This window comes from Babylonia areolata, chromosome 2 (genome assembly GCF_041734735.1).
Source record: "Babylonia areolata isolate BAREFJ2019XMU chromosome 2, ASM4173473v1, whole genome shotgun sequence".
Classification (NCBI taxonomy): domain Eukaryota; kingdom Metazoa; phylum Mollusca; class Gastropoda; order Neogastropoda; family Buccinidae; genus Babylonia; species Babylonia areolata.
This window is the reverse complement of record NC_134877.1, coordinates 14,456,671-14,526,968: the sequence shown is the minus strand read 5'-3', so window position 1 is coordinate 14,526,968 and position 70,298 is coordinate 14,456,671. Positions and strand designations below refer to the sequence as shown.

Here is a 70,298-nt window from a genome sequence, read left to right as displayed (position 1 = left end):
TTAAGCAGACATACAAGTGCGACAGAGATCGATCACCGATTTGATCCCTGGTGCAAATTTATGCTCTGTGTGTGTGTGTGTGTGTGTGTGTGTGTGTGTGTGTGTGTGTGTGTGTGTGTGTGTGTGTGTGTGTGTGTGTGTGTGTGTGTGTATGTGTGTGTGTGAGTGTGTGTGTGTGTGTGTGTGTGTGTGTGTGTGTGTGTCTATCTTATATGAAAAGACATGATTCAGAAAGCATGATTGTGAATTATGAAAAATTTAATAGATTTCAAAGTTTTTCGCTGATGCATCTATCCTTAGAAAGAAGAAACTATTTACTCATGTGAAGGAACTCTTAACTGTTGATTAATGATACTAAACGACAGGCAATATCATATCAATAAATAAATAAATAAATAAATAAAACACCTGCAGCCGTGTAAAATGAGAAGAAATAAGAGACAGAGAGAGGGTGAAAAAAGAATGGAAAGAAACAAAAGATTCACTTTTAATAATTGAAAAAAAAAAAAATATAAAAAAAAAAAAAATATATATATATATATAAGAAAAAGGAAAGAACACAGGAAGACGTGTGATATATACCATTATCAACCATTCAGTAAAAAAAACAAAAACAACTAAACTAAACTAATCCTAACAACAAAACTACACCTAAAGCAACAATTAAGCGCTCCCGATACAGGGATCTAGATAGTAGTGGATAGCGGTATCACCAACCAGATTTGGCCATTAATCAGTCGGAATAGGGATTAGGCAGGGTTCGCGCGCTTCTGACGCTACGTGTCAGCGTCTCTCTGAGTCCTTGTTATCACACACACTTTTGTTGGTCGATTGGTGAAAACAGTGACGGGCGCAATAGCCGAGTGGTTAAAGCGTTGGACTGTCAATCTGAGGGTCCTGGGTACGAATCACGGTGATGGCGCCTGGTGGGTAAAGGGTGGAGATTTTTCCGATCTCCCAGGTCAACATATGTGCAGACCTGCTAGTGCCTGAACCCCCTTCGTGTGTATATGCAAGCAGAAGATCAAATACGCACGTTAAAGATCCTGTAGTCCATGTCAGCGTTCGGTGGGTTATGGAAACAAGAACATACCCAGCATGCACACCCCCGAAAACGGAGTATGGCTGCCTACATGGCGGGGTAAAAACGGTCATACACGTAAAAGCCCACTCGTGTGCATACGAGTGAACGTGGGAGTTGCAGCCCACGAACACAGAAGAAGAAGAAGAAGAAGAAGAAGAAGAAAACAGTGCGGCACAGGTGGTACCCCTTGAAGTATGTGTGTGTGTGTGTGTGTGTGTGTGTGTGTGTGTGTGTGTGTGCTGTGTGTGTGTGTGTGTGTGTATGTGTGTGTGTGTGCTGTGTGTGTGCGAGGGCAAACGAATTCATATTTACCGTGCCATGAACTACTTGACCTTAAGGGCGTTAGCCAGTAGGTTGTCAAACTCGATTCCAACGATTATATATGTACACATATCTATGTAGAGTGATGGCCTAGAGGTAACGCGTCCGCCTAGGAAACGAGAGAATCTGAGCACACTGGTACGAATCACGGTACAGTCGCCAGTATTTTCTCCCCATCCACTAGACCTTGAGTGGTGGTCTGGACGCTAGTCATTCGGATGAGACGATAAACCGAGGTCTCGTGTGCAACATGCATTTAGCGCACGTAAAAGAACCCACGGCAGCAAAAGGGTTGTCCCTGGCACATTTCTGTAGAAAAACCCACTTCGATAGGAAAAAAACAAATAAAAAGAAACTGCATGCAGGAAAAAAAAAAAAGGGGGGGGGGGGGTGGCGCTCTCAGTGTAGCGAAGTGCTCTCCCCTGGGGAGAGCAGCCCGAATTCAACACAGAGAAATATTTTGTGACAAAAATGAGTAATTATATCTATCTATCTATCTATCTATATATATATATATATATATATCTTTCTCTGTGTGTGTGTGTGTGTGTGTGTGTGTGTGTGTGTGTGTGTGTGTGTGATGTGTTTCAGGCATGGCATAAGAATCAGGGATTCAATCCTCTCAGTCCTTCCGCCGCTTTTAACCCCACCCCCTTCCCTCAACTTCCGACTGCATGGTGGACCGCTGACTGGATCAGAATGAACCAGCCGTCTCAAAACCGACTGATTCTCACACGGCACGGGTTCCAGGTCTCGTTACTATTGTGTCTTCCTTTGGAGAGCCACCACTTTACTCCGATTTTTCTCAGGATCAGGATCAGGATTTGGGGCGTTGTTATATATAACTTAGCCATTTTTGGCTTTTTAATGCCTCTTCAGATTTATTCCTTTTTATTGTTGGTCAGGTCGTTGACTAGCTCAGTCATTTTATCGAACAAAATCGTATTTCGTTTTTGTCAATAACTCATGTTTATCTATGAGGTTCTTAAAAGTATTGATATTTTGTGTTAATTAGTTCCAATAATTTGTTACTCTGTTACTAAATGTAAACTTTCTGAGATTTGTTTTGGAATACTGTTTAATTTTTTAATAGATTGTCTGTACTGTTTCTTGTAGTGTCTACCTTTGGAGTACAAAAAACATGCTTTATTTACATCGTCAAACCCATTAAATATTTTGTACGTCTGTATCAAGTCCCCTCTTACTCTTCTTGCTTTAAGTGATGGTAGTTGTAAGTACTTTAATCTTTCTTGATATGAATAATCTTTTATGCTATAGACCAGCTTTGTTGCTCTTCTTTGAGCCCTTTCTATGGCTTGTGACTGCTTTATTTGCGTTGGGTACCATACAGTGTTTCCATATTCTAGGATAGGTCTAACTAATGTTTTATACAACCGTAAGAAAGTAACCTTATCTGATATAAAGATATATATATATATATATTATATATATATATATATATATCTTCTCACTCCACCCAGATGCTGAATGGGTGGTTTCCTGACTTCTGTTGGGGAAGGTTACAACGGCTGGAGAGGATTGGTAGTGTGCCTAGCTCTTCACACAGTGGATTATGAATTCACTGCCCCCGGTGACAGTTAAAGGTTGTGAGACCTTACATCTTTAACTTAATTACGTCATGTACCCTATCACACCTCGGTGGGGAAAGGGAAAGACGGAGAAAATGGCCTTTTTCAAGGACACACCAGTGCCTCAAACTCTAGTCATTCGGATGAGACGATAAACCGACGTCCGGTGTGCAGCATGCACTTAGCGCACGTAAAAGAACCCACGGCAACAAAAGGTTGCTCCTGGCAAAATTCTGAAGAAAAATCCACTTCGATAGGAAAAACAAATAAAACTGCACGCAGGAAAAAAACAAAAAACAACAACAACAAATAAATGGGTGGTGTTGTAGGTTAGCGACGCGCTCTCCCTGGGGAGAGCAGCCCACCCAGGTGTTGAATGGGTGGTTTCCTGACCAAGTGTTCGGTCGCTGTCCATGTTTCTTCCACCCCTCACCCTTCTGACGACAACCTCAGCTTTTTACAGGTGACAGCGTTGGAGCAGGTTAACAAAGTGGAAGAGCTGAAAAGAAGAGAACTGTTCTGGATGTGTAACCTTGGGACAGTTTTTGTTGGACTGAACTTGAGAAGCGACGTCCACGGGTTTTCATTGTGAACTCTGATTCGTGGAGTTGCCATAGGCAGCGACCGAACACTTGGTGCCTTTCCTCAGTTTGCAGTCGCTTTTGTGGTTTGCCCATATATATATATATATATATATATATATATATATATATATATATATATATATATATATATATATGGAGAATGAGAGAGAGAGGGAGAGAGGTGGCGGGAGGTCAGGGGGTGTGGGGGGTGGGGAGGGAGTAACGAGTGAATGGCATTTTAAAACAGCTACACAGGACTGAGGGGGTAGGCAGTAAAAAGCCCCAAAGCAGTAAAAGCAGTTCAGAAAAAAAAGAAGGGAATGTCCTTGTCGGCAAGAATAAAATTAAGGTGGCACAGGCCGGCTCTGTGATTGTATCGGAGCAAAGAAAGGAATAAAAGAAGAAAGAAAAACGAATGAACAAGAAGAAAGGGGAAGCGGGGGAGTGAGCGGGGGGGGGGGGGGGGGGAGAGAAAAAACGAGAGAGACTGAAAAAAGAGAAAAGACAAATCTAACATGAAAGAAAGAAAACAAAAATACAAACACGACAGCGCGACACGTTTTTAAAGGGAAGAAAGAAGGAAAGAAAGAAAGAAAGAGAAAAAAAAAAGGACAAATAGTTGTTATTGTTGCTGTTTCTGCTGTCAAAGTGTAAAGCATTTTTACGCGACTGCACGACAGAAGGACACTTTCTTTTAAGGAAGAAAGAAGGAAAGACAGAAGAAGAAGAAGAAGAAATAGTTGTTGCTGTTTCTGCTGTTACTGTGTGAAGCATACTTGTAAGCAAAGCGTCACCTGCACATCCCTTCTCCTCCCCCACCTCCGACCTCCCCTCCTCCACCCTCCCCTATACACACCCCCTCTCTCCCCTCTCAATTATTCATATTCTATTTCCCAGAAAGAGGTACTGACCCGACCCAACTCCAGTGACCCAGAAGCTCTGCAGCTGCGTGGAGGACCTGCAGCGTACAGCTGCCTTCATCGCGGAGACTGGGGTGTCCATCTAACGAGGAAGAAGAAGAAGAAGAAGAAGAAGAAAGATATCCTATCTGTAACCCACCCCCACCCCTTACGCCCCCTCCCTCCCTCCACACACACACCTTCCTCCTAACACTGCTAAACACCATATACAGAGTGGTGACAATGTCTTTTTCACCTTGTGCGACAGGATCGTACGTGTCTGTTTGAAGTTTGGGTGTGCTGAACGTGGCCTTTTTCATCAAGTCTAATATGTTTGAAAGTATTTAGTTACTTGCTTATTTTGTTTAATACTCTATCTCATTTCGTGTTAATTGATTGTGTGGAATGATGGCCAAGAGGTAACGCGTCCGCCTAGGAAGCGAGAGAATCTGAGCGCGCTGGTTCGAATCACGGCTCAGCCGCCGATATTTTCTCCCCCTCCATTGGACCTTAAGTGGTGGTCTGGACGCTAGTCATTCGGATGAGACGATAAACCGAGGTCCCGTGTGCTGCATGCACTTAGCGCACGTAAAAGAACCCACGGTAACAAAAGGGTTGTTCCTGACAAAATTCTGTCGAAAAATCCACTTCCATAGGAAAAACAAATAAAACTGCACGCAGGAAAAAATACAAAAAAATGGGTGGCACTGTAGTGTAGCGACGCGCTCTCCGTGGAGAGAGCAGCCCGAATTTCACACTGAGAAATCTGTTGCGATTAAAAGAAATAAAAATACAAAATACAATACAATGTTTTACACTAACCTAGGGTAGGCTCTCAAGGCCTGGCCAGCGAGATTGGTTTAAGTGTAGGTAGTCAGGCATCTGCTTTATGATTCATCATTTACACAGATATGGTGTGTGGTATATGGACCAGTTCGCACGCTTTGTCACCTTCTTGAAAACTGAAACTGGAAGTTTCCCGTGCCACCCCCAAACCCCGTTCCCCACCTCACCTTCCATCACCACCACCCCCCCCCCCCCCCCCCCGCCCCTCACGACAAGCTGCTATGCTTAACATAACTGATACTCACTAGACTGATGATTGATGCTTGGACTTCAAATTACTAGAGAGGGAACGAAAGAGAAGAACGAAAAACAATGAGAAAAGAGGCGAAACATGATGCACGAGCGAAAAAGGACGAAAGTGTCAACAGCGTACTCAACCATACAGGCTAAATCTACTTGGATTCTCTGGTCATCGATTAATTACGACTATGATCACATACTCATACCAAACACCTTTTTTGTCGGTGAAGGGAGCGGGGTTGAGATGGGGAGGTGTTTGCTATTAATCATTTTGAAGACAACAAAACAATGACAAGTACAACTTCGTAAAAATATGCTCATACTAAGCGCTTTCCTCAGTGGGGAATGGGGGGGGGGGAGGTAGGATTTCTCCGGTTATTTTTCCTACTATCATTCAACGTTTAAAGAGAATAAACCCATACAGCAACAACATTCGTAGTGGGCTTATTCATACACAGCAGTTTATATTTTTGTTTGGATTTGTTTTTCCTCAGACGGGAGTATAGAAAAAGGATCTCACCGAGCAAAATTAGCTTCGTAAAGACAACAATCCAGCACAACTGCGATCGTATGAAAACCAGCTAAAGCACTCAGTTTTGTTTTTGTCTGTCTGTTTTTTTCTTAGGGTTAGGGGGGTCTAGGAAAAAAAATGCACCGGATAGTTTTGCTGTCAATCAGACTGAAGGCAACTGAACACACAAGGCATTCGTGATTTGTTCCTTGGACTGTCACAGTGCCTCTTCATGTCGATTACCTGTAAGTGTCAACGTCAGGTCCGTTATCGCTGCTGTCAAGAGTGGTTCACATATCGTGTGAGTGATACTTTGAGTGCACTCTGACGCCCAAACAACACTTTACATTATAAAACAATGTAAAAATTAAATCTACCAATAAACAACACCCATGGTATTCCGATCGAGCCTTGTCTGTGCGATTTTTTTCCGGTCTTTTTGTTGGTCGCTATAAAAAAAAAAAAAAATGTCATAATGAAATAAGACAAATAATCAGTACAGAAAGAAATATCAGGACTCACTAGTGTAGGCGTAATCTCTATGCAAAATTAGTTTTATTCTAAACTTTTACTTTTCTTTTCATTAAAACAACATTTTCGGGTTGCGCGGATCCGGCTCTGAAATGCAGACAGCACATACTGCATGTCACACAGCAGTGCAGACGTGAATTGTTGGTCAGAGTGACCCGCTCTTTGTCTTTCCTTCTCCGTCAGTCAGTCGGTCGGTCAGCTGGTTAGCTTGATTCTTTTCATTCACTGTCTTAGTGTCTGTCTGCCTGTTTCGTTGTTGTCTTCATTTCTCTCAGGTGTTTTTTTTTTTTTGTTTTGTTTTTGTTTTTTTTTTTTTTTTTTTTAACCTGGATCTCCTCTTTTACCCCTCCCCCTTCCATTCTCCTCCCTCCTCCCCACCCCCACATGCCGCAAACACAAACACACACACACACACACACACAGACTAGAGACAGAGAAAGATGGGGGTGGCAAGGAGGAGGGGGGGGGGGAGAGACATGTAACATGTCACTTTTCAAACAGGGTGACCAGACGAACAGACAGATGGGAAAAGCAATATGAAGACACAGCTTTCACCCAATTAGCTGGCACACAGAATGAATTCAACGAGAAATGAGCCTGTGTACTGACACGTGACTGAATCTTGTGACACTAAGTCTTACTCACTGCTACTCATGGTCAGCTCCTGTAACACACTTCTTGCTCACAACTACACATAATCAAGTGTGTATCGTACTCGCCGTTGCGCAATTTGCTCACTGCAACACATATAAGATGATTATCAGGTTTGTAACCCAAAGTCTTGCATGTACACTGTTATTTGTTAAACACAACAAAAGCCGGCGGGTTTTTCACCAAAGAAACACCACGAAGGTTACTTGGTCAGTGCAAACTCAACCAGGATAAACACACGTTTGTTTACCACACACCAACACCACAACACTCAACAGACCGAACTATACACGAATAGTGGATATATCTTGAGTAAGTCTAGTCGTCTCTCACCCGAGACTTGTGACATGCTAAGACTGCAGGGGGCGTGGGGGGGGGGGGGAGAAGGGGGAGGAGGTGTGTGTGTGGTGGGGTGATGGTGGTGGAGGGGTTGAAAGGAGAGAGGAGAGGGGTAGGTGGGTGGAAAGAGGGGTGGGGGAGGAGGGTTCCTGACTGATTGTTCCACGTGTGTCAAGACTCAGTTCAGCGTCACCTGTCTGGAAGTCCCGCTGGTGACAACAGGTGAGTTGGTTGACAGGGCTGGCACCGTACAGGCACATGATTGATAAAAACAACGGGCACCGCAACAGCCGAGTGGTTTTTAAAGCGTTGGACTTTCAATCTGAGGATCCCCGCGGGTTCGAATTCCGGTCACGGCGCCGGCATGATATGTAAAGGGTGGACATTTTTCCAATCACCCAGGTCAACAGATGTGTAGAACCCCCCCTCCCGCCACGGTCATGCACGTAGAAGCCCACTCGTGATTGAATGAACGTGGGAGTCGCAGGCCACGAACGAAAAAGAAGACTTTTGATTGATTGATATGGATACTTTCAGCCCATTCAGTCTAATATCATCATCTTAGATGAACAGACTATAAATAAATAAACGAATATGGATACTTTTATATAGCGCCTATCCTCTGTCGGAGACCAAGCTCTAAGCGCTTTACAAACACGGCGCCATTTACACAACAGGCTGCCTACCTGGGTAGAGCCGACTGACGGCTGCCATTGGGCGCTCATCGTTTGTTTCCTCTGTTATTCAATCAGATTTCAGGCACGCACACATACACACTCAGACAAACATGTAACATTTAACATTTTACGTGTGTGACCGTTTTGTTTATTTACTCCGCCATGTAGGCAGCCACACTCCGTTTTCGGGGTTGTGCATGCTGGGTATGTTCTTGCTTGCATAACCCACCGAACGCTGACATGGATTACAGGTTCTTCGGTATATGATCTTCTGCGTGCGTATACACACGACGGGGATTCAGGAACTGGCAGGTCTGCACATCATATGTTGACCTGAAAAATCGGAAAAATCTCCACCCTTTACCCACCGTCAGGCGCCACGTCGAGATTCGAACCCGGGACCCTCAGATTGAAGGTCCAACGCTTTAAGTATTCGGCTATTGCGACTTATAATGACATCATTTCTTGTACTGCTACTGCTACTACTACTAGCAATAGCAGGAGCAGTAGTAGTAGTAGTAGTAAGAACAATAATAATAGCAGCAGCAGCATCACACACACAGTAATAGTACCATTACTAGTACGACTACTACACCACACACACATACATACACACGCGCGCGTGCACAGACAAACAGACACACTCATAGACTTTTTTTTCGTGTGCCTATGTTGAAATCCATTACAATGCCAGGAAACACCACACACGCACAGAACCGCGTGCGCGCGCGCGCGCGCGCGTGTATGTCTCTGTGTGTGCGTGCGTGCGTGCGTGTGTGTGTCTGTGACTATGTCTCTGTGTGTGCGTGCGTGTGTCTGTGTGTGACTCCAAGACCAAAAAGCCAGATCGAACCATCGAGGCATAACGCACGCTAAGCCTAAGAAGTTCCCTCCCATGCAAGCAGCGGTACTTGCAGTCGGCTTGTGGACGACTGTGTGAAAAGCCACTGCCACGCATGGCTGACCACAGCCTTGTGTTTCACTGACGCCAGTGCAGAAGGTCAAGACCCAATCCGGCAAGTTGGATCGTGTTGTTGCCTTGTATTCACCGACTTACTGGTTTGTTGTGCCGTCCCGAAAAGCTATTGGAGAGAGACTTCATGCGGTTTTCTGCTTCTCCCGCAACTGTCTTCTTTTTCTTTTTCGTCTGAATACACTGCCTCTTTTTTCTCTGCTGGCGATCTGAGCTTTGATATCTGTCCACAAACATATCTTCATACTCATCCATGGTGTGTGTGTGTGTGTGTGTGTGTGTGTGTGTGACGATGATGCTTACTTGAGTGTGTACATATACATATGTGTGTGTTGTTTGTGTGTAGGCATGTGTGTGTGTGTGTGTGTGTGTGTGTGTGTGTGTGTGCATGTGAAAACATTTGTGTGCAAGCATGTATCTGCATACATGCTCATGTGTTTATGTGTGAAAGAAAAAAAAAACGAATAAAGATAGAGAGAGAGAGAGAGAGAGAGAGAGAGAGAGAGAGAGAGAGTGTGTGTGTGTGTGTGTGTGTGTGTGTGTGTGTGTGTGTGTGTGTATGCAAGTGTTTGTGTGTTTGTGCATGTGTGTGCATGTGTGTATGGGTGTTTCCCTGTGTGCTTGTGCTTGAAGATAACATGATGATTGGAAAAAAACGAAAAAACAACAACGGTGGCAATGGAAAAAAAAAAGTCAAATCAAGAAATACAGATCTTCCTTTCTCCACATGCAATAGACCATCTCCACTTTATTTCAAAAAGATTAACAAACACAGACAGGTCAAACAGCACAAACTTTCAGATCGTCAGTACTCACTTTTTTCTCTCTTCATCTAAACACTTTCAGTGCCAAAAAGTGATTCCACAATATCACGTATGATATACTTGATCCATTTTATGTACTGGAGAGAGAGAGAGAGAGAGAGAGAGAGAGAGAGAGAGAGAGAGAGAGAGAGAGAGAGAGAGAGAGAGAGAGAGAGAGAGCCTATCTGTACATATATACAGAGACAAAAATTACAGACATATACAGTTGTATCTGTACACAGACAGAGACCAAAAAAATACTGTGAGACATAGACAGACAGACAGACAGAAAATATATACTGTAGATAAAATATACATACACTGTGGTAATCTGCTTTTTGTACAATCTTGTTATCCTTGATCAGGTTATCATCCTTGCAATGGATAAATATTTTGAAGAATCCTTCCCAATAAATATTTCCATATAATGAACCATTCACCTCCAAGAAAAAACAACAACCCTGAAAGGATTATCACTGAATATTACTATACAAGACAAAACACAGAAAATATCAGTATGGGCCACCCTGCAACCGCACATCATTGATTGTAGACCTCTCTAGAAACAAATCTTATGTTGACAAAACAAATTTACACCACCAACTTCCAATGCATGCATTATCATACACGTCCATGACATCTTCTCTCCATCGCCTTCAGCTTGGTTTTACACCTCTCCAAAAATAAGGAGGTGCACTCTCTCTCTCTCTCTCTCTCTCTCTCTCTGTCTGTCTCACACACACACACACACACACACACAAATGATATAAAAACAGATGGGCACGCAAACAAAAGCACACACCAGCATGTATACATACATTCATACATATGGAAAATAAAATACTTTCATGAATGGAAACATGAATGAGAGAAGGGTTAAGTTACTTTAACACACACACACACACACACACACACACACACACACATCCCAAAAGAATTATACAAAGTCCGGCAGACATACAGAGATTTTACAGGTAGATATGTGCGTAAAATTATGCAGACAGTTTTAGAACTCTTCAGTTTGACTTGGCTCCTTTTTTGTCTTGAAAATTTCACAGTGTGGAATGCACACTGGTGAAACAAAGCTGTGGTCAATTTGAGATCAAACAAACTGTGACATTGTTGCATATCAAACTGTGACATTGTTGCATATGGTCCAGCCAACCTGTCAGGACTGCTGAACTAGATACAAAACCCTGTTAAACCTGGGAGATAAAATCTGGAAAACAACACAGTTCATGATGTATTATTATCTCAACAATTACGTTCCTTAATACGAATAAGACTCGGCTGTGCTGAGGACATCAGCCCTTCCACTTAATTAATCATCTCCAGATTAAAATAATAATAATAATAATAACTGATTGAAAAAGTCAAACACAGAACATGACATAATCTTGTATATAACAGCAGATTATAAACAGACCCATTCTGCCAAACACACAACACATGATCAAATCAGCCCCTTCCTATCTCTGTGGCTGCCTTCACCTCTACACTCCATCTCACTCACTACGATCAGCTTCGGATCCACTCCACTTACGCACACCCAGATTCAAACTCTCGACTGTTGGCCGCCGTTCTTTCTCTGTCTCTGGACCTTGCAACTGGAATGAACTTCCTCTTTCGTTTCGTCAAGTCTCCACGCTCAGCTCTTTCAAGTCTGGCCTTAAAACCCAACTCTTCCCAAAATAGCCTCCCTTCCCTGCCTCTTCCTTGTCTTTAAGTTTCTCCAGTTTTAGAGTTATGCGTGCGTGAGAATGACTGGTGCGAAAGCGTTTAGATTTGTCTATGCACAAGATTCAGCGCTATATAAGTACCATTATTATTATTATTATGATAGCTATATGTGGTGCATATCAATTTTTGGAAAAGAACCAAATGCTCACTGCTTTCCACTAAGTCATTACGTCTTGAAGAAAATTTCAGCTAAAGATATAATTTTGATCTGCAGTGTAGTATAACTGCCTGTGATTTCCTGCAAAATTCGATGATATCATAAGAAAAACAAACTCACTTTTACACAGGGCTTTATTTTTAATGCAGATACCCTGACTGTCTTGTGACTTCATAAAATCCCTGTCTTCCTCACAGAGAGGGATTTTTTTTCCTTGTCATTTTATCACAAATAATGTTTAGCTTGCAATAAAAAGGCTCAACAGATTTTGACAAATGAAAGCTACTTTTTTTCAAAAATAAGTGTTTTTTTTTATTTTCCAGTTTAACAATATAAAGTTTGACCAATTATCACCCTTCTTGCTGCATGGAGGAAACACAGTACAATGGACATGAAAGTTAGGCAAAGCAGGCAAAAAAAAAAAAAAAAAAAAAAAAAAAAAAAAAAAAAAAAAAAATCTAAAACGACAACAATCTAATACCACCACGCTGGTTTGCAAATATCACATTAAAACAGTGGTTTTATAATGCTGACAAATAACTGCAACCTAATAAGAAATGCTCTATTCATACTTTTGTTTACAAAATGAATCAGCTGTGTTTTATTCAGAAAAAAAACCCACCACCACTACCACCGTGTTTGCTTTCCATTTGATTACATACAAAAACAAAAATCTGATTTTTGCAAGTTTCAGTGAGTTACAAAGAAAATGATGTGACCATTCATGTATAATACAACTTCATGCTTACAGAGCACAATACAACACAATATATCTTAATTTATCTAACCATCACATGAAACTGAATGTATACACGCACAAGGCACATATACACATACTGTATTCTCTCAACATCTTGCAATACAGCACAACACAGCACAATATATCTTTAATCATCTAACCATCACATGAATCTGGATTTGTACATGCACAAGGCACGAAAACACACATTCTGTTTGAGCACACGTCTCCCAACATGTTAAAGTATTGCCACAAACAGGACAGGACCATTAGGCAGTGACTGAAAACAAGTGCAGTTAATAAAGCCTCTTCTGTCATATACCAAAATGACTTTACAAAAGGACAAAAAAAAAAAACCAGATGCATTAAGTGGGGACTGGGAGGGGGGTCATATAAATCCTGCAATAAACACAGCCATTTATCATGCAAGATATGAACTGAATTTCATCTGTTGCCCACTGTCTCATCGTTTCCTGTCAATTTGTAAAATGTCTAAGACAAGAGAGGCAAGGCCTTCAAGACTCACTTGTGATAAATTAAGTCCCCTAGCATTAATTACAGAGTAATTTCCCTTTTTTACTATCTGCACCAAAACGTTTGCAAAATTAAATAAAAATTCCATGCTTAGCAAAAGAAGTTCCTGTTTGAAACAAAAAATGATAATAATGACTCCTCTTGTTGTTGTGTTAGAATAAGAGGTCAAAGTGCCAAGTTTAGAGAATACAAAAAATATAAATATAACAGTAAATGCAGTTTGCATATAATTAGGCTTCTTTTTAATTTTTTTGTGCCCATCCCAGAGGTGCAATATTGTTTTAAACAAGATGACTGGAAAGAACTGAATTTTTCCTATTTTTATGCCAAATTTGGTGTCAACTGACAAAGTATTTGCAGAGAAAATGTCAATGTTAAAGTTTACCACGGACACACACACACACACACACACACACACAGACAACTGAACACCGGGTTAAAACATAGACTCACTTTGTTTACACAAGTGAGTCAAAAAGGACGTGACTCTTCCCCCAAGACACAGAATCCAGAGATGCCAATGACAACTGCGTGGTGTTCGTCCCAGGCTGTACTAGCGAAAGACTCACAAACCCAATAACTTCTTATTAAAAAAAACAAAAAACAAAACACACACACGCAAAAAAAACACATAAACAATGAAAACATAACCATCAGCACACACTGAGAACCTTTGGTGCGAATGAAGCAAAGACTGAAGAAGACTAACATTCTGCAATACTGTCCATGCATGGACGAGTTATGCAGTGAAGAAAATAAGCAGTCTGTTTTATTGTTGCTTACAGTACAGCCGACAGCACAGAGCCGTATCAGGACAGCCAAACCATACAGTGCTGACTCTGCATGGATGTGTTATGCAGTGGGGGAAAATATGCTGTCTGCATCTGTCCTGCAACTGCCAGACTTTCTGTGGCGCAACTTCCCCCTCATACAGGGCACTCACTCCTCCCATTGACGAGAACCACCCTGACTGCACGTCAGTCAACAGCTGTTAATCTCTATGTCACCCTGACACTATTAAAGCACACATGTGTACACACACACACACACACACACACACACACATACACACATATTCAAACATACATCTGCAGGCAAACACAAACACACACACTGACACACACACACCAATGTTCTGTTCTCAGGAATAAAAATCACTAAAACACAGAACAATTTTTCAGAGACATAAAATGACATCGTCTCAAAAGCTGTGTTCTGACTGAGGTATGCAAAAATAAATAAATTAATTCACCATTCTTAGACGAGCATTAAGATTAATGAAACTGGGCAATTAAAACTTCTGGAATTTTGGGGGGGTCATGACCCATACATTGCAAACCAGTGCTACTGTACACAATGCCCATTATACTGATTCTAATAATAATAATGATAATAATAATGATGATAATAATAGCAATGAAAAGAATAATAATAATGATGAAAATGATGATGATAATAACAATCATCATCATCATCATTCATAGCAATGAAAAGAATAATAAAAATGATGAAAATGATAATGATGATAATAATAACAATCATCATCATCATCATGGGTACTTATCATGTGCACTACCTCCTCAGCACAGGGTCTCAGAGCACTAACAACTATCATCCATATAGGAGAAGAAATGGTTACAGAAATTATTAACACAAAAAAGGGCACTATAATCAAGACTTATAAGCAAGATAAATGGAATGTTTCCATGAGAAAGCACACACACACACACACACACACACACAAGTGAAAGTGACAGTTTATACAAAAACAAGCCACACAAACTGTACAACTGACTGTTGCGCTGTCAAAGATTGCATGCAAGCTGAACTGGTATTTGCTGAACTAAATAAGTGTTTCTTTCTAAAAAAACAGCAACAAAACACACACACACACACACACGCGCGCACACACAACAACAACAACAACAACAAACAAAAAAACCCCAACCAAACAAAAAACAACAACAAAGCTTGGCTTTATGAATAAATGAATAAAATGAAAGCAACACACACACACACACACACACACACACAAAAAAAAAAAAAAAAAAAAGCCCCAAAAATATCCCAAAGCACAACAAGAACTCACACTTTTCCAGCCTCAATGTTTATCTTTAAAAAAAAATCCATGGGTTTTTCCATGGCTAGGACTTTCAAAAATCAATGACTATTCCTGCGCTGGAGAACCTAGTCCTGAAAGTCCAAGACTTGTTCGTTTTTTCCAAGACCTGCCAAGCAAATGCATACTGCATTTCAGAAGCAGAAGCAATGACAGAAATAAATGCAGTAAATGCAGTAAAACTCTTTCCATGCAGTGTGCGCTTCGATTTGCAAACAACAAAATGCACAATATCATGAGAAAATAATGAAATATATGATGATGATAAATGATAACAATAAATGAAAAAGCTGATAAAGATGTTAATTATAATGATGATAATAGTAATGATTGTTGTTGTTATTATCATCATTATTATCATTATCTGTTCATTTAATTATTTATTTATTCAGTTTTTAATATTCTTAATATAATGATAAAAAGAATTCAATTCCAGACTGTCAAACACACACAAAGAAAGATAACTCACTGCCTCCAGAGTCCCCACCTCCCTGTCTGTCCAGCTGGCTATAAAGCCCTTGGATCAAGGGGCCTATGAATCAGAACCAGATGGACACCCCCACTCAGAGAGACACCCAGAACTCTGCTCTCTCGAACAACGATACCCTCCCTGAACCAAGACCCAAGCACCAACATACATGACCGTAATGACCAGCCGCTGTGGCCAAGTGGTTAGCATCACACACAGATTGATGGCTGGGAGGTTGTGGGTTCAAGTCCCAGAGGAGGCGGGTTTTTCAGCACACAGTCAGCTCCTACCCAGAGTTCAGTGTTTATGGGTTCAGAGTTATGGGTTTAAATGGGAAGGCTGGGACCACACAGTCGCGTACCATCCACTTCACAGATGCGTCTTTGGGTATGTTGCTCAAATTTCCTGACCAACACTGCAAGTGTCTATCTCTTGGGCCTGGTTGATGCCAGGATATCATTATGACAGGAAGCATAGAGTACAGCCTTGTCACGTAGTCCCAAACCTAATGGACCCCCCATATCAACATAGTCATCCTCCTCCTCCTTCATCATCATTAAAGATAAAAAGTCCCCAATTCTATGGCCTTTTATGCCTTGTTCTCATAGTGACCGCAGTTTCGATCCCCCTCCACTTCCATGCTTGGTAAGAGGGTTTGTCAAAGTCTTCAGTGTGGACAGAATCATGGGGACCTGTCGTTGGAGGAATGTGGTGGCAGTCTCCACTCTGGGGGGGCTTGGGGGGGGGAAGGGGGGGGAGAGATGCTCACTCAGGGCGTAAGCTAATAAGCTTCTAACCTCAATGACTCTCAGAAGCTGAGAATACTTAGAGATGGCGCTGACAGCTGGTGAAAATGACTGGTATAGGTTCTGTGGGAGATAAGTTGTTTTTCTCCATATGAAAATAATTATAATAATAGTATTTAAATACAGGCAAATCTTGAGCAAAGACAAATCAAAGTGCTTACACAAAAGCCATTCACATGCATGCTTAGCTCTAGTCTAATTCAGAAGAATGAAAGATGAAACTTATAAATACACAGCAACAGAATACTGGAAAAACTAGGTCAGGAAGAGGGAAGGGGGTGGGGGGAGCCACTGTGGAAAGAGGTAGGCTTTCAGGCCAGACATGAAAAAAGAGAGTGCTGGGATTTTATGGAGGTTTTATAGTGACTCCAGAAAAGCCAGGACAAAGACAGGGAGGGAAAAAAACAACAACATTTAAGCTAATTCCTTTCCTGAAAATCCAGGAAATGAAAAACAAAACTTTTAGTAAGAGAAGGAAAAGACTGGTCCTCATAAAAGCAACAACAACTGCAAAGTGATTCTTCAAACTCTGTGCAGTACCCAGTCAGAGGAAATGAAGTAAAGAGGTACTGGTGCATCCAAGCTACAGGAGAAGGATCATTAACACAGCAACATTCTATAGCCTTCTTTACCGTCAGGGAAAACACAACATCAACAAACCCAGTGATTGTGTCCATATGAGACCGCAAAGAAAACTGCTTTACCAGTCTGGTTTGATAACGGAGAAACTGTGATGATGAAAATGGACAGACAGGGTTTTTCACTGTGACAGCAATTACCCCCAAAATGAACAGGTTTTTGACTGTAACAATAAACTGATTTTTAAACATACAAGTTTTCTTATCATAAACTGTGTTCCAAGTCTACACAGACTGATGTACATTATGATAATGTGTCAACACAGACTGAGGTCTTTGATGGAAAATCAATGTTGAAAAATGTATATGATGATTACGCGGTAATATCATCAGAATGTAAAACTTCCGGTCTACATGACGTCCACTTGTCATCTGCAACAAAACCTGGTCTGCACAACAACCACCAGCCATCAACATCGGACGAGACGTTACCTATTCTACATGACGACCACCCAACATCGTCACCTAAGGAGACATCAGCCGGTTTACAAGACAGTTATCTGACATTGTCATCGGAGGAGACATTACTTGATCTACAAGACTACCATCTGAAATCGTCATCAAAGGAGCCATCACCTGTTCTCCGCAATGACCATATGACATCATCATCTGAAAATGCTTCACGTGTTCTACATGACGACCACCTGACGTCGTCATCTGTAAAGACATCATCGGGTGTACAAGAAAGCCTTCCAACACATCACCTCAGCAGACATTACATAATCTACATGACGACCACCTGACGGCGCCAACTGGGGAGACAACGCCTGATACACATGACCACCACCTGTCGTCATCATAAGAACAGTCATCACTTAGTCCACATGAATACATAACATCACCATCTAAGCAGTCATCACCTAGTCTACATGACGACCACCAGACGTCGCCATCTGGGGAGACAACACCTGGACTGTATGATGACTACCAGAGGTCGTCATCAGCGGAGACAACGACTGGTCTACATGAAGACCTTCTTACGTCGTCATCTGAGGAGATAAAACTACATCTTGTTAACTACCTGACATTGCATCAAATCAGTCATCACATTGTCTACACGAAGAACACCTCATCAACTTGTGTTTTGATAGTTTAAGGCCCTTCATCTATCATTATCTTAGTTTTAAATTCAGATATCTCATTACCAAATGATATTTTTTCTACAATTCATTCTAGCTGATAAATGACTAAGTTGCAAATAACATGTGGGAATCTATCAGTCTTGCAATGGAACTCCCGCTCTTTGAGTACAAATATTGATAATCTGCGTGCTTACCTTTTTGAAAACTCTCATCATATCCTCCTTCTTCAATCCTTAAATGTTACTAAAAACAAATTACCGAATCTGAAAGGTCATTATTATCCTCCGGTTTAGCTCTCAGACTATCATCAAATTCATTACGGACCAAGTATTGTTCTAATGTCAAGTGCATATGCTTTAGTAACCTGACAATTGAGCATATAATTTTTGACTGTAGCTTGATGAAGCCTTATGTACACGAAAGTGTGTCTTCACAAGTGACAGATAACGTTGATGTTTTTGACTTTTTGCATTCATTATCAGTTGTTTCGCTTGTCAGTTAACGACTTCTCTTTTACGAAGTCCTTTAAGTAATTTCCTGTAATTGTGTTGTTTTTTTTGTTTTTTGTTTTTTTTTCAAATTTCATCCACATTTCACCCTCATTTGCCCAGTTTCCCCCAACCCTCCATTCATTCACATCTCCCACCCCTTCTAACCGATAATACTCAAATGTATTCATAAATACTTTAACAAAATGTCTTCAATCACCGATATGTGTGACGGGACATTAAACAAAATTCATCCTTCTGATCTTGATTTTTTTTTAAAAGCATCTTGTGATTATGTCCCAGTACTATTAACTTTTTGTGACTGCATCCAATAGCCATTTTTTTGTGAAGAGTCAACTTCATTCGGACTAAAAGACAAAAAAGAGACTTTCATGAAAAATTGTAAAAGTTACATCAAATGAAAATGACAAAAAAGGAAAACAGCAAAGCCACATCATAAAAGAAAGGACGGAAAAAAGGTCACAAGCAAATAAGAAAAGATTGAGGAAACATAACAACTATCAAAAAATAAAATAAAATAAAAAAATAAAGGAATTGATCTTCGCACATCTACACACACATGCTTACGTACACAAACACATGCACCCACAATTCTTTTCCACAAGAAAACTTCATTTAAAAGAAACCCTTTCTGAATCAAGTTCCTTTCCATGCAGGGCAATAGTGTAATTATTCTTTAAAAGGCAATGCATGTTCACACTTTTTGTGTAACTCAGTATATACATGAAGCTACATGTATTTGTTTTTCTCTTCCACAAAAACGTGACAAGTCTTTGGTAATTAACTTGATTTAAAAAAAAACCCTGTAATCATGTTGTTTCCTTAATCCAAGTACCAATCAAAATATCTATGATCACCATTACATTATTCTTTTCCTTTAAAAAGAAAAGACAGAAAGAAACCAAATATTCATTTCATAAAAAAAACAAAAAAAACACCAGATGTGTGTGTATGTGTGTGTGTGGAAGCAAGGGGCTGGTAAGTAGCGTAGGGAGTTGGGGGGTGGGGAGTGCCTAACAGCTAACAAGCTTGTCTCTTTCCAATCAGCACTGATAAAAACACATGAACCACTGTATTTTTAGACTACAAGCAACTCTTTTCCTTCTTGATTACTGACTGGGCTCTGATAACAAGGGTTGCCTGATTCAAGGTGAAAATCAGGTTTCGGTCTCTGTCTGTGTCAGAGTCCAGTGCACATAATTATTGTGTATTCACTTCAATGAACTCACGCGTGATCACAACTGCTCAAACGACGTTCAAAAGATGGTGGAATCTTAAGTGACTGTGATCGAAAGCTGCAATATAAACCAGGTGCGCTGCTCTGAGGTGGAAATGAACGAATCGATCACTTGAAAATGGAGGATAGAAGATTATGGGATAGCCCTCCACTGCCCCAAAGCAGAGAGAGAGAATGAGAACACACAAACACACACATACACACGCCTACAAACAAAGCAGCAGCTGGTTAGTATTACAATAATAAAAAGTACTTTCCATCCCATTATGAATTGCACTTTGGGAAAAAAACACGACTCTCCGTCACGTTATGAATGGCACTTTGGATGAATTCGGTCTTTATATATTTCATATACTCTCTCTTCTCTCTCACTCTCCTTCCACTTCTCTCAGATTCGCACAAACAAAACAATTTACAGTCCAACCACTCGTCCATTGTTCCCACCACCAAAAGTTACTGCATAAAACTGAATAAAAAAAAAAAAAGGTTCTCAAAATCTACAGCCTGGCTCTCAGTATTACACCCTTCTCCATGAATGAGCACAGATTTAATTAACCTACTGACTGCTGCTGACCAGTATTCTCCTCAATGAAGGGCTGTCACCTCATGGAGATAACACAGAGCTTACAGGTCAGGACGTCACCTCACGCAGATAATACAGAGCTAACAGGTCAGGACGTCATCTCATGCAGATAATACAGAGCTAACAGGTCAGGACGTCACCTCACGGAGATAATACAGACCTAACAGGTCAGGACGTCACCTCACAGAAATAATACAGAGCTTACAGGTCAGGACGTCACCTCACGCAGATAATACAGAGCTAACAGGTCAGGATGTCACATCACGGAGATAATACAGACCTAACAGGTCAGGTCGTCACCTCACGCAGATAATACAGAGCTAACAGGTCAGGATGTCACATCACGGAGATAATACAGACCTAACAGGTCAGGTCGTCACCTCACGAAGATGATACAGAGCTAACAAGTCAGAACATCAGTCACTGTTCTGTGTCAGGACTTCTTCCTCTTGGGATTGCATTACTTTTTTTTCTTTTTTTTTTAATTCAAGCAAAATCAGACACCAATTGAAAGCAGACAAAATGCAATAATTGCACTTCAGATTCATGACCACATTTCAACAAAGTTCAGCAGTCAAGAGGCTTTTCTCCTTCGTCTTTGTTCATGGGGCTGTAACTTCCACGCCACATGTATGAGCGGACTTTTACAGCATACGACCGTTTTTAACCCCGCAATGTAGGCAGCAATATTCCTTTTCTGGGGGGAGGGATGGGGGGTGTGGTGTGTGTGAAGTCAACAGCCCAGTTAAACGTAGTTCTCTTCCGCCTCCCGTCGCGCAGACTTGATCCACTGGAGGCGAGAACCGCGCAGAGAGAAGCGCTGCCAGAAGATAAGCTGCAGCACGGCGCAGGCGGCAGTGATGTACACCAGGAAGTGGAAACAGCCTAGTCGGTAGCTGGCCTGCTCCTCGGCACCCTTCCCCTCCAGGGCCGCCTTCACCGAGCCCGTCTCATGGCCCGACTGGAATATGTCGTGGCCTGCACGCACGTACAACACACACATGTACAACACACACATGCACGCACAAGCACACATATGTATATGTATGTGTGTGTGTGTGTGTGTGTGTGTGTGTGTGTGTGAGTGTGAGTGTGTATGTGTGAGTGTATGTGTGAGTGTATGTGTGAGTGTGCAAAACAAATAAAATAAACAAATAAAAGTGTTTTTTTAAATAGGAGTCTGCCCTTTCCTTCCCCCACAAAAAAGACACCAATACATGTGCCCCCACACCAGCAACCATCAATATCTCAAGTTCAATAGGACACTCAGCATAATGTAACACCACTATCATCCACACCAACAGGAAGGCATCCTTTCAGAGGTTCACCAAACACTCTCTTTAATGTGTTTTTATTCCCCATCCACCCACCTGTCTGCATGGACAGAATGACGGAGCCCACCAGGGGAGTTATTCCCCATCCACCAGGGGAGTTTTTCCCCATCCACCCACCTGTCTGCATGGACAGAATGACGGAGCCCACCAGGGGAGTTTTTCCCCATCCACCAGGGGAGTTATTCCCCATCCACCCACCTGTCGGCATGGACAGAATGACAGAGCCCACCACGGGAGTTATTTCCCATCCACCAGGGGAGTTATTCCCCATCCACCCACCTGTCGGCATGGACAGAATGACAGAGCCCACCACGGGAGTTATTCCCCATCCACCAGGGGAGTTATTCCCCATCCACCTACCTGTCTGCATGGACAGAATGACAGAGCCCACCAGGGGAGTTATTCCCCATCCACCAGGGGAGTTATTCCCCATCCACCTACCTGTCTGCAAGGACAGAATGACAGAGCCCACCAGGGGAGTTATTCCCCATTCACCAGGGGACTTATTCCCCATCCACCTACCTGTCTGCATGGACTGAACAACGGAGCCCACCAGGGGAGTTATTCGCCATCCACCCAACTGTCTGCATGGACAGAACGACAGAGCCCACCAGGGGAGTTATTCCCCATCCTAGACAGGCGCAATAGCCGAGTGGTTAAAGCATTGTACTTTCAATCTGAGGGTCCCAGGTCTCAGCAACAGTGCCTCGTGGGTAAAGGGTGGAGATTTTCCCGATCTCCCATATGTGCAGACCTGCTTCTGCCTGAACCACCTTCGTGTGTATACGCAAGCAGAAGATCAAATACGCATGTTAAAGATCCTGTAATCCATGTTAGCGTTCGGTTGGTTACGGAAACAAGAACATATCCAGTGTGCACCCCCCCAAAAATGGAGTATGGCTGCCTACATGGATAGGTAAAAATGGTCATACATGTAAAAGCCCACTCGTGTACATACTAGTGAATGTGGGAGTTGCAGCCCACGAACAAAGAAGAAGAAGAAGAATTCCCCATCCACCTACCTGTCTGCATGGACAGAATGACGGAGCCCACCAGGGGAGCGAAGCTCTGTCCCGGCTTGGACAGGAGGGCGGAGGTTCCAAAGATGAGAGCGGAAACAGCCTGGCGACGTTTGTGCAGCACAAAGTCCTCATCCACCAGGTCACTGATCACCAGCGACAGCAGCTTGCAGGTGCCCTCCGTGAACACACGGTTACTGCACGACATAGCATTTTTTTCTTGATTTTTTTTCCTGCTGGACTCCATCAGGAACATAAGGGCTCTGACTGTACTCATTATATATATATATATATATATATATATATATATATATATATAAAGAAAACAGATGAATGCGGGGGAAAAAAAAGCCACCGCTGAACTGGCAATGAAGACAGAGAACAGCAGAATACTGCTGGAATCCATCAGGAACATCATGGCTGTGATTGTACTCATCAGAAAAAGAAGAAAAGAAAAAAAACCTCAGAAAAAGAAAAAAAGCCACCACTGATGTGGCGCAATAGCCGAATGGCTAAAGCGTTGGACTTTCAATCTGAGGGTCCTGGGTTTGAATCTCGGTGACCGTGCCTGGCGGGTAAAGGGAGGAGATTTTTCCGATCTCACTGGTCAACATATATGCAGACCTGCTAGTGCCTGAACACCCTTTGCGTGTATACACATGCAGAAGATCAAATACGCACATTAAAGATCCTTTAATCCATGTCAGCGTTCGGTGGGTTATGGAAACTAGAACATACCCAGCATGCACACCCCCGAAAATGGAGTATGGCTGCCAACATGGGGGGTAAATAAACAAAATGGTCATACATATTAAAAAATGTTAGATGTCTGTCTGAGTGTGTATGTGTGCGTGCCTGAAATCTGACTGAATGACACAGGAAACGAATGATGAGCGCCCAGTGGCAGCCCTCAGTTGGCTCTACCCAGGAAGGCAGCGTGTTGTGCAAATGACCCTGTGTTTGTAAAGCGCTTAGAGCTTGGTCTCCAACTGAGGACAGGTGCTATGTAAGTATCCTTGTCAATCAATGGCAATGAAGACACAAAACAGCACAGCACTTCTGGACTGCAACATGAACATCATGCCTATAACTGTACTTGTTAGAAAAAAAGGAGAGAAAAAAGAGATGAACTCAGTCAAAAAAAAAAAAAAAAAAAGCACAAAAAAAACAAAAAAAACACTGACCTCGCAATGAACACAGCAGCACACTACTGCTAGGACCCAGCAAGAACATCATGGCTGTGACTGTACTCATTAGAAAAAAAGGGACCAAAAAAAAAAAAAAGAAGATGAACTCAAAACAAAATTATTTTTTTAAAAGGTATCAACAACAACAAAAAAGCCACCACTGACCTGGCAATGAAGACACACAGCAGCAGAGTACTGCTGAACTCCATCAATAACATCATAATTGTCATTGTACTTATTAGAAAAAAAAAAAAAAAAAAAAAAAAAAAGATAAAACTCCAAACTAAACTAAAAAAATAACAAATAAAAACAAAATTCAAAGAAGCAAAAGCCACCACTGACCTGGCAATGAAGACACACAGCAGCAGAGTACTGCTGGGCCCCAACATGAACATCATGGCTGCCATGCACAGCTTGACCATGAACAAGGTGCGGATCACAGAGTACACCCCCCACCGGCGACACAGCGTCAAGAAGTACAGGTTGTTGATGTGAGGGGCCACAAAGGAGATTCCTGTCAAAATGGAACAGACATCAACAGATGTTTTCTTCTTTTTTTTAAATTTCTGTTTTGTGGTTAACATTTTGTGGGATGGGTTTTTAAACCAGTTGAGTGCCTATAAGACGTTAAGTATGTGTAATTAAACACGAAAGTGAATGACAACGACAGTGATGAAACTGACAGCCCATTTGATGGTAATTCAGTCCGTCTATCCAATCATACACAGTTTTTTAACAAGTGACTATGACTGAGAGTATACGTGCAGCAAGCATTTGAAGACGGGGATAAGAGGGTGATGTGATGTAAGACGATAGGTCGAATGCCAGCCAGAGGGTGTGAAGTGGGCATGAAGTGGGCGTGGCCCTTGGAGGTCAGTGTATTCACATTTCAGGGGAAGTAATTGTGGTACGTTAACTTGAACCTGGAGTAGAATGAGATGAGTAGGGTGATATGATGTACATGTGTATCCTTTAGGTTTTGTAATGAATGATGTACATAATGAGGGTTGTGCTGTGTGTGTGTGTGATGTACGTGTGAAAGTATGCACATAAAATAGTGTGTGTGAGTGTTTGATTAGATGCCTGTGCAGTGTTAATCATGTAGGTTGTCATTTCAGTATTTCAATGCATGTTTTACATGTCAGCTTTTCAGGATTTCAAGCCCCCCGCCTCCTTTCCCCCACACCCTCCCCCACTCCTCCCCCTGGAATTCTCCTTTGGAACTTCACTCCTCTTTAGACAGCCAGGACTCCCGCTTAAAATACCCTCACCCTCAGTGCCAAAAATGTCATTCTGACTGTGTACAGATGTCCCCAACCCACCCCCCACCCACCCACTCACGCCCCCACCCAGGCACACAACCAGGACTCACCCCCTCGAACAACACAACCTTCACCAAACTAAGACCCCAGCCCTGAATAACCTGACCCTAAGAGCGTCAGACAATTGATCGTTAAACTCATCTCTACTACTTGAAGCCAATGATACATGGTGCCTCCTATTTACTTTTATATGTATGACAGTCAGTCGTGTTCGACTATGACCATCAGAACAGCAGAGGAGGTAACTGCTGTCCCGACTATCTGGGCTAGAATTTGATTATGGTGGAGAGTGTCTTGCCCATGTTACATCCCTACTCTCTCGGCCAGGAGGGTTTTAGGACAGTCTGCGTTGCGTTACATAGGTAATAAAACAACTTTTATGTCTGTAAAGGGGTGCCATGGAAGTTAGCAAACCTCACAAGTACCCTATGCTGTCTAAATACCTTTCTTCCAATAAATATTTTATCAACTGCTTGACCTTTGTTTAACTGATAATAAAAGCGTGTTTTACTGGACGTGTCATCCCAGCAGCAACCAGAGATACATGTACTTGTTTGCAATCTGCAGTAATAATATAAGCACTGACATGTGAAATCATATGTCTTGTGTGTGTGTTGTTGTTGTTTGCACGCACACACCCCTACACACACATCTGAACACACATATATATGCATTCTCTGACCGAGGCTAAAGTATTTGTCATCCACAGCTCCAGAAAAACATTAATTACCCAGAAGAGCAGAAGCCAGAGTGGGACTGACTGCATTTCCCAGGAGGTTTTCCAGGAACAGAGGAAAGAAATTGCTGTTGAAATGGCAGTGGAATACCTGTAAAAACAGTACAGAAAACAGAAAATTCTGTACATGCCAATGGCTTTGAGCAAACACATGCACATATGTATGCATTCACATGTACACATACAGTCGCAAATTATGTGCACACACACGCACACATACACACACATAACATGCACAAAAGAGCATCAAAATTAAGATTGTTGAACTCAATGATCCTGGACTAAAAACTTAACATATAATATTTTTACAACAGACCATTCTTCAACAAGGCAAAGTCTGCACGCATTAAGTTATATATAGAAATGTTCCTAAAAAGATTAGTTACAGATTTAAATTTAACAACCACAGACAAAACCAAATATGTGTTATTTCTACATTGCCCATGAAATAAACATATTACAATGTAAAATTTAGGAACTTATAACTGACTTTAAAAAGATAAGCATCACAATATAAACTTGTAAAGTTCTCCTGACTTTAAAAAGTACCACAAATAGAAACCCGTAGAAGAAAAACAGTTGTAGAATATACAGATTTCTTTGTCCACTATTTAATTTTTTATTTATCAAATGGTTTGTATATGTGACGGGGTGGTAAGGTGGTGTTGGAGAAGGTGAAGACAGGTAGAAGGTGTTAGCAGAAGAGAGCTGCAGCCAGGCAAGGTAGACTCGGGAAGGCAGTGCGCTGGTTTTCTTCTTTTATTCTTTCATTCTTCCAGGCCAGGAGAGTTCTCTCTTTGTCTGGCACTCGCTCACTCCTTATATTCTGTTCCGCCGAACCGCAAAGCCAGCGCCGCGAAGCAACTCACGAAACCGGCCCTCCGCGAGCCTCGAGGGGCCAAGCTTGTGTTTGTTTGACCAATTTTAGCGGCTTCTGACTTTCGGCTCAGGGAACTAACATAGACATATTATATATCACACAAAACTACAAGAGACGAGCATTTTCTTAAGCTAAACCATTTTCTATAAAATTAATGTAGTTAAAAACTGTAAACAAAAAGAGTCACTGAATGAACGAGCTTTTAACGAGTTCATGTATCATTTTTGTACATTACAACAATTAATACATCGCAATATGTAATATAATTGCAACAATTAAGTAACTGAACATCCTGAATTTCCAACTATATAAAAATCATCTATAAAATCTGCTTCTAGAGTAAAGATTTTTTATGTAAAAATTCAAGAGAAAACTCAGCGGACAGCTCCCGTGTCGGCACCGCCTGGCGGTGCTTTTGGCACTTGTGATCGACAATGAAATACTTCGTTTAAACCAACTACAACATAATTATACATGCACGATACTAATCAGATTGATAACAGAAATGCAAACATCTGCAAGACACGCTATAAAAATGTCTAGGTATTGTAAAAACATATTTTGCTCAAATCGGCACTGACGAATTCCAATGGCTTGAAGAAGAGATAGTTTTGTGGTGCCGAAATGCCGTCAGACATTTCGTACCATCGCATGCCTATAACTTAGGTGTACACGGAAAGCAGTACACGAGAAGAAGGCTTAATCATTTACATTTTAATGCAAATTCTAAATTCCACGGCAACTATATCGATTTATAGAAAACGAAGGTATTTTATATGTTTCAACTGAGCGGATTTCGAAGATCGCGCCAAAACTCATTCATATAAATATTAGTTTAAAAAAGTTATAGGCTCTCTGGCCAAATGATATCATTACAGTTGAGAAGTATGATCGTTCTGAAGTTCCATAACACAAAACTATAATCTCATCTACAAGGAAGTGTTTATAATTTAACAAATTGATGAAAATCATAATACGGTTCCCTGTAAAGGGAGATAACTTGTGACCGATTTACAACTTCCTTAGTGACCTTCGGCGAGTCACAAACGTCGTCTGCTAAGCTGGCCCAACGAAGATCGTAGCCAACCCGGCTACATCTACATGTATATTAGTTGTACATTTGTGTTATATCAGGGAATATGTGTGTGTGTGTGTGTGTGTGTGTGTGTGTGTGTGTGTGTGTGAGAGAGACAGAGACAGACACAGAGAGAGGGAGAGGGAGTGACAGTATGTATAGTTTATTTGCATATGTTTGCTGTGTCATGATGATCACTGAAAAATACAACACAGCCATCACTAAATTTCATTCTGCAAAGCAAATATAAAAACCTATCTCTTAAAAAAAAATTTTTTTTTAAACATCTGTCATAACTTACCAGTGTTCAGTTTATGACAAGAGAATGGGCATGAGGGGTGGGGTAGGGGGGCAAGGGAGTGAATGGTGGTGTGGTACAGATAGTTGAAAAATTCCTTCTTTTTTTTTACCCCTTTCATCCACAATCTTTTATGATTTTACTTTTATTTCAATTATTTTATAAATCCCTTGTAAGTAAAATATAACCATGCTTCTTGAATACATGCATGATGTGTACACATTTCTAATGTGATCTCTCTCGTCTCACTTGTTTACATAATTGGTTGGGGTTTTTTTTTTTCTTTCGTTCTTTCTTTCTTTAAAAAAAAAAATCAATTATTCAGGAAGTACATACTCTATTACATTGACACAGACCTAGTATCTGTCTGACGTCCATTGATTGGACACTTTCTTGCCACATTTAGTCTTCAGTGTTTGTGATGATATGTCAGTGTTTTTAACTCACCTGGTGTATTTGTGTAAACAATAATAATTAAAAAACAATAAGATAATATTGTGTTCATACAAAATGTGATCAACTTGTCAAACCCACCTGTACAATGTTCATGGCAGCAAACCACAGGAAATTTTTGTGAGACTTTAACTGCTGAAGATACTTCCAAAACGTAGCTTTGGAGTTCATCTCCTCTTCCTCTGCAGGGCTGAAAGGCGAACACACAAACAGGACGTCAGCAACTGGCTGAAACTGAAAGGTGTTTAGCTATAAATCTCCTTTTTGTTACTGCCAGGATGCTTCACTACAAGTTTATTTCCTTATAAAAATAACAACATGCACTTGCTGATAAACTAGTTTTTTTTTCTAAGAAAAACAACAACATGCAGTTGCTAATAAACAAGTTTATTTTCTTAGAAAAATAACAACATGCACTTGCTGATAAACAAGTTTATTTTCTTAGAAAAATAACAACATGCACTTCTAATAAACAGACTCACAAATCTAAAAAAAAAAAAAAAAAAAAAACCAACACACAATACACTACATGGTACATTTAGTGAAAAGTCAAATGCCCATATTTACAAAATAGATGTTCAATTTTGTTGAATAAAGAACTTCTCTTTTAGTGGGTTTTTTTTTTTTTTTTTTTAAATAGTCCATTAAATAATCACTGTAATGTTCTTTATTTGTACATATTCATTTTAAACATTCATCCTTAACTCCGCTGTCCATAGTCATTAAAGAAATGTTCTGACCAGTCCCCACACCCCCTTTCCCACCCCCCTCTTCTCCTGCATTCTTGTCCATTTATTTAGATAAGTGATAACAATTAAATATGAAAATCAACTAGGAGTAGATCTCTACGAGGTACAACCACCAGTAGGTATGATGGGACAATAAACAGAATTCCTCCTCCAGACATGTTCAATTCAATCACTGAATCAGTATCAGAGAGACAAAACAAATAGGAGAAATTAAGAAGGCACCAGAAGCAGCAAAACACACACACACACACACACACACACACACACACACACACAAAAAAAAAAAAAAAAAAAAAAAAAAAAAGAATGAATGAATGAATAAGAGAGAAAGAAGAGAAAAAAAGCAAACTGGTGCTCCATGACCTGTAAATGCCACATGTATCCACAAACAGTCAACAGCAGATGTAATTTGTATTTGTATTTGAATTTCTTTTTATCACAACAGATTTCTCTGTGTGAAATTCGGGCTGCTCTTCCCAGGGAGAGACCCTTTTTTTTTTCTTTTGGTATTTTTTCCTGCGTGCAGTTTTATTTGTTTTTCCTATTGATGTGGATTTTTTCTACAGAATTTTGCCAGGAACAACACTTTTGTTGCCGTGGGTTCTTTTACGTGCGCTAAGTGCATGCTGCACATGGGACCTCGGTTTATCGTCTCATCCAAATGACTAGTGTCCAGACCACTACTCAAGGTCTAGAGGAGGGGGAGAAAATATCGGCGGCTGAGCCGTGATTCGAACCAGCGCACTCAGATTCTCTCGCTTCCTAGGTGGACACGTTACCTCTAGGCCATCACTCCACATCTTAATCACGTCTAAGACGTATGTATGACTGTAAGGTGACCAGAAACAACATCGACTGTCAACATGTGGGAAAGAACCAACCCAGGAAAAGGAAATGAGCTGGACTGAGTGACCACACCCTGTGCAAACCACCAAACAACACTGCCAGACAATCACCAAAGCGGAACTCTCAAGGGAGAAGAAAAATGAGCAGACCAAGATGGACGAGAGAGGAAAAGATGAAGGCAGGTGGACGGACAAAAGCCCAACTGAAGGGGACAGCTCTGAACCGAGTCCACTGAAGGAACGCTACTTTTGGGGCCTAATCTCTGCAAGGACTTTGAAGGAATAAGTAAGTCATGACCTACATGCAACTACGGTGAAAAAAAGAAAAGTGGTGAAAAGAATCAATAAATATTTCAAATAAAACAACTACAAAAAATGGTTACATAATAAAACTTCTTTTTCTTTTCTTTTTTTTTTTGCAGAAAAAAAAGAGGAAAACTAAAGTATATCAAAGAAAACAACTACAGGGCAGTGGAGGAGGATTCTTTAAAAAAAAATTTAATATTTTTTTTTTATAATCAGTCAACAACTTCAATCTCTCTACAAGGTGGCAAAGGACCACAAGTTTTCTTCCTGTCCACATGATACAAACAGATACACACAGATACCATATTTCATAATCAAACAAATGCCAGTAGCAGGTTCATTGATGTCAATCTAGATAATCAATGATAAATCTGCTGATGTTGAAGTGTTACAATTAAAAGCAAATTACCTGGTAGAAGTTATATCATGTTTATGCGTCATCTTCAAGACGATTAATGAATTTCCAACTCTGTGTGTGTGTGTGTGTGTGTGTGTGTGTGTGTGTGTGTGTGTGTGTGTGTGTGTGTGTGATAATCATTGCAATATATAAGCACAGACATATATACAAGCATACACATACAGGCACACACAAAGATATACTCATGCATACTCATGCCTCAGTGACAGCATGGATAATTGTATATGTAGGCTAAATGATGGTTCATGAGACACAATTCTACTGTATGCAAAATATCAGTTTGTTTGTCATTTTTGCTTACTTTTTCTTTTGTTCTTTTTTTTATTTTTTATTTTTTTAAAGTATCAAAAAACATTTAAACAAATAACGTAATTCAAAGCACGTGCATTACAATCGGTTCGGCAGACTGTAACAATTGATTCTCTTTATTCGTGTGTGCATGCAGATACACAAACTCCGACTGCACTTCAGCTTACAGGTACATCCCCCCCAGCCCCCTCCTCCTTCCCCAGAACCAACGCTCAAAGAAAGAAAACAAATACATGAGATCCACACCCAACCCTCACCTGGTCGCCCTTGTCCCTTCCCCCGCACACACACGCTCATGTGCACCGACGTGGCTATCATGTATCTTTATGTTACCATTACGATGGACAATTAATGCATTCTTTAATGTTTGATGTTTATTTATTTATTTATTTATTTATTTGTGTAAGCTTATCTATTATTTATTCACCTTTTTTTTTTCTTTTTTTTTTTCTTTTTTCTTTTTTTTTTCCTCAAGGCCTGACTAAGCGCGTTGGGTTACGCTGCTGGTCAGGCATCTGCTTGGCAGATGTGGTGTAGCGTATATGGATTTGTCTGAACGCAGTGACGCCTCCTTGAGCTACTGAAACTGAAACTGATGTGTGTTTGAAATGTCTGGGACGGGCGCAATAGCCGAGTGGTTAAAGCGTTGGACTTTCAATCTGAGGGTTCCAGGTTCGAATCACGGTGACGGCGCCTGGTGGGTAAAGGGTGGAGATTTTTACAATCTCCCAGGTCAACATATGTGCAGACCTGCTAGTGCCTGAACCCCCTTCGTGTGTATATGCAAGCAGAAGATCAAATACGCACGTTAAAGATCCTGTAATCCATGTCAGCGTTCAGTGGGTTATGGAAACAAGAACATACCCAGCATGCACACCCCCGAAAACGCAGCATGGCTGCCTACATGGTGGGGTAAAAACGGTCATACACATAAAAGCCCACTCGTATGCATACGAGTGAACGCAGAAGAAGAAGAGAAGAAGAAATGTCTGGGTTTTTTCCTGTCCTGGTGTACGTTGCATAATTTAGCTTGTGTCTCTTTCTCTCAATCCCCATGATGATCTTTTTTGTGTGTCCAATTGTTTTATTATGTGTGCTTGCCTGAGCGAGCATGCGAGTGTGTGCGTGCGCAACCACACCAAGTTGTGTCCGAGGCTACCGCAGCATTGAATCTTATTTCATCCTAGGACAGTAGGAGTGGAGGAGAGGAATAAATCATTCAAAAAAACTAAAAGAAAAGAAATTTATAATGTCGCTGAATTTCAAAGTTCTAGAAGGGTATGATACTTTGTTCTACGTAATTTATGCAAAAAGAGGTGTTCTGTAAGCAGAACAGAGATTAAATGATGATGAATATTATCTCTTCAGTGATAATCTGAGTGTGTGGTGAACTTTTAAAGGAAACAACAGTGAAAAACTGCAAACTGGCTGGATGACCCACAGAAGTCCAAACACTTCTAAAGAAAACCAACAAAAGCTACATTCCAAACCACCGCACAATCACATGATAAATATCTGAACACATATAAAAAGGATTGAAAGTAATAAAGAAACAGGGGGCATAAACTGAAACAGAGCTCCACCTAATAAAAACCATGGCACCAAAAAACTCTTAAGTCTCATAACTTCAAGGATGAAACCCACATATCAATAAACAGAGATCATAAATAGTACCAAAATGTCTGTGATCAGATTGGACATTGCCCACAACTGAATGATAATGCAATAAAGACTCTGCAATATCGTGTGCATGAGCTTAAGACTGAGGGAAGGTTGGGGGGTTAGGGGGAGGGGGTTGGGGGGGAGAGAAGGGGGTGGGGGAGAGAAGGGGACAGGTGGGGGGATGAGTTACATATATAAGTATGCACGTGTACATGTGCATTTGAACAGTGTGGCAATTACGTAATCATAAGGTGGATAATCATTTCACCCACACAATGCTTCATACAGATGAATTTCTCAGTTTCATTTCTTTCTTGAAAATATACTGTAAGGGTATGGCTGATTCTGTTGGGGTTTTTTTTAAATACTTGTACACATTTTTCCCTACTGAAATAAGTAAAATGATGTAGTGGTAATCCCCTTGATAAGCAATTAACCCCAAACAGCATATGAGTTTCAACCTGACATTCACTTTGTAATGAATCATCTCTTCAATGAAAACCCAAAGGTTCTGTACTACCAGACATTCACAAAAAAAAGTGTTTAATGTAGTCTACTGTATCACAAAAGTAAAAACACTCATTATTTTCTTTAACATTCATTTTATCTAGAATGATATTTGTTGGGTAGATACTGACATTAGTTTCTGTCACATGTGCTGGTGGTATGTGTGTTAATGTGCCAAATCATACTTCTTGTGTTTATCTCTTTTTTTTCTCTTTTTTTCCCTTGTGTTTATTCAGTTTCTTTCTTTTTTCTTTTTCTTTTTCTATGAATATAGGGGTGCTGTGGCAAGCTTCTTTGGTCAGCATGCCTGGCTGGAGGCCATCTGTCTGGGTAATCACTTCATGCATTTGTCCTGGCTCTGACTTTTTGTTTTTGGGGTGGGGTTTTTGTTGTTTTGTTATTGCGTGTTTTGAAGAATTTGGTTTCATAGTTTCTTTTTTTTTCTTTACGATCTTTTTTATTTTATCCCTCATATGGTACATACACGTGCACACACACTTGCACATGCGTGCGCGCGCGCGCACACACACACACACACACACACACACACACATGCACGCACACACACACTCGAGCAACCAAAAACTCAGACACCTCCATACAAGTACTTCATATCTGAAATTATCCATGAAACAAGAATAGTCAACACTTGCAACAATACTGCTTTAAGCACACTTAGAAGAATATACAGCAAACAAACTGTGCATTTATAGGGAAACTGATGTGAAAAAAAGGGGGAAAGGTGAAAAAAGTCAAGCACAACTGAGGACACACACACACACACACACACAAAAAAGCTAGTGTGAAACTCACAGCAAAAGAAAATCATTACTCTTGGGTGGACTCAAATTTCTCACAGTATGTTTTGAACTGACAACAACACAACTTCCACTTCTGGATCTGAAATATTAGAAATAAAATCAACTGAAAAAGATTAACTGCCGTAATGCCTAGTGAATGGTCTTAGTTCACAAAATAAAAGTTTTGCTCATTTCTCTGAAGCAATTACTCGAGAATTAATAAATGTTTCACTCTTTTTCCATAGTAAGTATTCAAAACTGATATGTCATCAAGATATGCTAAATCAGTAAATGTATACAATATATCAGTTCAATAATATTTCTCATGTATGACTTTGCACATGTTCTGCATCACTTTTTCTTTTGATCTCTTTGCCTTGCTCACCTTACCTTGCTATGACAGATGATTTTTCTTTTCTTTTTTATCAAGATGGTTCTACTGAAATCATTTGATTTTACAACTTAACATCCAAGTAAAAAATCATCAAAATGTATAAAGAGACTTTTAATGAACCAAGCAGCCAAGTCTATGATGTGTCTGTATCATATGGTGTTTACATATTCTGGCCTTTTTTCTTCAGTGTTTCTATTTCAATCATTTCCCTTCTACTTATGTTTCCCTGCACTATATCTTATGTCACCTTCACCTATCCCATAACCCAGTGAAGGGTTGTCAGGGCACCACAAATGATTTCCAAACCAGCTCTCTCCATCAGTTCCTGTCTCTCGCAACTTTCTGGTAATCTGAGAAACTGAGGTCTGTCCTCTCTTAGATGTTGTCCTGCCACATTTTCTTTCACATACCTCTCTTCCTACTGCCTGGTATGGTACCCTGCAAAATGGTCTTTGCTAGTCCATCGGAAGCTTCCTTTTCATGATGACAGTTAAGAGGTCATCGTGGGATCCGACTGCTTGGGTAATCTTCTGGTGGACCTCAGCAGTGTATAAGATGCCTAGCAGCTTTCCATAGCTTGGATCCTCTTCTGGAGCTCGGCAGAGAGAGTCCATGTTTCACAAGCACAGAGAAGCAACGACTGAACCAGTGAGCGCATAAGTTTCACTTCAGATTTGAGTGTGATGTTTTTGTCTCTCAAAATGGGCTTCAGTCAAGTAAACGCTGCTGTAGTCAGAGCTATACTGAACATGACTTCTGGTTTGGAGCCTTAATCTGTGACAACTGTACCCAGGTACTTGAACCTGGATACAGATTCCAAAGACTGGACACTGACTTTGACATCAGTGCTAAAACCACTGATGTAATTTGCCATGGTATTTGTCTTTTCTTCACTGATTTCCATTCCGTATGCCCTGGAGGTGATGTCAAGTCTTTCTACCAGGTTGGAGAGTTCAGTCTCATTCCCTGCCAAGCCATCAATGTCATCATTCCCTTCTCACTCTCCTCGACTTGTCAGCCGCCTTTGATACGATAGACCATTCAATCCTTCTTTCCCGTCTTCATTTTACATTTGGTATCAACGGCACTGTTCTAAACTGGTTCAAATCTTATCTCACTGATCGATTCCAGTCTGTCACTGTTGATCATTTCCAATCTGAACCCGTTAAAATCGAACATGGAGTCCCACAGGGATCTGTTTTAGGCCCAGTGCTCTTCACACTGTACATCGCTCCTCTCGCTGAAATTATCAACCGCCATAATATCAGTCATCATTCTTATGCTGATGACACTCAACTCCAGAAGAGTGATACCCCTGAAAAATTGTTGTCGCTCTTGCAAGAAACATCCAACTGCTTCCTGGACATTCAAAACTGGATGACTCGAAATAAGTTACAATTGAACGCGGACAAAACTGAAGCAATGATCATAGGAACTAAACAAAAACTGTCTTCCATCACAATTGACACAATCAAACTTGGCAGTACATCCATCCCTCTTTCCACGTCAGTCAGGAACCTCGGTGTTGTCCTTGACAATACACTGTCCATGCAAAAATTTATCAGTCAGACATGTCAGTCCTGCTACTGTCAACTGCGACGCATCAGTGCCGTCCGGAAATATCTGTCCACTGACGCAACATCTAGACTTGTCGTTTCTCTCATTCTCTCTCGCCTTGACTACTGTAACTCTCTATTGTCTGGTCTGCCTGCTTCATCCATTCAGCCCCTTCAGCGCATACAAAACTCTGCTGCCCGACTCGTCCTCAGAAAGAAAAGATCTGAGCACATCACTCCTCTTTTGCAACATCTCCACTGGCTCCCTATCTCACACCGAATAAAGTACAAGATCAGCACTCTATGTTATAGATGCATTCACAAAACTGCCCCTTCCTATCTCTGCGGCTGCCTTCACCTCTACACTCCATCTCGCTCACTACGATCAGCCTCGGATCCACTCTGTTTATGCATACCCAGATTCAAACACTCGACTATTGGCCGCTGTTCTTTCTCTGTTTCTGGACCTTGCGATTGGAATGAACTTCCTTTTTCGCTTCGTCAAGTCTCCACACTCAGCTCTTTCAAGTCTGGCCTTAAAACCCACCTCTTCCCAAAATAGCCTCCCTTGCCTGCCTTTCCTTGTCTTTAGTTTCTACAGTTTTAGAGTTATGCATGCGTGTGAATGACTGGTGCGAAAGCGCTTTGATTTGTCTCTGCACAAGATCCAGCGCTATATAAATACCATTATTATTATTATTTATTATCAGCAAACCGAAGATTTGTAACAGTTCTGTCTCCAATGGTGACGGAGCCCTCATGGTCTTCCAGTGCATCCAACATGATATACTCCAGGAATATGTTGAATAGTGAAGAGGATAGCAGACAACCCTGACTCTAAAACTGTTGTCCTGAACCAGTTTCTGATGGAACTGTTGTGGAGGACTGTACTGGTTGCCTTGTCATACAGTTGTTGGATAACTCTGATGAAGTTGGGGCTAATGTATTTTCTCATGGTTGCCCACGAAGCCTAATCAGCCTAATGCCATGCTGTGTCAAACGCTTTCTTGAAATCTATGAAGACATAGTAGAGACGTTGCTGGTGTTGAACAGCAGAACTGTTACATATCTTTGGTTTGCGGATTTTAATGTACTTACCTTTCATTCATTGTCATAATAATTATTTATGTATTCATTTATTTATTTATCATTAGGTCATTATCATTATCTTTTCCCTCAAGGCCTGACTAAGTACGATGAGTTATGCTGCTGGTCACTGGTCAGGCATCTGCTTGACAGATGTGGTGTAGTGTATATGGATTACCTCAAATGCAGTAATGCCTCCTTGAGAAACTGAACTGAACTGAACCATATACATATCAACAAGTTACATTATTTTAAATACATGAATCAAAGTGAAACAAACCTCTGAGTGCCACGCTGGGGCACCTCAACGTGGGTGTGCTCAGCATGTGAATGATGCCGCCTTGCGTAGCTGGACTTCAAGACACCACTCATGACCACATAACCCACCAAGGAGATGCACGCCAGCACGATGCACAAGGCTCGGAAGTAAGTCAAGTCCTCCTTGTGCCACAGGAGGTAGGACACGAAGACAGACAGCGACCCCATCACAGAGAACATGGAGCAGCAGGAGTTGAGCTTGGTTCGATCCTCGTTGGACACAGCAAGGTCCGCCAGCATGGCCGAGTGGTGCAGGTCCACCATGGTCAGGAACCCATCGTAGGCACACATGCACACCAGGAACTGCAGCCAGGGATATGCCCAGGCCACCCAAAAGGCCAGGAATGACAGCGCCAGCAACGGCCCATTTCTCTGCAGAGCAGTGATACGTCTCATTACGACGTCTGACTTTGGGTGTTCCTTATTCCCTTGAAGGTAGTGCCAGTCACTGAGCCAGCCAAAGAGTGGATCGTTAATACAGTTCCAGAACAGGAAGACAATTTCTCCAAAGAAGAAAGACACTTTGTCAATCTTGTAGACTGAGACAAACATGTCAACGTGGTAGAGAAGAAAGACATTGTGAAGGACTGAAGTGAAAAATGACATAGATCCATATGCCACTTCCAGCGACACACGTAAGTTGAAAGTTCTCATTTTTATTTTTTTATTTTTTTTTTTTATTTGAGCATCTGTTAGCATGAACACAGACCAGGGGAAGTCAAACTGTGGAGTAGCTTGTCTCTGGGCATTATTAAATTCCCCTGAAACACACAATGGGCATAATTGGAAAAAAGCAACAATAACAAAAACTGAAACAAACATGAAAAAAATCATTCTCTGTTTCAATATTTCCCTCTTAAACTGTCATGAATTATTCTTACATCTACAAAAAATGAATTATAAATATAAATAAATAAATAAATAAATAATCTCCTTACGTAGTGTGTAAAACAAGAAGAAGAAAAAAGAACTAAGTGTCTGGCACAGTCTATTTTCACAACTCTCACTGGCCATCATTTTGTTCTCTGAGTACCCTCAGCCAGCTCACACCAAGGTGTGAGAGTCTACATGAACTGAATAATGGTGGTCTGACCACACACAAAAAAGTCCAGAAAGAATAGCACACACACACACACACACACACACACACACACACACACACACACATCAACACACAAAAAGTAGTCAGCTTCCATACAAGTTTACAAAATAAAAATTGTTGATATAATAAATTCTGAACACTAAAATGAGTCATTTTAAATACAGCACAATATGTTTGGCAATATTCACAATTCTTACCCTGTACATTTCCATTTATAAGATAGAAAAAATTGTAAATTGGTTAATAACAATGTAATATATAATCTACATCTCTTCCCCTCCACTCTCTGGCTGGCTTTCTTTATGTCTTTTGACAGGGGATGAAATGTAGAGAGTATATAAATTTATATACATTACAATGTTATTAACCAATTTACAACCTTTTCTGTCTTCAGTACAAATCTGAAAGGAAAGAACACATGGGAAGAAATGTGGACATTGCTATGTGTTGAACAGTTCAATACTGAAAAACAATACCCATTTACAGGTTTGTGTTTATGCACTCCAGTGTACATGCACTTAGTTTACTTGCAACATGAATAATCCTTTTCTTGGATTGAGACCTGTAATTAAACAGCTGTATATTCTTTCTTTTAACAAAGTTCAGAATTCAACATCTTTATTCGATTTGATTTTATTTGCACACTTATGGTGGTTCTCTTTTTTTAACTGCTTCACTGGTACTCTTTTGTCTCAAATCGCCTTATCTTCCTCCACCTCCGTTGCAATTTTTTTAAAGTTTGAAACTTACTGTTATCTAACCAAGCATAATGGGATCATGATCATATCTTAATCATGGGGGAAGTTCACTCTGCGGCCTTCACTCTCACCAAACAATACATGCTGTGGGCGTGTATTGTCCGACTGTCGTACGAACTGGATGTGATCACAATCGCAACACGCCATGAACCAATATTTCGGCAAAAGTTGAGTCGGTAGAAGTCCACTAAATGGACTTTAATATCTGACGCAAAAAAAGCTCTTTTTCTCATGTTTCTGATGACGGTGTGAAACTTTGGACGATATCCTGATCGACGTGTGACACAATGGGAGATCCAGTCCAAACTTCAGTTTGTGCTTCGTCCACAGGTATGATTAGTGATACACAAAGTAAAACCGTCAGTCTAAAAAAGACATTGATACGTACAAAGACAATTGTAACCACAAAACGTAAAACCGACAAAAACGGTAAAAACAACATCAAAATGACAAACCTTATGGCAAACCCTCGGATTTCACATCCACAAACAGCACGTCGTTTGGTGCGGAAGCGTGTGGTCGTTCGAAGTGGTTTCCCTTGAAAAACCCCCTTCACCCTCCCTACGCTGGCGTCAAACGCGTATTCAGTTTTATCGCATATTGACAGTTTCCACACCTGTGCACAGACTGCTTTTCCTTCTATTCATCTGCATCTACTTTTCCAACTGGATCAATAAAATCAGAATATATATTATTAACTTATTATATGTTCGTGTTCGCAGCTAGCTGACTTGCAGTGGATGGAGCGTCTACTTTTTTTGGCTGGGTTCGTTGAGCTACGTGACGTCAACAACGTGCGTGGCGAACGCCGCACAATTGAAACGTGGCCTGCGCAGATAACGACGTTGATCGCACTGATCAGTTTTCTCTTCTTATCTTTTCAGCTACATGTTTATGACGATGACAGCTCTTAATTAAACGTTTTCCATTAGACGGCACCAATGCCCTCGTGAAACTTACAGCCGAAGTGTCTCGGAGGGGGGAATTAATGGGACAGACAACTATGAGGTTACTTTCAAGTTAAACTGTCAGCTGGTGGGAAGCAGAAAAGCCCGTACGCAACACAAGTGCATTATGCATTGGTGACGTTTAGGGCCTGACTGGGAGAAACAACAGGATGGCGAAACAAATCGACAATCATCGATGGGGGACATAATGAAAGTGCTGTTTCCGTTGCATAAATTAGAAGACCTGGCAGTTGATTAGTCTGTTGCAGCTGGTGGCCCAAGGACGTTGGAAAAAGAAAGAAAACAAAACCAAAAACAACAACAACAACAACAAAACAACATGCAAATGCAACTTGTGAGATTTAAAGTTGGTATCTGCCCACTATCGAGTTAGTCTGGTGACTGGCTGCACTGACTTGGTAGTAGCATGTAATGTAAATGCCTTCAGAAATGTAGTCTTTTGACTACCAGGTGAAGCATGTCTGAGCTCAACATGCTTGGTCTGAGACACAGTGTACTGTTGCAGCTGTTGAAGCATGCTGAATGACCCATTGTTCGAGAAGTAATGGGAGCCTTTTGAAAGGCATGAAAGGAAGGTCACCTCTTGGTGATGAAGAGTTTTTTCTTCACCAATGTCAATGTGCCCATTTTCTGCACTGCATGGTGAGATCCTCACCCGAGTTCAACAAGAATGGGCGGCTCAACTCTTCCTAGATCTCGGGGTCTTTTTTTTTTTTTTTTTTTTTCCTGACCCTGGCTCCAGATCGTTAGTGAACTGAGCTGTGTCAGGAGCAGCTAGAAAGGGAAGCAGCTCAAGTAGAATCACCACCGTCAACACCACACATAAGGAAGGAGGAATTAAGTGAGGGAGGGCTAAAGAAAGTAAACAAAAATAACTCTGTGGCCCTTAGGTTACGGTAAATTTGCTTGCTCTTGATCAGTCATTCAAAGTACGAGAATAGTCATGTGGCAGGAATGGATGAAGGAATTTGTACAATTCATCTGACCTGATCATTTTGTATCAGATGTTCACAGAACTACCAGCAAAAACGAAACAAGCTGCCGTGTTTTCATAATTTCGTGCTTTTATTTGGCTTGAAATATGATCTACTTTCAGACTTTTTTAGTTCAACCTTTGTAATATGTGTGCATGACTCAACTGTTGGCTGATAGATTGTGTAGTGTGAGTGGCGAGCATTTGATGCACAATCTATTTCCATCAGTTTAATAAAGATGTATCAAACTGTACTGTGGGAATACTTTCGTGAGATCTGGGGGTCAGTCTGTGAATATACATTAAAGAAAAACCATCAATCTCAAAAACATTCATCTCTATTTCATCACGCAAGAACATATTGTTTTGTTTGTTCATTTTTAATTTTACTGCCAGTCAACATTAAAAAATACATGCACATCAAATTCCAAATTAAGTATCACTTCAAGTGTTCCATATCCATGGGAAATTCTCTACACCGAGCTGAAAATAGCAGAAGGCACACATAACCTGACCAAAAAAACATCATTCCACACATGTTTAAAGTTGCTTATCTCTTTGTGATTCATTACCCAGCAAACAGTATACTAAATTCAGTACTTACTTAAAATGTGCTAAAAATATATTATGACTTACCATCACCTTTATATCAATATAATCCATTGAACACACACACACACACACAGGTGCACACATAAACAAATCCAATATCATATAATTCAAGTCTTTCTGGTCTTAGAATGAAAATAATATATTACTTTTTTCTTCCTTTTTTTTATGTTCTGACAATTTCAATTGTACTTTTGTACTTTCTAAGGCCATTTCAGCAACAGACGTTTCAGTCTGAATTCTCACATAATTATAAATTATGCACTTCATTTTTTTGTTTTTTAACTAGATCAAAACCATCATAAGGTGTCTCACTGCGTCAGAAATGTTCTTAACAAAAATGTGTTTAAAATCAGATGAAATGGAGTCTTCAATATCTATCAACTACTTGAAATGGGATATTAACTTAAAATGGGCTGCCACAGCTTTATTAACATTTAAATTGCACAGTAAAGGTCTGGGTAGTCCATCATAGACTGAAGATGGTGCAGTCTGTACAGATACTGAATGGACAAACTAAAAAGTACATATACATATTTTTCAGACTTCAACAACCAAAAATACAGACAAAAATACAAATAATGTTTTTAACGGTTTACTTTATGTAATCTCCTTCCCATCCCCAACTCCCTTCACCGATACATTGTTCTCTATTGTGTTTCAATATGCAGTTTTTCTTCCATTACAAAGTAAACTGAAATTAGAACATAAAAGACTGCATAATATGTGTTGTTAAAACGCTGCTATAAATTTATTAACACATATACTTATTTCATTCAATATAAGTTTTGTTAAAAAAAAAAAAAATGCTGCAACGAAATTATTAAAATGTATTTTATCAGACATCTTCAGATTTCCTTTATTCTCCATGTGAATATTCACACTTCCCTTTTGTGAGGAAAGTATGTGTGTATGTGTATGTGCACATGTAAGTGCGTACATGTGTGTGTTCATATATAAAGAACAGTATCAACACTATATTCCATTTACATCCACCAAGCTAAACTCACATTTCAACCAAGACAAAAATAAAAGCAAAAACAATGTTCTGATTCAAATGTCTGTGTTACCAGTCTTCCCAGATACTGCACAAACCCCATTAAAAAAAACTACAGAGTTATTGCATTTCTTAGTTTGAGACACAGTAAGTCATAACCTGATTCAAACAATCCACTGGTACCGTAACTACAAACTCATTTAATATGCCACGAGCTCTTGTGTATGTAGAGGTTTTGCCTGATAACCCACTGACACAATGTAAACTTCTCATTCATGTGGTACAGAGAGACAGAGAAAGAGAGAGTATAAATGAAGGAAGTAATAATTCCTTCCTTTCCTTTTGTTTATGCTGGACTGGAAGTTCTGTGGAAACATACTTCGATAGTAACAAAACACAACACTCACACAAGAGATCAGTGATACGCAATTTGTGCAGGTTTGTTCTGCAAACTAAACTCAGATTAACACATCAAGCAAATACTCAAAATTCATACCTCAGATCATTTTCAAACAATGTATTGGTATCCATTCAGTGGTAAAGAGTGGATTGGGGAAGGGGGTTGCAGGGGGAGGAGGTGGGGAGGGGGGGGAATCGAAACCACCATTAATCAGTTTCAGGGCTTCCACAGATGTAACCAAACAAAAAGCATTACTTTTTTCAGACTGGAAATTTTCATACCAAATAAACAACAAAACCCACTGCGCTATACTGCTGACAAAAGAGATTGGCAGATTTCCAGGTATCATGGTTCCATTTTCATCACTTTTGCTTTTTCTTTCTTTTTTTTTTTAAATGCAGTAAACTCTTCAAAGGTACTGGTCAAGAGTTCTATGGTTGTTTTCAGATTTCAAGACTTTTCCAAATCCACAAGAACAAAACCATTTCCAGCCTTGGGAATGGTTCTCTCTTTTTTCAAAGACTTTTCAAGACTTCCATGACTGAATGAAACCTATCACCTGAATCTGAACACAGGAGGTGTCCAAATGAAACAAGACAAATGCACACAAACTGTCACAGCCAGTCCAGTAAGTATTGATCTAACAATTCTACAATCCATGATAAGCTGCCAAAACATAATCACAGGATAAAAGAAAGCCTCCAGCACTGTACAGTCTCTTGAATTAATGCTCTTCAGTTTCCACCATGCGGGTTTACAAAATGCCTGAGTAGGTTGGAAAATAAGGTCAGGTAAAAAATAAAAAATAAAAAGATTAAAAAACAAGAGAGGTAATGAAATGATAATGCCTTCATGGCTCACATGTGGTTCCCATCAATTTAAAAACAACGAGCAAAAATGCAGGGGAAGTGAGGGGAGGTGTTATCAATACTTTCGTATGTATTGAGCATCCATCCTAATTCTATTTTTGTTCACCATTAGAAATGCTTTTATGTCAAACCAAAAGATGTGTTGGAAATGGAAAAAACAATTCCACCCAAAGCAGCTCACATCAATCAGCATTTTGTCGTTTTACAGTCATAAAACAGATCTACGTTTCAGTCTTTGCCATCATGACTTTCCACCTTTGACAAATAATAAAATGTGGTAATCTCGAAAACATTACTATCACATGCTGAATGTTTCTCACAGAAAACCACTTTTCAGGCAACTAAATCTTGTCACTGACTCAAATATTCACCATGTTCATTCTAGTTCAGTTCCCTCTTTAAAACATATACGCAACAAAAATATATCAGTTGTTTAGCTAGTCTCCTTCTGTGTGGTCCATCCATCCAGATTTGCTTTTTTCTTTTATTTACATACAAAAAAAAGAAATAAAATGTCATGTTGTCTTAAAACCACAATGAAACACTGATTTTTGCTTTTCCGGCAATGAAGCAAAAATGAACCAAGAACATCTTGCGCATCCAGAGGCGAAACGAAATAAGATGTTCATGATCATTTAACCCTGAAGACTAACACTCTTATGATTGCAATATATGGATTTTTCCCCCCTATCTTTAAGCCAAGAAAATGAATTTGTAAAGTTTACCACGGATACACACAGGCACATACAATCTAAACAAGGTAAATGAAACGACTCACTTTGTTCACACACGAAAGCAAAAAAACAAGTGGAGAAAATAGGGACAGAGGTTGAAGAATGCAATAGCAGATGATTTCGGGGGGGGGGGGGGGGGGGGGGGGGGGATGGGTGTAAACTGAGCAACTCTGAAATTTTACATGCACAAGCAACAACAGAACAAGACAGTAACATATTTGCATTGCACACCACCTTCAATGAAGGTCAATGTCACCATTGTGTAACAGATATTTGGTGCATTGTATCATTTCTATCAAGACCACTTGTTACAGTACCCACGTCTTTGGGGTTGCCCTATTAAATTTTTCTCTCCACACAGGAAAATTGTTACCTTACTAGCACACATTACACTCACACAGATCTTTGTTTCCTTTCAAAACTACTGCACTTTCTTTCCAACATATTCCTGAAGAGTTACCACCTTGCTGCTTCTTTTGGAGGCTTGGCTGTTGTATGGACAGAGTGCCTGATGTTCACTCACAAATACACAGGCTGAAGCCTGAATAGCTCAATGAAAACAGACCATCTCACACATACACACAGACACACACACACTCAGGCACACAAGCAAAGACTGCATTAGCTTAACCACATGTATACACACACACACGCACACACACACAATCAAATGACTCATGCACACACACACATATGAAACTGTATAAAATGTTCAATTAACCATAGGCATATACACACACACACTTATGTACACACATACACGAAGAATACTATGTTTCATCACACACACACACACACACACACACACACACACACAGTAGAATGAATACGAAGTTTAATTTGCTCAAATGTAAAAATTCACTAATTATGCTCAGACTGCTGTAAAAGATGAGCATTCGTTGGCCCTGAGAAAAGAGAACTATGCTATTAACATTCAATGAACCATCAAAATCAAAATCCTTGCCAAACACCAAAAGGAAATTTTCTATCTAAAATTACGTTTAAATAACATACTTGTGCAAACTACTATCCGCCTATGCGGAGAAAACGGAACTTTTTACAACTATATGCTTTCCTTTATTGTTCTGTAGCATGCATATGTATACATGCAAGCACTTTTTTTTTTTTAATTAAAAAGTACCAAACAATCAAGTACCAAACTATCGAAATAAAAATCTGGACTTATCACAGAAAATCTGCACTTGCACTTTATTCACAGATTTGTCATTTGCTACTTCATTCATCAACATGCATCCTAGGTAATTAACTTCATTGTCTGTTGATCAATAAGACAATGTTCACCATAAAAGCTTTTTTTTATTTTATTTTATTCAATATTAAAAATAATCTTCCAACGGCAAATCATTCCCTATCCATAAAACTTAACGTCATGTTACATTTCATTACTACTGCTCTACAACTGGAGAACTCAGATTAAGATTTTGTCCCCAATGCACTTGGAAAATACAGATTTAGATTTCTTTTTAATACTGGTATTTTACTTCTCTCTCACCAAATTAATAACAACACTATACTAATGGTGCACAATTATTCTCTAAACACATTCACACATCCAGAGTGAGTACTTAGTCACTGTTCTCTGATGTTGCAAACAATAGTAGTGAAACCTATTTCTCAACACAAAATGTTTATGTTGATACAGTGACATACATTCTTCAGCATATATTCCAGCCACGCATGGGAAAAAGTCAGAAATGCACATATACACCACCTGACATATCATGATACACTTTGTCTTCATGATATGTCACCCACAGTACTCTCTCTCAGCTCCTTTCACATGCACAAATGTTTTTCCATAAACAACTTATTGGTCCATGGCACATGAACCAACTTTCCCATCCCATATGTCTTCCTTTGTCTTCCGATCCTTGCGTTTCTTCTCTGAAAAAGAAAGACAACATAACAAATAATAGTTTAAAAAAAATAAGCTGGTCTGTTCAGTTTCTGAGAACACAAGTCGTCAATGTTGGGACAGATAGTCACTTACATGTTTACAAACATTATGATTGTTTTTATAAACATATAATTTGTTTTATTTTCTTCTAAAGGTATAATCTGACTGTAACCATGCTATTTTCAGAAGTACTGTATTTGTTTCCCTTTTGGATGTCATTCTAAGGAGATGGAAACATACTTTTTTGATGCACAAAAACTATTAACATTGCTTTGAAATGCTGGAATAGTTATCTACAATCAAAGTAAATGGGAGAAAATCTCTGATTCACAATTCATATTCATTTTCCGTCACAAAAACGTTTATTTTGCTTCTGTATCTCACACAGTTTTTGTACTATAATTTTAAAATAATTATTACCCCTAAATACTCAAAATTCCCTGGCAAGGGGACAGCATTTTTTTTTTCTTTTAAATTTTTTTTTAACAAAATTCCCTGGCACTGAACCGGTTAATCAAGGTGGTGACAGACCACGGAAATGTTCAAATCGAAACTTATGATTCTGAGTAAAGGAAACTTTCCACAATAAGGATCTCAAATCAGGGAATCCAACAAACCAACAAGCACTTTGCAACTCACCACGAGCTTCCTTCAGCGCTTTCCGCTCCTCGTCTCGTTTCTCTTTCGGCACATTGGACTTCAAACCCAGAGCACCAGCCACCAAGCGCCGAGCTGCTACTGCAGATGTCTGGGGCCGTGGTTTGAATGGCTGTAAAAACTCTGTTAAGACAGACAACAAATTAATTAATTCATTAATTAATAGATACACAGAGACTGCAGCAGGTGAATCCAGTGCAGCAGTCTATTTGTACCCCTGTTAGTTTTTACCATGGGGTTCGATGTAGACAAGCCTGAAATAATCTGTGGGGAGTAAACTTCCAACCAGTCAGAACTGAGCCCCCTGGCTGGGTTTTGCCAAACAAAACTCAAGAGCAACTGGTCAATAAGGAGATTATGAAATAGATATTGAAAAACTTGCACCAATGATGAGAAGTTTTGTCAAGCAAATTAACAGAATTAAAATGCTCTGAAAATATACAAAGTAGATAATTAACAAAAACGATGTAACATTTATGATATCTCTCTTATCCTGGCCTCATTTAACTTTCAATCAAGACTGCCTGGAGCTAAAACAAAGCAAAAACATCTGACATTTGATGATATCTCTCTTACCATCACAGACTTTAGCCTTCAAGCGAGACTATCTCCAGCTAACTCATAGCAAAAACATTTTTTTTTAAAAACAACTAATATTTCATGATATCTCTCTTACCCTCACAGAGTTCAGCTTTCCAGCGAGACTGTCTGGAATTAAATCATAGCAAAAACATGTAAAAGAAGTAATGTTTGATGACATCTATCTTACCCTGGCTGCGTTTAGCTTTCAAGCGAGACTGTTTGGAGGCTTCACTCAACGGCTTCACCTTCATCATGGGATGGATCATCTTTAAGGCATCATTTGCTGCAACCATGAAAACAGAAATAATAACAATAACAGTAAAAGTATCTTTTAGAGCACTGAATCTTATGCACAGATAAATCAAAATGCTAGCACACCAGTCATTCACAGGCATGCTTAACTCTAACTCAATAAGATGAAAAATCAAAACGTATCAATACATATCAACAGAGAGCTACACGAACTGCAGACTTGGAAGAGGCAGGGGGCTGGAGGGAAGATTTTATTTTCAAATTAAAAGAGCATTAGAAAAGTGGAAACATGATTCAAAACAGGGACATTATTCTTGAAACTCTTCAACAGTAACTCATTTACTTGGTACATTGAGTTTTCTCCGTTACTTTTCACCACCCCCAGACCAACGATTTGCACAAGTTTTTTTGTTTTTTTTAAATTCGGAGTGATCAGGGTTTAAGACCCTGTTTCAGTACAGTCTTGTGCCCTTGGAAAAGGCACTTTACTCTGATTTTCCTCACTCCACCTGGGTATGAATGGGTACCTGAATTTAAGGAATGGTGGAATGGACTGACCCCCACTTTCCTACGCCCAGCCCTGGACACAGTGGATATAATTTCACTACGCCGATGGCCGTAAAAGTCTATGGGATTTTAAAACATTTTTTTGAATAAATAAATCAGATTAAGTTCTTGCAGGTTAGGTAATTAGGTAATGTTATTTGCAAAAACTAAATAATGACCTTTGCAATCATGGTGTACTCCTGCAAAAAAACTTGCATTTTGGTGTCATGAACATGAATAAAACACAGACAGTCAGGTCAATACAAGGCTTGTCATTCACACACAGAGGAGAGAAATCAACTCTGATTAGTTGTTTTCCACAGTTCCAAAGTCAATGATGCTATCATTACCTCATGGGGACAATGCAGTATCACACTATCAATTCTAAATACTTCCGATTCTGATTCCTGATTAAAAATGTCTGTACTAAATTGGTGTAAACTGGACATTCCTAATCAGGAACGTATAGGCAAACAGAGTTAATGAGAATACAAAAAACAAAAGGTTGATGACCATACCTGCAATTGCACTTGAGAAGACACCCAGAGCATGAGTATCATCCACCCATTTGATATCAAACCCACGGTTCCTGAAGATGTAAAAAGGTAAACTTTCAATAACAGAAAGAAGCTGGTCATGGATATCATAATCAATCAAGCTTCAGTAGAAAAAAGAATAAAATCCATGAAAAATAGAGAAGCCCTAGCTTATCACTGAATACACTGCTTACGTTTCATTTAATATAGTGTACATTTCTCAGTTATTGTTTTGTTTTTTCTCAAGTAATCAAACTACTGGGTGGCTTGGAAATATATTTCTCAATTATTGGGTTTTTTTTAATGTAATCAAGCTATTGGGTGGCCTGGAAATGGAAGAAAAAGCTTATACAGGATCATATGTAACAGGGGTTGTGCAGTGGTAAAATGGTTTGAGGCCCATTTTACAATAAAATTATCATTTTCTATTATCATACATTTTCCAAGCCATAAAAATGATAGCTTTCAAAGGAAGATCTGGTAGGCACTTTTCTATTCACACCTGTAAATATATATAAACATTATCAAAGGTCACTGGTGACTGACTTACATGAACTCCTTGAATGCAGTCAGCAAATCAGCAGTCTGAAAGGATGCTGGGAAATCGCTGATTTCTATCACATGTCCGTATGCTGTTAAACAAAACAAAACAAACCCAGATGGATGACTTCAGCTAAAAACTTCAGACACAATCAACAATTAATGACAAAACAGCAGAGAAATGTTCCAATGAGTCCATTCAGCAAAATTTTTTCTTTAAATTTTTTTTTTTTTTTTAAGGGGAAAAACACTGCATTAAAAACATCTCAAAAGAACAAAATGTACATGAATCTAAACGGATATCAAAATGATGCATAAAACTCAAAGAGGGCAGCATGTTCAAAAAGCCTGCATGAACTCCAGATCTGTTCAGAAAAACAAAATGGCCAACTGTTCACTGACTTCAAATTTAGATAAACTGAAGAATTATTTTTTATGTGGCCTTTGCCTGACTACTTGATTTGAAAAACGCTACCCCCAAAACTTCATAAATTTATCCTTTTTTGTACAACATACACATCTGATCATTCAAAAACCCATCTCATCTTGCCTCTACCTACCCCTTCATCACTTTTCTGCATCTGCTATTTTATAAACAGCTGACAATAACAGGAACTTTTATTTTTTCAGAAATGATCTACAACTGTAATAACATTTCATAACTTTTTTTTTTAAATATACAATGGCTATCATGAACATTAGCGAGACATTTCAAAACCCATACCCCCACTCCCCAGTGCAAATCAGTTTTTTTAAAGTTGGCGAAAAGCTAAAATTGTGGTTGGTTTTTGATGCTTCTTCCCCTTCTTTATGGAAAATGAAGACATCAGTCATGATCAGAGCTTGGATTTACTTGTATTTTTTGTTGCTGTTTTTTTGTTTCTTGAAATAATAGTTTTCTTAACAGTTCACAAATAAGGTTATACTTCTTTTATTGAAAGCTCACAAATAAGCTCAAGTTTTATCAAGCAAACATCTTACTCACCAGATACATCCAGGTCAGGGCCTTTTACCATGTAGTCCAAGTAGTTAATGGGTTTGGGGATTTTAGTAACTTCCACTTCACCAACATATGATGTCAGCTGAAACCGGCAAAACCTTATCAGAATTTCTTTGCTACACTATATTTCATACGCATTCATACACATGCATATGCACATGCTCTCTATCTCTCTCTTGCACACAAATGGACACACAAGTATACACATGCAGCAAAAAATCTTAACACTACCTGAATATAAATGTTTTTTTACCCCAAGAATGTTGATATATAAAAGCAATATAATGATAAAACAAAGAACGAAAATAATGCAATGAAATTAAGCAGAATGTCATATAAACAAATATATGGCTTTTATAAAAAAAAATCAAAAGAGCCCACAAACATGATTATGTTCATCAACCTGAAGAGTGCTTCATACATAATGAGACAAGAGAGGCAAGGCCTTCAAGACTCACTTGTGATACACTTTTTTTTAAAAATATAATCGTTAAAATGTGTTCTGTATTTGTTATCATAAAGCTTCAGGTTAAAAGAAAAAGAAAAAGAAAAAAGAAAAAAAAAAGTCCTAACAGCAGATTCGAACCCCGTGTGTTCGGGTGAGAAGAAACTGTCTTACCCATTACACTATCATGGCTCCTTAACTGACGTTCAAAAATATAACATTTAAACATGCTTTTTTAAAGGGCAATAAATCGATTGTGGTATTCGCAGTGAGAACGCTGTTTAAATCATTATTCTGGTGTATCTTGGGCATTCAAAAAATCTTTAAGGGCAATTAAAAATTCTTTTTAAGTCCGCGGTAAAGGAGACATGGCTATCGCCGCAATCACACTGCAACATTTAGCTGTTTTCTCTGGATCTAGATAGATGTACAAGTTTAGTTACACCCTGTTGACACAGTCGATTCAATTTCTCTTTTATGTTCATTCTAGTATTATAGTTTTAAAGTCGATATGAAAATTGAGTATTTTGTTAAAGTAATAACATGTAGAGCAAGTACAAGTACTTCTAAACGTCGTATGAAGTGAAAAGGACTTCATTTTGAGAAAAGTCAAGACTGGAAATATTTATGGTTCATCAATTCAAGGGTATTAACTCTCATGATTTATTATTTTTAACTGAATTCCGACTGATTCTGTGGATATTTTTATGGCAGTTTGGGGCATAATCCAGTAAGTGATGAGGCGTTCACAAATCTTTCTCTGAATAAATATTTAACGGTCTCCTTCTCCAACTTTCCATCATATGTTATCGTGCATTGTCCATTGAATATAGGATTGAACGGGTAGGTCAACAACTTGAAACAAAATGGCGTCGTTCACGTTCGCGAAGAATATGAGCACGCGCTTTGAATATGTATAAATATGTGCACGCAATTGATTTTTGCCCATGACCTTCAGGGCTCAGCCAATAGATCTATAAAGTCCACTCATCGTATTGATTTTAGTATTTTCCGAAAAAGACCACTTGGGCGAATGAACGTAGTGAAAGCCCTGTACATTGAGAGTAAAACACACAAGCTTTTTATGCATCGAGTATAATTTCAAAATGTAATGTTTAAGATGAGAAAGATCAGTTTAAAGCAAATTAAGCCTCCTAACATTAATTACAGATTAATTTCCCTTTTTTACTATCTGCATCAAAGACATGCTTAGCAAAAGAAGTTCCTGTTTGAACCAAAAAATAGTAAAATGACTGCTCTAGTTGTTGTGTCAGAATATCAGATCAAAGTGCCAAGTTTAGAGAATGAAAAAAATATAAATATAACAGTAAATTCAATTTGCATATAATTTGGTTTCTTTTTTTTCTTTTTTTGTGCCCATCTCAGAGGTGCAATATTGTTTTAAACAAGATGACTGGAAAGAACTGAATTTTTCCTATTTTTATGCCAAATTTGGTGTCAACTGACAAAGCATTTGCAGAGAAAATGGCAATGTTAAAGTTTACCATGGACACACAGACACACACAGACAACCGAACACCGAGTTAAAACATAGACTCACTTTGTTTACACAAGTGAGTAAAAAATGAGGAAGACTGCCAACTGACTGACTGATCAATCTGTTAGCTTTTCTTTTTCTTTTTTGAAATTTCATTTATTCTATTTTTATTTCTGCCTTCACCTCTACACTCCATCTCGTTCACTACGATCAGCTTCAGATCCACTCTATTTACGCAAACCCAGATTCAAACTCTCGAATGTTGGCTGCCGTTCTTTCTGTCTCTGGACCTTGCAATTGGAATGAACTTCCTCTTTCGTTTCGTCAAGTCTCCACACTCAGCTCTTTCAAGTCTGGCCTTAAAACCCACCTCTTGCCAAAACAGCCTCCCTTCCCTGCCTCTTCCTTGTCTTCAGTTTTTCCAGTTTTGGATTTGTGCGTGCATGGGAGTGGCTGGTGCGAGAGCGCTTTGGTTCATCTATGCACAAGATTCAGCACTATATAAATACCATTATTATTATTATTATTTCTTTATTATCATTATTATCATTAGTAGAACTAGTAGTATCATTATTATCTTTTTTTATCATGATAAAAGAAATACAGAACAAACAGAAATTCATGTCACCTCTTCCATTGTCGCAGCAGCCAGACAGTCACCATTGTCATCAAACATCTTGTCCCACGAATCCTCCTCCTCCTCTTCCTCACCTCCTGCTGCCTCTGCCGACTTTTCACTGGACTCTCCTCTGTGAGCAGTCATGTCTCCTGAAACCCCGGACTCTGTTACTGACACAATGGCTTCACCACACACACTCACACTGTCCATGTCCTTCACTTATCATATCTGAACTTTGTTCATCACCAGTTTCCACGGACAAAGCCTCTAAATTCACACTACCACCTTTACTTCCACCTAAAACAGTTGTTTCATCTTGTGGTTGTTCAGTCAACTTTCTCTACAGCCTTATTTTTACCTTGTTCAGTCACTTTAGTATACTCTTATTCCATTGCTGTTTTGTCTGTGTTGCTCGGTCACTTTACTGCATAATGAGTACACTATGACTCCTGAATCAGAGAATCCAACAAACACTTTCCAACTTACCATGAGCTCCCTTCAGCTCTTTCTGACCCTTGTCCCGTTTCTCTTTCAGCGCACTGGACTTCAAACCCAAAGCACCAGCCACCATGCGCCGAGCAACGACAACAGAAGTCTGTGGCCGTGGTTTGTCCTCTGTTCAGAGAGAGAACACATTAATCGATTCATTATATTAAAGGATGTACAGTATCTGCAGCAGATGAATCCATGTAGCAGCCTATTCATACCCCCATTAGTTTCTACCCTGGGAAAAATGTAGACAAGCATGAAATAACCCATCGGGAATAAACTCATTCCCCCCCACCCACCCCCAGGCTGGATTTGCCCCCCATCCCCACCCCTCTTCATAATGAATATGGAGTTATTGTAGGCTAGCTTGAAATGACCTCTTGGGGTAAATTTGGCCTAGTTAGATTCAAACACGGATTATCAAGTCAGAACTCTCCCATGATTACTTCCATTAGGTTATATTATGGAGAATGGGGGGGATTGGGGATGAGGGACAATAAAAGCTAGCCAAGACTCCCCTTCCTTTTTTTATATTTAGATTAAACCTGTAGAAAGGAAACCTTGGGGGGGTCATCCAACAGAATCAGAGAATGATCCTCGGGTAAAACCTAGCAGGGTATAGTCTGAGGCTGTTAGCAGTGTTACACCAGCTATGGCTGTGTATGGAGGACTCAAGAAGGATGGCATGGAAGTAATGCCACTGAAATGGAGCATATGTTGAGGGAGCAACAACAAATGTTTAGTATCACAACATCAGAAAACGAATTTTTATAAAACAAGATGATATTTTCTGTTTGATCCAATTTGAATATTTCTGAAAGCACAGTGTATTACTATCTGTTGTAGTAAAACACTCGAGCTATTAAGCATTATTTAAAAATTATAATGTATTTGTTGTGAAGGATTATGCTATTTAAAAATGTCAATCATACAGAATTTTGCTTCACTTGAAAACAAACCCTAACTCAATAAAACTTTCAAATATCAGATTAATAAGAACAAACTCAAGAGCAACTGGTCAGATTATCAAATACTAAAAAGACATTAAAAAATATTAAACTTGCACCTTAATGTGTAGTTTTGTCAATGCAAGCAGAGTAACAGAATCAAAATGTTTTGAAATTACACAAACTACACTGATAACAAAAACAAAAAAAAGGATGAAACACCTTATGATATCTCTTACCCTAGCTCCATTTAGCTTTGATCAAGACTGTCTGAAGCTAAATCATAGCAAAAACAAAAAAAACAAATGAAAAATTTGATGAGATCTCTCTTACCCTGGCAGTGTTCAGCTTTCAAGCTAGACTGTTTGGAAGCCTTCTGCTCTTCAGCTGAAGCATTCAGACAGTCACCACTGTCATCAAACGTCTTGTCCCAGGAATCCTCGTTGTCTTCCTCCTCCTCACCTCCTCCACTTGCTCCTGCTGCCTCTGCCGACTTTTCACAGGATTCTTCAGTGTGAGCAGTCATGTCTTCTGAAACCCCTGACTCTCTTACTGACACTATGGATTCACCACATACACTCACACTGACCGAGTCACCAGCTACATGTGCTTCGCTTATCAAGTCTGAACTTTTTTCATCACCAGTTTCCATGGATGACGTCCCTAAATTCACACTTCTGCTTTGACTATCACCCAAAGCAAAGCTTTCTGTAGTCGTTTCATCTTGCGGTTGTTCAGTCATTTCTGTATACACTTGTTCTGTTGCTGTTTTGTCTCTGTGTTGCTCTGTCATTTCATTGCGTAATGAGTCTGTTGCGTCTGTGCTAACCAATACTGTTCCTGTCTTGTCAATACTGTCTTCAGGTTCCACAACCACTGCACTGCCCTCCGCTCCAATTTCAATTGTTTCTTCGGTGAGGACGGCAACACCGTCATGCAATGCTTCTGTTGCCTCTGAATTTTCCTCTGACCCCTCTACCACTTCAGAGGGTTCCGAGTCTGAAACACTGTTTTCCTTTATAAGCTGCTCAGATTTTTCACTGCACAATGATTCTGCCATGCTCACTTCTTGAAAATCCTTAGTATCCTCTTTCACAGACAACCCAGTCACTTCAGAACACAGTGTCTCCGTTGCGGTTCTTGCTGTTGTACCCACTGTTTCTGAACTTCCAGTTGCCAGAGAGTCTCCAGTTCCCTCAACAACTCTGTTGTCTGTGTTTTTGTGTTTCCTGTCCTGCTTTGTTCCTTTGGAACTGCCACTGTGGTTTTCTTTACTTCTGAGCGCTTTCGGCACAAACAGCTGTTGTTCTGGCCTTTTAGATCGGGCACGTCTAGGAAAAAAAAAAAAAAGTTTCAACCACTGATAACATATACAGAAAACATGAACAATGAATATGTACAATTAAAGATTGAAAAAGCAGCAAAACGTAATGCTGTGAAAAACATGTCCTGAAATACTTCAGAAGTATTAAAATAGTACTATCATTAGGAGTCAGATAAATCACCATTCTCTTTTTTTATGATACAATGGCTTTTTTCCCCTTCATATTACCAAAAAAAGAAAAAAAGTTTTCAAAAAACTATCCAAGCAGAGATAATGAATAAATGTGCGTATCATCAGAAACATTTTACCGATTCATTTGTTCACTCTCACAGTTAAAAACAGGGGTGTGGGGGTGGGTAATTAATACAAATACAGAAAAAATTATAAAAGAACTAAAAAGGGACTGGAAAAAAAAAGGGTATGTGCATATACAAAGCACAGAAACAACAACCAGCCAACCTACCCCATACAAATTCCTTGATGAACCTTGACATGACCAGAGCAATACTAGTTCATTATCAATTAAGGCAAGAATGGGAACATTTGAATGTGTTCTTTGTCTGGTTGCCAAGTTTGAACCGGCTTAGTTTTTATTTCTTTGAAAATGTGAACATAGCCATCTCTGGTGTGTTGTTGGTAAGGTTATGTATTTAATGATAAATGATAGTGGTAATGCAGTGGTAAAACACCTACCCTCTACCAGTCAAACGAGGCGACCGCTTTGCTTCTTCTGGATCTCCAACGTCCCCCATGGCGCCTGGCCTGGAGGAGGGCCTTTCCTTTCTCCTCCCTCTTCCCCGCCCTCTGGCACCCTGCTCTTGCTGGCTCTGGTCTTGCATCACAGACTCCTTTCTGTAGAGACACACGATTTCAATCACTACGATTTCATTTTCATGGACATGTGAAGGCGCAGGCTGTTCCATATATTTATATATAGGCTGCACCACACACATTAAAAAATAGAGCAGAGGCCTGATGTGATTGTTTCCTTGATAGCCAGAGGAAAGAGACGGACGAAGGGAAGAGACTGAGAGAAAAAGTGATACATGTATAAGTGTTTTCTTGATCTAAAATAACAGACAGAAGAAAGACAGGGAGGAAGGGGAAGACCGGCACACATGCACCAGTATTAAGGTTTGGTTCAGGACACCATGGGTCATTTGACCAGTTCACCACAAAATGAATGGATCATTTTCAAAATTAATAGGTCAAGAAAGACAACCTCTTATTATTGCCAATGGCACCCTCATCTGGCCACCACACCCCCAAAAATTTGTAACTCAATTCTTACTTTGTCCATCACACTCGTTGGTATGTTACTATGTGAAATGGGTTGTGTGTGTGTGTGTGTGTGTGTGTGTGTGCGTGTGCGTGCGTGTATGAGCAACAACAGTAAGATTACATTTATATTTTTGAGAGTTTCAAACTGCAATCATTGTTTTGCCGGAGAATAAGACAAATCTACAAAAGCCCTTTTAGAATGACAGTTTGTATGAAAAATTAGTCAAGTGACTGACTGGCTGCTAAACTGATGAATCAATTCATAATTGTATGCGTCAATGACCGGTGATGGACATAAAACCTAAACCCTGCACACAAACACACACATAATGAAAACAAGTGATATTCCTCTTGGCTTCAATCACCAATATGTGTGACCGGACATTTAACAAAATTCCTCTTCTTCCTCCTAAAAACAGTAAACACTCTGCCGCCAATTCCAACAGTGTTATGAGACCCTCTCTGTGAATGCATTAAATTTTTATGTGTGTATGCATTTGTGTGTGTATTTGTGTGCAAATGCACGCATGTGAGAGAGAATTTGTAAAAATACCTTTTCACAACAGCCTGTAAACAGACAAAAGTCCGACGCTCGTAGCCCTGTCCAAGAGAAAAGGTAGTCAGCTGATAGAAGCGGCTAACTATCTTGTGGACTAAAAACCTGTAGTACTTATTCAGACGTGGGAAAACCAAAACCCTGCAAAAAGGAAATAAACAAAATTATTATTACTGACATCAAAGCAATGACAATAAGTAAATAACAGACGCATGTTCAATACAAACATTTTCTAATTTTTCTTTTCTTTTTGGAGAGGTACCACACATTCAAAGAGTTTACAATACCTGTATAGATTCAACAACTTTAACAAACAGTTCTTTGCTAAAGTTATATTTTCTTCTTCTTTTTTTTCTTCTTTTCTCTCTTTTTTACTGAAGAGGTACCACACATTCACAGAGTTAATAATAATAATCATACTTATATAGCGCTGAATCTTGTGCAGAGACAAATCAAAGCGCTTTCACACCAGTCATTCACACGCATGCATAACTCTAAAACTGGAAAAACTGAAGACAAGGAAGAGGCAGGGAAGGGAGGCTATTTTGGCAAGAGGTGGGTTTTAAGGCCAGACTTGAAAGAGCTGAGTGCGGACACCTGGTGAAGAGGAAGAGGAAGTTCATTCCAATTGCAAGGTCCAGAAACTAAGAAAGAATGGTGGCCAACAGCAGAGTGTTTGAATCTTGGTTGTATAATACACACCAAAGATTCAACAACTTAAAACACTATTTTCTTTCACCTACAATTAGCTTTTTCTGGAGAGTTACCACACACTCACCTCACAGAGTTGTACAATACATAGTAAAGATTCAACTAATTTAACAAAAATTACAAAAAAATTATAACTAGCTTTTCATTACTTTTTTTAAATTTTATTGTACAATACAAACAACATAGTAAAGCTTCAACAGCTTAACCAGTTCAGTGCCTTTAAGACGTCAGCTGACGTCCTACAAAAAATGTTGCTATGTACCATCAAGATGTCCACCGATGTCCTGCATCTGTTCCGATTTTTCCTTCATCAGAGTATTATTCAATAAACACAAACAAATCTGAATGGTCAGCTTAATGTGTCTGGATTATAAACCTACTAATTAAATACGCATACATCAGGTGGGGGGTCCCTTTCTTCATGATAATGTTTTGCTAACTGGGCTCCGTTGAGCACGCCTAAAGAGTGGGTTTGCATCATATGCAAAAATAATGTCTGAAATTTTGTCCAGCTGAGACAGTGGTCCCATTCAATGGATTTACACACCTGTGCAGACGGAGCAGATGATTATGCATGGTAATAATGATGCAAGATGCTTCTATCTTTGATGATTGGTTTGAACAGTGACAAAACTGACAGCAATTTTCAACCCTTTGTCCAGTCCATCAATTTTTAGCAGGTGACAATGATTTCCAGTACGGGTGAAGTTCATTTCATTTCCATTCATTCTCCTGCCCGGGATGGGCGTAGAGGAGACATGAGGGACGATTCCGTAGTCAGACGACGCCATCCGGTTCTATCTTCTGCCTGTCGTATCAGCGTAGCGCTATCCATATTGGTCCATTCCTTGATGTTGTCCATCCAGCATTTGGCTTGCCTCCCTCTTCGCCTACCACCCTCTAGCGTTCCCTGTAGAACTGTCTTTTGCAGTGAATTGTGGCGTGTACTTTCACATAATTTGAGAAGAGGGGAAGGAGACAGAGTGGAGCAGTGTTGGATGATATGTTGAAGACCAGACAGAAGGTGGCGGAAAGGAGTGCATCCATGACTTCAGTGAACTGTCTTTCACTGTGTTCATCTGGCAGGTACTGGATGTATATGTCAATCATCCACAATTTTCATGAAACCTGGAGTTGACAGTGGATGGGAATCTTGCAATTCTTTTTTTTCATGCTTTTTGTCACTAATTTGTTGACCAACTCCTTTGTAGAGCAGACAATCCAGATGCACAGTTTTTTTGTTGTTTTTTTTGGGGGGGGTTTAATCAGCTCAATTGCAATCAGGAGGGGAAAGTATCATCAAAGAGCTTCCCCCTCCAAACCGGGAATACTCTTTGGTGTAAAAAAAAAAAAAAAAAAGAAAGAAAGAAAAAAAAAGAAAAAGAGAGGCTTGACTGCTCAGTTTCTGAGAACATAATTGATTTTTGTCTTGAAAGAACCCTCGTTTATCACTGGTGTAACAGTCATTCACTTACATGTTCACAAGCGTTGTGATTGTTATCATAAATATATAACCCGTTTTATTTCTTCTACAGGTATAATTTAACTATAAGCATGCAATTTCCAGTTGTATTTTGTTTGTTTTCTTTTTGGATGTCATTCTTTGGAGGTGGAAATACTTTTTTTGTGCAGAAAAATTATCAACATCACTTTGAAATGCCTGAAGAGTTATCTAAAATCAAAATAAATGGAGAAAAAGCTCAGATTTCGAGTCCATATTCATTTTCCATCACAAAAAAACCCAAACATTTACTTTGCTTCTGTATCTTGCATAAGTTTTGCACTATGTTTTGTTGTTTTGTTTTTTTGGGGTTTTTTTATGTTTTATTCCTGATTCCTCAAAATTCCCTGGCAAGAGGAGAGCACCTTTTTTTTCTTTTTTCTTTTTTTTTATACAAATTCCCTGGCACTGAACAGGATGAGCAAAAATTTCTTTAGCTTAAGCCACATCTCTCTTTTTTTTTCTTCTTTTTTTTTTCAAACTGGAAAGGTGCCACACTTTCACTGAGTTGGATAATATCAACACAAAGTAAAGATTCAACAACTGAAACCTCTTAGTATGAAGATTTCACAAGTGATTTTAAAACACAAATGACAGATCTGATTGAGAGAGATCTATATCAGTATATGTGTCAATGATGGATGTCTAACATACCATTAGTCTTTTCTGGACAGAACCAGTACGTTTTGCACATAGACATGTCTGTTTTGACAAGAGAATACAATTAACATAGGAAGCATGGGTCTCAGATTCAAGTTGTGTAAGGACCAGGATTCCCACTCTGATAGTGTCCTGTAGGTTGAGCACTAGTCTTTTAGATGGAACCATAAACTAGGTTCACATGCAGCATGCACATGGCACAAGCAAAAAGTACCCACAAGAAAAGTGATTTGTCCCTGGCAAATGTATGAACCAGGATTTTTATCCTGTCCCTCCACTGGACATTTTGTGGTGGTATGGGTGCTTGTCTTTCAGATGAGACGATAAATTGAGGACCTCTGTGCAGCATGCAATTAGCGCACATTAAAGAGCCCATGACAAAAAGGATTGTCCCTGGCAAAAATTCTGTACAGGCATGCACTTTGATAGTAAAACAATAACTTGGAGGCTGAAAAAAAGAGATGCTGTACTGCGGTGACCAACTCTCCCTGGGGAAAATCGCCAGAAAATAAAACAGACATCTGTTGTGACAAAAAGCAATGCAATATACAGATACAAAGATGAGGAAAAACTAGTCTAAAAGCATTTTCTTGCTGAAACAGCCCATACATAAAGAAGAATAATAATATTAGCAATTATAACAATAAAAAGAGAGTGAAGCAGGGCTAATGGAAACTCAGTTTCCTTGGCACAGCATCACAGAAAAGCCTGCTCAGAGGAATTCCAGTGAAAACAATGAAAGGAAGAGAGGAGACAACAAGCAAGACAACGTGTAAAATCCCAGAACACAAAATTGTACATCATTCTTATTATCACTCCACCATCTGCTACCTCCAAACATCAACTTTAATATCAAATAATTCACCGTTTGAATGTGGCCTGTGGCATAAACCAGGCCACATCTGAAAGGACGAGGTCCACAAAGTGGCTGTCATGTTCGTTGAGATAGCGGTCGTCTATAACGTGGGCAGCCAGCTTGCTTTTCTAGAATGCCACCAAACAGCCACTGTCCACACAGTGGAAGCATTAACAGAATTACCCATAGAGACAAGACATCTATTTCTAAAAAGTAAACCATGCACTTCCACTCATACATTTTGCTGGGATATTGACTATTGTACTGGGGGTATCAGGCTGGGGCGTCTTACTCAGATTTTCACATCATTCAACACAAGCAACTTGCTGCTATTGCTGCTGCTTGACTGCCTTGATAATCAGAGTAATTCAGCATTCACATATCACTTTCATTTTCAATCCCAATATATTAATTTAGACGCATGGCAATATCCACAATTTTCCCCCCACTCCATCAGCCACACAGGGAATTGGAGGGGAAGAAATGTGGATGTTGCCAAGCACATCAACATGGACTGTTTTGTAAACAGTTTTTCAAACTATCTTACAGTTACAAATTGTCAAGGGCTGAGGTCCGAAACTTAGTTGTCAAACTACAAGTTGTAATAAAATTTAATTCAAATGCTGTAACTTGTTTGTAACTTTAAGTGTTCTATATATTTCTACAGTTCTAGTCTTTGTTGCAAGACTTATTCAGTCTGAACACTATAAATACAATTAAAAAGAAAACAAATTTGTAGTGTGAGGATAAACATTAAATCCCAACCAGCTATTCCACTCCCAACTTGTTTTGCTGCCTTTAAGTCACGAGATACACTGTATGAAATCATATTTTGCTATAACTTGTATAAGGTAAAAATAAATGGCAAACAACTGAAAGCAAAATTTTGTATCTGGCCTTCTAGATTTGCATAAGGACTTTTCCCTTTTCTGTAACATTTTCAAATTCATGAAAATTGAAATGACATTAAATAATTAATCATGTGTGAAAAAAACAAAAACAAAAAACAACAACACTTTCTAAGATGGTTAAACTGAGGAAAACAGTTGTTACATATAACTTTGTACTGTACTCAAATGATTTTTAGGAACATGTGGATCACAAAACAAAAGATATACTCTCAACAGTATGTTATCATTCAATGTTGAACTCAAGACTAAAGAGTAAAAGACTAACTCAAACTAAGGCAAACTAAAGTCAACAGACTCAAATTCAAAAGATACAATGGCGAACTTAATTATGGGCACAAACCAGACATGACTACAGGCAAACACTTATGATCATTTGTAGACCAGTGTCCTCCTATAGTCAATACTGTGTAGTCATCGGCGATAGCCTGAACCTGAAGGCTGAACAGAAAGTAACCACAAAGGAAGTTTCAATTTCAAGGACTGAAGTGTCACTCAGTCGGTTGTCAATCCAAATGATATCTATATTCTGTATATAAAAGCTACACATTTGGATGAGCAGATACCTGACCTACGCACAGACCCAAGGCGCTGTTCAGGCGTCGAGAGCCCACCATGTAATGCATGGAAAAGTTTATACAACTTACCAAGAAAATAGAAATTTATGGAATCCGGAATCGCTCAATCAAACAATGACTGAAATGACAGTTCAAAACCGTTCCACTGATGACCCGAATATGACTGGACACCCCTGTTAACAGTTGAATCTAATATGACGTGTGCTAAAAACACTTGCGGATAACTCACCAGACTCAACATTGACAAGGGTTGAACGACTTCTCACAAAACTTGTCACAACGCTCATCTTGAACGTGCCTGTAACAACTTCCGGTTGTTTACAATAAAGGGGCATCTTTTTACTGGGATATCCTTCTTGTCTGCTGCTGCTCTGTGAATGAGAATCAGAATAAAGTATGATTGACTATGAATACAATAACCCGTTATCAATTCTGCTTCATTCATGAAACCGCCACAATCATCTTACCGATTACTCTACTCATATGGATGTTGTGTGAAGACAGAAATCCATGACAAACAAGAAAGACCTGGACAGTAAACAGACTGTTTCAGTTTCAGTTTCTCCAATATACGCTGCACCACGTCCGCTAGGAAGATGCCTGACAGCAGCATAACCCAACGCGCTTGTCAGGCCTTTAGTGCATGCATATATATTTGTGTACCTCTCAGAGTGGATTTCTTTTGATATAATTTTGCCAAACTGAGGATGATCCCTTCATAGTCTCCGGCTGCAACCTTCCTCCTGGACAATACTCTGAATATGTAAAATAATGACTGAGTAAATGATGATAGTGAATGGATGATAATATATTAATTCCTAAAACCATACTGTGAATAAGATTCAGTAACACCTTGATACCTAGAGAAACGATCAAGACAGGTGATCAGTGCCTGTGATGCATACGGCGGATTACACTGCAAGCAGAACAGGTATAATTTCAGTTTCTGAAGGAGGTGCCAGTTACTGTATTCGGACAAATCCATATACGATATGCGATAAGATAAATAAATAAAAATGAAAAAAAAAAAAGATGAAAAAAGGAAGAAAAAATGAAAAAATGTTTATATATATAAGGTTATCGGCCGCAGCTACTTTCGTTTTCTCCGCGGCATTGGCGGGTAGTAGTTTGCACAGGACAGGAATGTCAGACCCCTGCCGGAGTCTGCACTGGTGGGTCACGGCAAGTATGTTACTTAAACGTAATTTTAGGAAGAAAATTTCCTGTATATAAGTGCAATGAATACTGAATTGCGATTGCGAAATTAGCATTCCCTTTTTCATTACGAAAAGAAGCCTGCTCAGTGGAACCACGTCAGTAAACTGACGCAAAATTGGTTGTTTATTTTCTTCTGAAACAAAAGAACATTACAATAACAAAAAGCTCACCAGTCTAACATACATACTACGATTGGATACTATAAAAACAAAAGTTTCTTCTAAAGTGACTTGCATTCATGGTAATGTAATTACCCCCCTGCATATCATGTCATGTAATTTTATATTAATGCGAACTGCTGAAAAAATTTCGGTCATTCAGTTTCTAAATCTGCAGCTGATGATGATAATGATATGAGTACTTATATAAGGCCTATCCGTTTTCGTTCGGAGACCAAACTCTAAGCGTTTTACAAACATAGAGTCATTTGCACAACAGGCTGCCTACCTGGGTAAAGCCGGACTGACAGCTGTCATTTGGGCGCTCGTCATTCGTTTCCTGTGTCATTCAATCAGTTTTCAGTCACACACACACACACACACACACACACACACACACACACACAGGGAGGGGATCATATTTGCCGGGACTTGAAGCCTTCCAGGGTGGGGCTGAGGGCAACCTCAACAGGAAGGCTCGGTTCCAATCGGATATTGTCCTGGGGAAGAAGGACTTCTGTCTGCATAGAGTCCTGCAGTTGGGAGGATATGTTGCTGGATGCGACCGTCGGGTTCCTTTGGGTGCACAGGGGTTCTGGGAGGGTTTGTGGCACGTGTTATGATGAGGCTTCCGTTGTGGAAGTTATAAACGTTCTTCTCCTTCACTCTGTGAGGGGGGAACCACTGAAGGGTCTCCAGCATATCTTGTACACAGGAGGTTTTCCGGCGTTGGATCGTTTCCAGTTTCTTGATGCCCTTCTTTATGGAGTGATCCCACACAGAGCTGGGATATTCAAGGGTTGGGCGGACAAGTGATAGATTGGCTTGCTGCTTGATGCGCTGGGATCCTACCTTCAGGTTCCTTCTCAGCAGGCCAAGAGTCTTGTTGGCATGGTTGGAGACATTGGAGATGTGTGGGCTCCAACTGAGGTCAGAAGTGATGGTGACGCCAAGGTACTTAGACTTGCTGACTGTATCGAGGGTGCGGCTCCAGAGAGTGTAGTTTTTAGGTAGGGGGTTCCTCTTCCGGCTCACTCGCAGTGTCTGGCATTTGTCTGGATGAAAGCTCATGAGCCACCTCTGCTCCCACTCTGCGAGGCGGTCGAGATCCTTCTGGAGGGCTTGCTGATCTCTAGTGGAGGAGACAGTTTTGTGGCACAGTGTCATCAGCAAAGAGACGAGCAGTGGAGGACAGTCCAGTCGGCATGTCGTTGATGTAGAGTAAGATTAGGCTAGGCCCAAGAACAGAGCCTTGGGGGACTCAAGACTCCACAGGAACAGGACTGGAAATAGACTGCTGTCTATCCGAGAGGAAGTTCTTTATCCAGGTGTGTATTTTTCCTGTAATGCCCATGGAATGGATCTTGTGGAGCAGGAGGGAGTGACAGACCTTGTTGAACGCCTTGGAAAAATCCATAACAAGAGTGTCTGTCTGTTCAAGGTTTACGGATAGCTCGTCTACAAGTCCAATGAGCTGGCTTTCACAGGATCGCTGTGTGCTTACAGTAGGGGAGTCTGACAGAGGATATGTTGCTAGGCCGGTTCTAGAGGTGAACTCTTCTTTGCTGCAGGTGATCTTCGGACTGAGAGCTGAGTGAAATTGCTGGTTTAGTACTTCAGCTCGCTCTTTTGCTCCTGTGACAAGTCTGCCGTCTTTCTTTAGTGGAGCTACGCTTGCAGCCTCAGTGCGTAGAGCTTTGATGTGTGCCCAGAACTTCTTGTTTGTTGCTGGCTTCTCATCTGTGCTGTCCTTGAACATGTTCTTGGTGTGTGCCCAGTAGGAACGGCGCAGGCTTCTTTGGACATTGTGTTTCCGCTTTTTCAGTTCGGTTCGCACTTCTGGGTTTCCGGTCTTTTTCCACTGTTTGTACACTTGGTCTCGTCGTCGGATCATCTTCAGGGTTGCATAGTCTACCCAGGGCTTGTTCTTTTTCCCGCCTATGGTTCTTTGGGGGATATGCTTCTCTGTCATGGAGGCGATACCTTCTTTCAGCGTTTGCCAAAGCTGCTCTGTGTCAAGCTGTCTGTATCGAAGGATTCCAGCACAGAGCGAGAGAGTTCAACTGCACTGGATTTGAGTGAGGGCCAGTTTGCTTTTGAATACTGGGGGACTTTGCACTTTGGCGGGTGTTGATAAGCAGGGTTGGTGTCAAACTCCACGTAGACGATATCATGGTCGGAGAGTCCAGGGAGGGGCTCAATCCGAGGCACTATGGAAGGATGACTCGTGAGGAAGAGGCCGAGAGTGTTCTCTTCTCTTGTGGGGAATGTGACAAGCTGTTCGTAACCAGCGTCATTTCAAGAAAATGGCTGTGGATTTCTACACACCTAGCTGGGCTTTTCAGTGTCTTTGTGGTCCATTCAAAGGAAGGGAGATTGAAATCACCTCCAGTTATGACAGTGGGATTTGTAGCTATGACACGTTGGACAGATGTTTTGATATACATGCGCATACAAACTCGTCAGTACGTACAATACATACATACATACATGTATGCATCCATCCATCCATACACAACACAGCATTACAAATACACCTATACAATCAACTATCTAATTTCATGTGTGAGAGAGGGTCTGGAGGAAATGCTGCTGGAACAGGAAAGTCTTGAGGTTAGATTTAAAGGAAGGTAGCAAAGGGCTTTGACGGACGTGGTGAGGCAAAGAGTTCCTTATTTTAACAGCAGATGATGAAAAGGCCCGACCAGTGGCCACTGACTTTAGCCAAGGACTCTGTATATGGGATCATATTGGGTCTTTGCTTTGGCTGCAATTGTGATCAGTATATACTCTCTTTGTTTTTATCACTGGCTGTATGAGTTTTCAGAGATGATATGGCAAATGAAGGGTCACAAATAAAACGGCCGCTGACTTTAGCATAAGGGATCAAACTGGGTCTTTGCTTTCAGTTGGCTGCAGTTGTGATGGTGTCAACGCCGTCGTGACTGACGGGTTTTGCGTACGTTTACGGTGTGCCCACTTGCTTAAGTGTGTGTGTGTGTGTGTGTGTGTGTGTGTCTGTGTCTGTGTCTGTGTCTGTAACGGGAGAAGGTTCGAAGATAAGCGGGCGGTAAATGTCACGTAATGTATGTTCCTCAAATAAAAAAATGAAATACTTGACACTTTGTCGTCGGCTAAAAAATCAAAATGTTTTGAGAGGTATACATTAGATGGAGTCTTCTTCTTCTTCGTTCGTGGTCTGCGACTCCCACGTTCACTCGAATATAGGCCTGCCTGACGCGTGTTGGCTTTTACATATGTGCCGTTTTTACCGTGACCCCGGCCGCCATGTAAGCAGTCATACTCCATTTTCGAGGGGGTACATTCCAGGTATATTGTTTCCATAGCCCACCGAACGCTGACATGGATTACGGGATCTTTAACGTGACATGCGTATTTGATCTTCTGCATGCGTGTACACAGCAAGGGGGTTCAGGCACTGACAAGTCTACACAGCTGTTGACCTGGGAGATCATCAGAAAAATATCCACCCTTTACCCACCAGCGCCGTGACCGGGATTCGAACCTGAGACCCTCAGATTGAAAGTCCAACCACTTGGCTGTTGCGTCGGCCGTCAAAATGGCGTCGACTCGAAAGAAATCCCTGGCAAGGAATGGGACAAGAATGAAAGTGTGCTGCCACCATTCTCATCGTCGCTCTTCACTCACTTCTCGCGTTACAGTCTTCTTCTTTGACGGCGATCAAATTTTAAAAAATCTATCCATACCTATCTATTACTAATATGTATATATATATATATATATATATATATATATATATATATATATATATATATATATATATATATATATATATATATATATATATATATATCGAGAGAGAGAGAGAGAGAAGGAGAGAGAGGAGGAGTGTGTGTGTGTGTGTGTGTGTGTGTGTGTAAAAGCGATAAGTGAATACTGTTTTGAGTTGTCCATAAAGGGAGAAATAAGAAGATGGAAAGAAATGAGGAAGCTGCAAATCATATTGTTGCTGTTGTGTGCACATGCCAGATGACTGGCAAGAACGGACAAACCCGGAGGTTCCTTTTTTGAGGAAGCGTCTGGGTTTGTTCCAATGTACCCTTTATTTACCTATGTGCTAGCTGATCGTTAGCAAAAGCAGTCATTGCCTTGAAGTTGTGTACCCTGTACATGGAGAGAGTTACCACTCTTTATTGTTTGCATATTATACCTGCATCAAATGCACTACCGGCTGCCCAGTAACAGTCAGAATACGGAAAGAAGCCTAGTTGCACCTGTAAGCGAGCAGCCCCCAAAACTGTACACATAAGGGGGCTTTTACGTGTATGACCGTTTACCCCGCCATGTAGGCAGCCATACTCCGTTTTCGGGGGTACAGCAGGGACTTATGTGGCGATTTCACGAAATTTCATCATGTTCTGCGTACCATCAAAATCGCTGATAGACTGTCGACGACATGCTGTGACTTCCCGTCGAAGAGCTCCATAAGCGTATGTGAGGAGGAAAATTAAAATTAATGAATTTATGATTTATGCATAAATCCAAAAATCTATATTACACTGAGCACACACATACACACACGCGCACGTGCGCGCATGCTTATACAAACATATGCACACGTGCGCGCGAACACACACACACACACACACACACATGTATATACACATTACACATACGCGCACACGCACGCACACACCCACACACATACCTTCGTTGGCTGCCAAAATGATACTTTATTGATGAAGTCCATGAGACTGAAGGGCTAGCTCATGACCGCTTACTTTCTGTTTATCTGCTTCTGGTCTACCCAAATTCTTTTTCAAACGAAATGCCAGAATATACATATTCAAACACTGACCAAAATTACTAAGGCACAAATACAATAACTACTACTTCAGGACTTGCTAATAAATAACAAACATAATTCACAAAGGAAAAGTTTTCATTGATTGCTTCGACAATTGTGTGGTATAGTCAGTTGTGTGTGTGTGTGTGTGTGTGTGTGCGCGCACACACACACACACACACACACACACACACACACACACACACACACACACACACACACACACACACACACACATCTACAAGAGCTCGGACTTTAGTTAAAAACAACCGCCATATTGATCTAAGAAAAATGATGGTTTTTTTCTGGATACACTTATTCCTGGGTACAGGATATGGGGGCAGATACCGATGATAGGTTGAAAT

The 70,298-nt window shown here is 40.0% G+C and overlaps 3 protein-coding genes and 1 pseudogene across 7 annotated transcripts in view; all 4 read right to left on the bottom strand.

The window, feature by feature from the left end:
- The window catches only part of LOC143279178 (uncharacterized), a 20,774-nt pseudogene extending 13,205 nt beyond the window's left edge, over window positions 1–7,569 (bottom strand). The window contains exon 1 of the transcript XR_013054740.1: window positions 7,251–7,569. The product of XR_013054740.1 is annotated as an uncharacterized LOC143279178 (transcript). The remainder of the gene's footprint in view (window positions 1–7,250) is intronic.
- A 2,487-nt stretch (window positions 7,570–10,056) lies between these two features.
- LOC143298412 (transmembrane protein 180-like) lies at window positions 10,057–40,527 on the bottom strand. Of its 2 annotated transcripts, XM_076611288.1 has the most exons (8): window positions 40,231–40,527; window positions 37,878–38,676; window positions 34,575–34,661; window positions 29,047–29,155; window positions 26,254–26,350; window positions 24,544–24,715; window positions 23,018–23,211; window positions 10,057–21,639 (listed from the first exon to the last, which is right to left on the bottom strand). In XM_076611288.1, the coding sequence occupies exons 2-8, from the start codon at window positions 38,612–38,614 to the stop codon at window positions 21,407–21,409; spliced, it is 1,629 nt and encodes a 542-aa protein (XP_076467403.1). In that variant the 5' UTR covers window positions 38,615–38,676; window positions 40,231–40,527; the 3' UTR covers window positions 10,057–21,406. The 2 variants fall into 2 exon arrangements, with proteins under 2 accessions (XP_076467403.1, XP_076467404.1); XM_076611289.1 differs by lacking the exon at window positions 34,575–34,661.
- Window positions 40,528–43,120: 2,593 nt separating this feature from the next.
- On the bottom strand, window positions 43,121–64,040 carry LOC143298347 (uncharacterized). 3 transcript variants are annotated; one of them, XM_076611230.1, is made up of 13 exons: window positions 63,959–64,037; window positions 62,253–62,393; window positions 58,513–58,656; window positions 57,372–57,530; window positions 55,688–56,685; window positions 54,405–54,533; window positions 53,928–54,067; window positions 51,342–51,438; window positions 50,367–50,448; window positions 49,799–49,869; window positions 48,670–48,765; window positions 47,883–48,023; window positions 43,121–47,230 (listed from the first exon to the last, which is right to left on the bottom strand). In XM_076611230.1, exons 2-13 carry the CDS (start codon window positions 62,273–62,275, stop codon window positions 47,154–47,156), a joined length of 2,157 nt encoding a protein of 718 aa, XP_076467345.1. In that variant the 5' UTR covers window positions 62,276–62,393; window positions 63,959–64,037; the 3' UTR covers window positions 43,121–47,153. The 3 variants fall into 3 exon arrangements, with proteins under 3 accessions (XP_076467345.1, XP_076467364.1, XP_076467355.1); XM_076611249.1 differs by lacking the exon at window positions 62,253–62,393 and having other exon boundaries at window positions 63,959–64,040; XM_076611240.1 differs by lacking the exon at window positions 62,253–62,393 and having other exon boundaries at window positions 58,513–58,559; window positions 63,959–64,003.
- Window positions 64,041–69,824: 5,784 nt separating this feature from the next.
- Window positions 69,825–70,298, bottom strand: part of LOC143298337 (cytochrome P450 20A1-like) — a 25,612-nt gene continuing 25,138 nt past the window's right edge. Inside the window, exon 11 of the mRNA XM_076611197.1 lies at window positions 69,825–70,298. This exon is cut by the window's right edge and continues 2,137 nt beyond it. The gene's annotated coding sequence lies outside the window, so the exon portion shown is untranslated.

Excerpts from the sequence above, each read along its gene's own strand:
- LOC143298412 (XM_076611288.1), bottom strand. The coding sequence starts at position 38,614 with ATGCTAACAGATGCTCAAATAAAAAAAAAAAATAAAAAAATAAAAATG. Across the intron at positions 23,212-24,543 it reads CTGTGTGTCTTCATTGCCAG|TAACCGTGTGTTCACGGAGG; the intron begins GTCAGTGGTGGC and ends TATGTCGTGCAG. Across the intron at positions 21,640-23,017 it reads CATTCTGTCCATGCAGACAG|GCCACGACATATTCCAGTCG; the intron begins GTAGGTGGATGG and ends ACGTGCGTGCAG.
- LOC143298347 (XM_076611230.1), bottom strand. The coding sequence starts at position 62,275 with ATGCCACAGGCCACATTCAAACG. Across the intron at positions 56,686-57,371 it reads CCTCGTTTGACTGGTAGAGG|ACGTGCCCGATCTAAAAGGC; the intron begins GTAGGTGTTTTA and ends TTTTTTTCCTAG. Across the intron at positions 47,231-47,882 it reads AGCGCTGAAGGAAGCTCGTG|AGAAGAAACGCAAGGATCGG; the intron begins GTGAGTTGCAAA and ends TTTCTTTTTCAG.